The 64,205-nt window shown below is 45.6% G+C and overlaps 8 protein-coding genes, 1 long non-coding RNA gene, 1 other non-coding gene and 1 pseudogene across 12 annotated transcripts; 4 read left to right on the top strand and 7 right to left on the bottom strand.

Annotated features, from left to right (window-relative positions):
- Window positions 1-11,000: 11,000 nt before the first annotated feature.
- Window positions 11,001-20,564, bottom strand: LOC120674506 (annotated as a pseudogene).
- Window positions 20,565-22,198: 1,634 nt separating this feature from the next.
- LOC120674504 (lecithin-cholesterol acyltransferase-like 1) lies at window positions 22,199-23,587 on the bottom strand. Its single transcript, XM_039955676.1, has 2 exons — window positions 23,576-23,587; window positions 22,199-22,935 (listed from the first exon to the last, which is right to left on the bottom strand). Exons 1-2 carry the CDS (start codon window positions 23,585-23,587, stop codon window positions 22,426-22,428), a joined length of 522 nt encoding a protein of 173 aa, XP_039811610.1. The 3' UTR covers window positions 22,199-22,425.
- Window positions 23,588-25,735: 2,148 nt separating this feature from the next.
- LOC120674261 (glucose-induced degradation protein 4 homolog) lies at window positions 25,736-29,105 on the top strand. Its single transcript, XM_039955412.1, has 8 exons — window positions 25,736-25,937; window positions 26,652-26,713; window positions 27,190-27,333; window positions 27,625-27,698; window positions 27,804-27,858; window positions 27,947-28,009; window positions 28,090-28,217; window positions 28,586-29,105. Exons 1-8 carry the CDS (start codon window positions 25,886-25,888, stop codon window positions 28,662-28,664), a joined length of 657 nt encoding a protein of 218 aa, XP_039811346.1. The 5' UTR covers window positions 25,736-25,885; the 3' UTR covers window positions 28,665-29,105.
- Window positions 29,106-29,215: 110 nt separating this feature from the next.
- On the bottom strand, window positions 29,216-30,989 carry LOC120674503. The gene is made up of 4 exons (XM_039955675.1): window positions 30,929-30,989; window positions 30,495-30,812; window positions 29,693-30,316; window positions 29,216-29,610 (listed from the first exon to the last, which is right to left on the bottom strand). The coding sequence occupies exons 1-4, from the start codon at window positions 30,987-30,989 to the stop codon at window positions 29,561-29,563; spliced, it is 1,053 nt and encodes a 350-aa protein (XP_039811609.1). The 3' UTR covers window positions 29,216-29,560.
- A 553-nt stretch (window positions 30,990-31,542) lies between these two features.
- On the bottom strand, window positions 31,543-31,623 carry TRNAL-CAG. Its single transcript has one exon. It is a non-coding gene; the product is annotated as a tRNA-Leu (tRNA).
- Window positions 31,624-31,666: 43 nt separating this feature from the next.
- LOC120674502 (putative uncharacterized protein DDB_G0290521) lies at window positions 31,667-34,376 on the top strand. Its single transcript, XM_039955674.1, has 4 exons — window positions 31,667-31,731; window positions 32,180-32,522; window positions 32,937-33,002; window positions 34,179-34,376. Exons 1-4 carry the CDS (start codon window positions 31,667-31,669, stop codon window positions 34,302-34,304), a joined length of 600 nt encoding a protein of 199 aa, XP_039811608.1. The 3' UTR covers window positions 34,305-34,376.
- A 1,295-nt stretch (window positions 34,377-35,671) lies between these two features.
- On the bottom strand, window positions 35,672-41,983 carry LOC120673572 (actin-related protein 5-like). The gene is made up of 12 exons (XM_039954473.1): window positions 41,721-41,983; window positions 41,554-41,624; window positions 40,744-40,868; window positions 40,205-40,246; window positions 39,352-39,454; window positions 39,120-39,229; window positions 38,399-38,508; window positions 38,224-38,314; window positions 37,565-37,996; window positions 37,279-37,397; window positions 36,420-36,756; window positions 35,672-36,311 (listed from the first exon to the last, which is right to left on the bottom strand). Exons 1-12 carry the CDS (start codon window positions 41,819-41,821, stop codon window positions 35,814-35,816), a joined length of 2,139 nt encoding a protein of 712 aa, XP_039810407.1. The 5' UTR covers window positions 41,822-41,983; the 3' UTR covers window positions 35,672-35,813.
- A 987-nt stretch (window positions 41,984-42,970) lies between these two features.
- On the bottom strand, window positions 42,971-45,073 carry LOC120673849 (ubiquitin recognition factor in ER-associated degradation protein 1-like). Its single transcript, XM_039954886.1, has 5 exons — window positions 44,723-45,073; window positions 44,329-44,437; window positions 44,070-44,224; window positions 43,805-43,935; window positions 42,971-43,701 (listed from the first exon to the last, which is right to left on the bottom strand). Exons 1-5 carry the CDS (start codon window positions 45,041-45,043, stop codon window positions 43,128-43,130), a joined length of 1,290 nt encoding a protein of 429 aa, XP_039810820.1. The 5' UTR covers window positions 45,044-45,073; the 3' UTR covers window positions 42,971-43,127.
- LOC120673850 lies at window positions 45,024-47,450 on the top strand. 2 transcript variants are annotated; one of them, XM_039954887.1, is made up of 5 exons: window positions 45,024-45,214; window positions 45,311-45,438; window positions 45,931-46,012; window positions 46,103-46,188; window positions 46,920-47,450. In XM_039954887.1, exons 1-5 carry the CDS (start codon window positions 45,170-45,172, stop codon window positions 47,161-47,163), a joined length of 585 nt encoding a protein of 194 aa, XP_039810821.1. In that variant the 5' UTR covers window positions 45,024-45,169; the 3' UTR covers window positions 47,164-47,450. The 2 variants fall into 2 exon arrangements, 1 of the variants encoding a protein (XP_039810821.1); XR_005674887.1 differs by lacking the exons at window positions 45,024-45,214; window positions 45,311-45,438 and adding an exon at window positions 45,786-45,845 and having other exon boundaries at window positions 45,931-46,188.
- Window positions 47,451-47,827: 377 nt separating this feature from the next.
- LOC120673851 lies at window positions 47,828-49,334 on the top strand. The gene is made up of 2 exons (XM_039954889.1): window positions 47,828-48,119; window positions 48,921-49,334. The coding sequence occupies exons 1-2, from the start codon at window positions 47,983-47,985 to the stop codon at window positions 49,057-49,059; spliced, it is 276 nt and encodes a 91-aa protein (XP_039810823.1). The 5' UTR covers window positions 47,828-47,982; the 3' UTR covers window positions 49,060-49,334.
- A 1,963-nt stretch (window positions 49,335-51,297) lies between these two features.
- LOC120676623 lies at window positions 51,298-52,993 on the bottom strand. Of its 2 annotated transcripts, XR_005675924.1 has the most exons (4): window positions 52,767-52,993; window positions 52,630-52,681; window positions 52,390-52,472; window positions 51,298-51,756 (listed from the first exon to the last, which is right to left on the bottom strand). It is a non-coding gene; the product is annotated as an uncharacterized LOC120676623 (long non-coding RNA). The 2 variants fall into 2 exon arrangements; XR_005675923.1 differs by having other exon boundaries at window positions 52,630-52,939.
- Between the last annotated feature and the right edge of the window lie 11,212 nt (window positions 52,994-64,205).

Genomic DNA, 64,205 nt, shown 5'->3' with positions numbered 1-64,205 from the left:
GTCATGACTTTTCAGCCCATTGATTCGCATCGTTGTTAAATTGACTCCCCTCTAGTGCTTCCTTTTTTTGGGGCCTCGTTAGGATGAAATCAGCCGGTGTCTTCCTCCATTGTCTCCCTGGTCTCGAAGTCTTCATTTCGCATCTTGGTCTATCGCACAACATTGCCAGATCCACTCAAGCCTTGACGTTGTCCTTCATCTTATCCGGGATGTCCATAATTGTTCCGAAAAGAGCCTCGCCCCAGTTCTTTTCAGTGGCATGACATCAATGTTGTGTGGAAGGAGGAGATTATTAATATAGGGAAGCCTTCACAAGCTAGAGATCTAAGTCCAGGAATGTTCATCGCCATATCCCACAAAACTACCTGCATCATTGATCTAGAGAGCATCTATCTGAGCATGAAGCACGGAACCTGTCAGCATCTGCGGTGCCGGTTCTGTAACTATGACACTTTTCGTGAAGTTCTTAATGTCTCTTCTAAATGGATGGTTAGTAGGAAGGAATTGTCGATGTTTGTCAGACGATGAATATTTGCCCCCCTTTCTCAACCAAATGAATTGCAGAGTTGCCTTGCATGTTGGGCATGGGAACTTTCCATGAGTACACCATCCGCAGAAAATGCCATATGCCGGGATGTCATGCAAGGAGTAGTGGTACCAGACATACATTCTGAAGTTTGTCTTTGTCGCTCGGTCATACGTCCACACCCCTTCCTCCCATGCCTTGATCAAATCATCGATCAGTGGCTCCATGTAAACACTCATTTTATTCCCTGGGTGCTCAGGAATAATCAACAACACAAATATGGTATGTCGTTGAAAGAGAACGCCGGGGAGGGGGGAGATTCAAGGGGATAACGAACACGGGCCAACATGAGTATGATGCGGCCATCATACCGTAAGGATTGAACCCATTCGGTTGCCAGCGCAACACATACATTACGAGCTTCTTCAGCTTTCTCACGATGAGTCTCATCAAAATGAGTCCATGACTCACCGTCGGAGGGATGCACCATCTTATCAGAGTTGTATCGAACACCTTTTTTTATGCCATGTCATCTGTTTTGCGGTTTTCTCGGTCATATACAATCTTTGGATCCTCTGAATGAACGAAAGATAACGTACAATTTTCACAGGAATCGTGAGCTGCATCTTAGGCTGACTGTCACCAGCATCTACCTCCAGGAACCTTGAGGCTTTGCATTTTGGACTGTAAGTTTCAGTCTCGTGCTCTTTCCTAAATAAGATGTACCCATTCGGACAAGAGTGTATCTGCTCATATGACATCTTCAGTGCACCAAGGATTTTCGTTGCCTGATACATTGTCTTGGGCAGAATGTGATCTTCCGGAAGCATGCTGCCAAAAACGGTCAACATACTATCAAAGACGTCTCGACTAAGCCCAAACTGGGAATTCAAGGTCATTAGGCGTCCAATGCCGTCCAGTTGAGAAATCTTTGTTTGGCTGTGAAGCGGCTTCTGTGCCGCCTCCAACATCTCGTAAAACGCCTTTGTGGTTGCCTCTGGCTCCTCCTGCGGTCCTTCACCGAAATGTGTCTCCTCATAGTCGTCTAACATGTCTCCAATCCCACCAGCTGCATCACATTCATCAATGCATTGCCTAACGACCTCGTCCCTCATACGATGGGCTTCGCCGTGAAAGATCCACCAGGTATAGTCTGGCGTAAATCCATACTTGACAAGATGTTCGCCCATAACCTTCTTTGTCTTTCGTTTCTGGTTTCCACAATTGCTGCAGGGACACCATATGAAACTCAACCCTTCAGCACATGTCCATGCCCCTTCCAAGAAGTCGTTGGTCTTCTCAATCCATTCATCGGTCATGCTAGCTCGATTTTGCCGGCCCGTGTACATCCACTCACGGTCATCCATCTTCGAAGATATCAGCGACTACTATCAAAATTTATTGCGTGTAGACGTTGGGTCTAGAGTCTAGTAAGTGAAGATAGGTCCTAATCCCACCCGACCATGCGTAGATGCAGTCAGCTTCCATGATCCACTCCTATCCGAGATAGATTTCGGCAGCACCTCCTCGCTGTTCTCCAGATACACGTCCCGAAAGGGGGATTGTGTATCCCGAGAACAACAGGGAGATCATGCAGAAACTCTGCTTTGGATCGGAGCGGGCCATAGAAACTAACCCTATCTACGCATCCTCGGGCTGTCCAAAAAAAACGAGAACAACTCAAAACAGATACGATTAAATATATGCAAAAATCTGCATATCTCCAGTCGTATCTCTTCCGAACGGGAGACGCCTAACTGGTTTATGCGATCTACGAACATGATTTACTAAATAAACTAACTAAACTCTAATTTAGTTATCAATATATTGGTTGTAAACTAAAATAAATAGACTAAATATACTAAATCAGACTTTGAAACTAAATGAATATCAAAATCAGACTTATGAATATCTAAATTCAACTAACTGAATATAAAAAAAACTATCTAAATTCTAATTGAATTGTAGATAACATCTAACTAATAATATAAATAAGTATTTAAATAAATTCAACTAGAATTAAAAACTAACTAAACAATTAAAAACTAACTAGAATTAACATCTAACTAAAAATATAAATAACCTTCTAAATAAACTAACAAATTAAACTAAATAAACTAAAAAAGTAACAAAATACACTAAATTAACAAAAAAATACCTTGTCGGCTGGGTGTGGAGGCGACGGCGCGGCGCTGGCCGGCGGCGGCACGGGCCCAACCGGGGCGGCGGCGGCGCGGGCCGTGGGCGGCGCGCACCGGCGGTGGCTTGGGCACGCGGGCCAGGGCGGGCAGGGAGCGGTCGGCGCAGGCGCAGAACGGCGGCGGCCCGGGCGCGTGGGCGGCGAGGCCGAGCACGACGGCGTGGAGGGCGCGGGCGAGGGCGGCGGTGGGCGGTGAGGGCGGTGGTGGGCGGCGGTGGCCTGTGGAGGCGGCGGCGCGGGCGCTGTGGAGAGGAGTGAACGAGAGTGGAGAGGGAGAGGAGTGGAGTCCCGTGAGGTGTTTTAGTCCAAATGGGCGTTCTTTGCCGAGTGCCCCCGATCCGGCACTCGGCAAAGGCGTGTAAGAAAACAAAAAAAAACTTTACTGAGTGCTATACGGGCCAACACTCGGCAAAGTAATTTAAAAAAATAAAACAAACCTTTTTGCCGAGTGCTACCTAGTGCAGCACTCGGCAAACAATTTTTCTCATAGAGAATAAACTGGCTACAAAAAAATGATATTAATATACGAATTCAAGGAAAATCCATTATTTTATGCATTATTATTTGAATTTCAGATTAGAATAATTGACATTTCATTTTTCATGATTTTATGCAAAAAAGCTATTATTTCATGTATTTCATAGTTAATTTTAATTTATATCAACAAAATCATTTTGATCAGGTGTTTCACAAAATTTTAATGAATATCAATTAAATAACTTGTCAAAATAACTCAATAATTAATGGTTCATAATTTCATGAAGAAAAATCTATTATTTCATGCATCTAAAGTTCAAGTTCAAACTAAATACAATTATTTCCAATGAGTGGCAAAAAAAATATAACGAACTCAAAAATTGACCCAAATTTTACGGGGTACATATTTTGTTGTTATTTGTTTATACAGAAAAATTCACATTTAAAATCATATGCGACTTTCATTTCGAGTACAAATCTTTCCGACTAATCCGTATCTCTCTTAAACTTCTTCGGAGATCCTCTGGTTTGTAAGCAGCGTACGTTATCACTTGTCCGAAATGCTTTGAATTTTTTCCACACTATCCCCGCATGAAACCATGACATCTCAACAAGTCCCATGATTTTCAGACTTTGTTTGCTATTTTATGTTTTTTCTGAATGTTCGTGCGCAGGCTTGCGATCAAGTTTCATGATAAACACGCTTCAACTACTCAATTCTTTCGCGGATACGTCATCAGTTTTGATCCAGATACATGAATATCACTTTTCCTTTCAAAGATTTCGAAATTTCGAACCACTTCTAATTTAAAAATAACTTCAAAGAATATTCTCCGCAAATAGAAAAAAATAACAGAATATAGTAAAACAATCAATAAAAGTATCATATGCTACCAGGGATTAAATTTTCAAATTTGAGTTGAGAATAAAAAAGTTTGAATGCAAAAAAAAAGAAACTCTTTGCCGAGTGCCAGGTGGCCGGCACTCGGCGAAATTGGCTTTGCCGAGTGCCGGCTGCAGGCACTCGGCAAAGTTAAGTCTTTGCCGAGTGCCAGTCTTGTAGCACTCGGCAAAGCTAACGTCCGTCAGCCGGCCGTTAGGAAGGCGCACAGCGGGCGTGCGTGCTGGGCACGTGCACCCCCTTTGCCGAGTGCTTATGGTTGCAACCCTAGTGATTGCAATTTCGCAGGTCACTGCTTGCCTGCTCCAGAGTCAACGGTCAACGTTCTTGCATTTTCACGCTCAGAGCCATTTGGACCTATGCTTTCCTCTGTTATAAATTACCCTCTGGAGTTCTGAGTAATCGATCAGTCGACGGCTCGACGCGATCACTGCATTTACTGCTGCCTTGTGTTGCCCTACCGCTCCCCTAACTGCCTTTAATTTCCATGGCCACCTTGCAGCTCCAGAACACCAACAGCAATGGTGCCGGTGCCGCTACCACAATCGCCATAAACACGAGCGAGCTCGTCGGCGCCGCATTCGAGCCCGGCGCCTCGGCGAGGAAGCTCGCGCGCGGACTGTTCTGGGTGGGTTTCCTCACCCTTGTCATGGACCTCGCCGCCACCTTCTACAGGCCGCCGGCGGGAGTCTTCGGGCGCCATAGGCTCGCTTACTACCTCACCCTCGGCGGCATTCTCGCTGCCGGCGCCGCCGAGGTGTCGGCCGCCTGCTGGCTGTCCCGCAGTTCCGTCCAGGCCCAAGACCGCCGGCGCCGTGCCACGCTGGCGAGGATCGCTCTTTGCTGCTCGCTCCTGCCCCTCGTCGTCGTACTCGCTCTCGGCGGGTTCTCCGTCCTCGTCAAGAGCTAGCTTATTATTAACTAGCAGGCCGGCATCCCTAGCTATATATGTGTGTTCTGCTCAAGGTTTTAAATCTCCGGCTATAACTTCTGCTATCTCCGGCTATAGCTGTTTGAGAGAAATTTAGCTAAGTTTTTTTACGTACAATTTAGCTCTTAGCTACCGCTATAGCCCGCTATAGCTAGCTATAGCTCGTTTTTGGACATCGATAGCTAAATGGCTTAGCCCGCTATTTAAAACATTGGTTCTGCTGCCTGCCACTGCGGCCGTTGTTTGTCAATCTCGAGCTAGGGCACATCGATCACTTGCTGCGTGCAGTTTGCACGGCCGTGGTGCCAAGATGTTTATTATATGTCGTCCCTTAACTTGTTTCTCTCTTATTTGTTGTCAACTACTGTCTCAGGTAGTCAGGTGAGTCTATAATCGTGTCCTTGTATAGTGGCTCATTTTTCGAGTTCTCCACTTGGGTTTAATGTTTATTGTATATATACAATTATTCATTGTTCAATCTAGGGTCTCATTTGTTTATAATACATTTGTTTTGTTCGAAAGCTAACTCTCCCCGTTCCAAATTACTTGTCACTTTGGTTTTGTCCTAACTTAAACTTATCTAATTTTGATCAAATTTATAAGAAAATACTAACATATACTCCCTCTGTTCCATAATATAGCTATTTTTAAGAGGTTTTTTTTAAGTCAAACCTTTTAAACTTTGACTATAGATGGTAAAAAAATTATAAACATTGACAACATGAAAATGATATTAGTTTATTTATAACGAAACGAACTATCATAACATGTAATATTTTCTATTTAAAGTAATTATTTTTGGAGATAGTATTGGTCAAAGATGAAAATATTTGACTTTGACCAAGTCTAAAAGTTGCTATATTTTGGGACGGTAGTTTTCATTAAATCCACCACGAAAGATACATCACAAATTGTGGAGTGAGTTCACAAACCTACACTAAGACTGAAAAATCTATCACAAAACAACACTTTCAAGTTATCAAAAAACAACACTTTCAAGATCCTCTCCACACAAAATCATATTGTCAATGACATCCTTTATCACAAGATTAAAATGTGATCAACTGCGCAGAAGTAAACTACTTATACTGCCACACCATATCACAAAACTACACTTAGGCCTTGTTTAGTTGCCTCGTGTAAAGTTTTTGAAAGGGAATCTTTCTACATTTGAAGTACTAAACATAGACTAATCACAAAATTAATTACAGAACTTGTCTGTAAATCGCGAGACGAATCTAATGAGCCTAATTAATCCATCATTAGATATTATTTACTGTAGCATTACTGTAGCAATTTTGCGCCTGATTACGTCCTAGTTCGGTTCATTAGATTCGTCTCGTGATTTACAGACAAACTGTGCAATGTGTTTTTTTATTTCGTCTAGATTTAAGTCTCTATGCAAGTGCCGGAATTTTTTTTTGAATTTTGAATTATGCAACTAAACAAGTGGTTACATGAACTGGAATAAAAGTATCCTAGTATTACACCATAGTATCACACTCCTCTTTTTTTAATTTGCCTAGTCTACTACTAGAAGCGGCTCCACGTGAGCTGTCTCCTTGGAGTCCGCTCGGCCTACTGGCTAGTACTAGTATTAGAACTGTTACTAGCTGATCTGTTATATAGACAGACAAAGAGTACTGCATGCTGCTGCAAGGGGAAGTCCATGCAAGCCTGCCTGTCTGCCTCGTTCGATCGATCGATCTTCTGAATGATTCGTTCAACAGTAGTCATGACCGCCTCGGTCGTTGGACGAGGGACGCAAAATCAACAAGCGAAGATTCACATGGATACGCGCGCATCTAGTAGGAAGAATAATATCGGCTAGCGGGGCGCTGGTCTGCTTGGGCATGAACTTAAGGAGGCAGTCCTGAGTCCTGACCTATACTAGCTTTAACTTAACCTGTAGGAAACCGGCAGTCTCCTCCGGCCAATGCAATGCAAGAGGAGATGAGTTATCTGTTTGATTTTCTAGTATCACTCTTTAGTTTATTAGGAATATCGACTAATAAAAAATCAACTCTTGTGCATGCATACCCACATACGGCGCAATTTTTTTTTTTTGCCTTTCTAAGACGTATACGTTGCTACCCTTTTGAAATTACGATGTTTCTAAGTTTGTTCTATGTAGCCACCGTGCGCAAGGGTCAGGATGTCTGACAAAGACACAAACTGTAGCTGGTGTAGTACGTAATACAAGCATGCTGGTCCAGCTGCGTATCCGGAGCAACGCGAAACAAGGGCCCCTGAGGATCCAATTAAGATCTGCATGCAGCAGCTTTATTTCGTCCGATCCACCCAAAAGATCTGCGTAAAACTAGACGTCAATATTTGAGACAAGACGATCGATGCGTAGTAGGTAGATCAGTCTGGGTTTTTCTGGGACCATTTCGCTCTCGACATCGTTCTCTCATGCAGTACATGATGTAGTTAGCTGGAAAAGATCGAAGACCACTGCTTTGTGCCAACTGCTGGCCAACATGATCGATCGACGCGACTCGTTTAAAGAAGAAGAAGATCTACGCGCGCGACAGGCAGACAAGTGTATGATTATAGTTCTTTATTTTTTTGCGAAAATAGTTCTTTATTTTTTGATGAGTTTATATCATAGTTTACTTTAACTTAATCCTAAGTCATACTTCTTTATTTTTAATGAGTTTATAAAAATATGTACTAACATCTATGATATCGAATAAAGTGAATATGCACTATCATGATATATTTCATAATCGATTGAATAGAACCATATTGATGTTGTAGATGCTGATATTTTTTCCTGCAAACTTTATCAAAGTTATAAATGTTTGACTTATATTAGCACAAAGCTAAAGTGAACTATAATTTGAAATGAATGGAGTAGTTTTTTGTATGTTGTATCTAAATATTGTTGTTTTGACTTTTTGTAAGCTCTTAGATGTTGCGCTTGAGAGATTGAGTTAATTTGAATTACACTGTTCTTCGCGCGCGCAGGGGGGAGTACACTGCACTCCTTGCTGCGGGGTATTAGTGATTGTCAAGCATGTAGCAACTCTCACACACTCTCACTGGCCGCTAATGTTCGGGTCACGCGCACGGATGCGATGTGACCCGTCGCAGAAGGCCCAACTACGGTCCACCGTGGACATCCTGCCGCCGCCGCTCGCCGCGCTGCCCGGGCTACCGGGGTTTGGGTTCTAGGGGTAGCAGCTGCCGGCAAAGGGTGGGAGGTGGGGGCAGCGGCCAGCGGCGGCCGGGGTGGTTGTTGAGGCGGCGGTTAGGGTTAGGGTTTCAGATTTCTGTGGGTGGGTGCTTCCATGGCCCGCGGCTATAGAGGGGGAGTCGGGGGCGGCGGCAGCCCCGCGGTGGTGGCGGTTCAGTTGGCGGCAGAGGCGAGGCGGCGCTCCGCGCTGCCGGCGGGGCAGGGCTGGACCCCCGGTGGGCGGTGGCCGGCGGCGGGGGCAAGAAGAAGGCTGGGGTCAAAGGCCGGTGGCGCGGTAGCGGGTGGGCTGGCGGCGGCGGCGGCCGCCGGCCGGGGTTGTTGATGAGGGGGCGGAGGTGGAGTCATCGAGAGGAAGAAGATGAGGAGAGGCGGGGGAGGCTTCTGCGATGATTTCAATCCCAGTCGCACCTGCGACTGGGAATTGCCCCCGTGTTGTCTACTGTGTACTAAGCGATCGGCAAAGTTGTGTGTTAAAAATACAAAGATTCTATATTGCTCCAGTTTGCTGTGATTAATGATTACACATTTAAACTAATGCTTCCTCGGGGGAAAAACGAAGAAGATTAAATTGATGCAGTTGACTCACGGAGTCCTGTTGCAAAGTTGTGTAATTGGCCGCACAATGATTTTCTCATGAGCTCTGGCCAGCTGACAACTCGGCCCATATATCCATCTTCAGTCTCGGGCCCAAGAACGCAGATCGGACGTATTTCCACGTCCCAACGAACGCCAGACACGCTCAAAATGTCACCGACTCGGCTCATATATATGTACGTAACTTGGCCCATATGCCGTTATATTGGTCATGGGTGTAGCTAGGCACCTTTAACAAAAGGCAATGTAGCGTCACAATTAAGTACATTGGGATTGACTACAAGTTGAACAGAAGAAGGAATTACTATATAGAAGGTCCAATGTTCAAATTAACTGGAAAGTTAGCTTTCTTACTAGGGAATAAAGAGATCGGAAAACTCTCGATGGAGAGTAACCCTATGTGATGGAACCGTCAAATTAAAACTCTAAATTAAGTGTAATTGCTGTCATTTGAACACATCAGACACATTAGTTTAATGGTTTAATTTGACAGTCCTTTCGCAACTCACAACCCGATCGAAACAACACTGGTAGTCCCACGCGAAGATGGACGCAGATGGTACAAGCACAATAAATACTTAAAAATACTGGAGACACACACGATATGAAACACTAAGCTTTACAACCGAGTTCATATATCTATATATATATATATATATATATATACCGACCCAACCAAATCCCGCAAGAGTAAAAGCTTGGAAGGAAACCGTAAATCAGCCTTCGTATTGACTCCCACTACTACGCATTCAATATTATTCAATGCCCGCACATCCGGCCAACCAATCAAAATCTTGCATCCATAAATATCTTGAATGAATCCGTAAAATTGGCATGATATTTACACCCCGCAGTATCAGCACTTCTGTAATAAAAAATTAAAAATCCCCTCAATTGACTCTCACCCTCATTGTTGGATCCCGGCGATGGCGGCATCGACTCTCTCCTCCCCCCACACCTTTGATGTTGGCTAGAGCTCCCTGGTGCAGATGCCGTCGAAGCTCCCCGGCCACCAGAGCTCTCTTGGTGCAGATCTACCAGGGACTTCGTCATTCTTTTTCGGCAAAGAAGAATATGATTGCAGCACAGCCGCACATGTGATGGCTCCTCATATGTCGTTGGCCTGGTTCCTGTAGTTCGAGGCGGGGAGGGGAAAGATCAGTACATGGGGTCCGACGGGGCTTTTGCGTGCCGTGTTGGTTAGGTCCACCTTACAAGGTTAAATCGAATCGATTCGCCGTGTCTCGTGGTTATGAGAGCCTTGATCTCTTTGTCACATTGTAGAAAGGAAATAGAATAAAATGAGATGAGATGTAATGAGGGCTGATGTTATTTAATTAATGGTTTGCTCACCCTGATTGTTGTAGTTTTGCAAATCATAGATGGTTAGTAAATCTATTGATATAAATGGGAGCTAAAATTTGGAAAATAAGGACTCACTTCTAGCGTTTTCTGCAAAAATAACTACCAGCCAAAAGCTTTGCATGTCTAAGTATGTGGGCTAAGTTATACCCACTGGTCGGATAAGTCTTGCTGGGTATTAGTTGCTCAGGGTTTGTTGCCACATATTTTTATTTCAGGGCACCCGAACGTTGATTTCTGCCCCTGTTGCGTCAAATTTATCCGCCGTGATGCAGAGGGGTGGGAAGTGGTGGATTGAGACCATTAGATCAGGGAGTCGGCGGGTTGCACGTTTGCAGGAGGGGAGTGCAGCCCCTCAGTTTTTGTTGGACCGGTCTGTGGACCAGTCTGACCGGTATTCATGCAGGGGGTTCATGCAGGCCGGTCTGACCGGTTGTATGGACTGGTCTTACCGGTTGTGCATAGGTAGAAGTGTAGAAGTAGGGAAATGTCGACCCTTTTTCCTTTTATTCAATCTCGAATCTCTATGGTTGTAAAACTTGTAAATTATGTATGTATTTGAACCCGCTTTGTAAAACTATTGTTTTTAAACTCGTGTTGTAAAAGTTATGTTTTATCGTCTTATGTCGTTTTGTCGCATAATTTCAAGTATATGTCGTGATTGTACCATCTGCGCCCGCTTTCGCGTGGGACTTCCGATGTTGTTTCGATCGGGTCGTGGGTTGAGAAAGGACCGTCAAATTAAACCATTAAGCTAATGCGCCCGATGTGTTTAAATGACGGCCATTATGCTTAATTTAGAGTTTTAATTTAGCGGTTTCGTCACACCATGGGCGCCTGAAAATAGTCCATCTTGGGGACTTCCCGCCTCCTGAACGGCTCCACGGCGGCGCCGCAACCGGTGGCGGCGAGGATGTCCTCCATATGGCCGGAATAGTTCCGGTCCCTGGTGATCACGAGCGGCTTGCGCCCGAACACCACCGGCGACGGGAAGTTGATGATGGCGGACTCGAAGGTCCGCCACATGGGACGCAGGGTGAGGGTCAGCGGGACAACTCCCGGGACGAAGAGGAGGTTCGTCCCGGACGCGAAGAACTGCGCCGTCTTGACGAATCCTCCCGCCGGGAGCGACGCGACGAGAACGAGGTGCTTGATGTGCCGGTCCCGCCACGACATTGGGGTGCTCCGCATGAACTGCAGCGCCACCGTGCCGCCCAAGCTGTGGCCGAAGAGGATGACCTTCTTGCCCTGGTTCCTATTGCTCGCGTCCTCGATGAGCCGCGTCAGCTGCCAGAAGTAGCGGGTGAAGACCTCGGACAACTGGCCGGGCACTGGCGGGGCATAGCGGAGGTCCTAGGGCGCCTCGAAGAGGGTGTCACCGTCGCGGTACCCGATATTCTCCAACTCCTGCCTGAGGATCTCGAAGCACCAGTTGAGGGACCGAAACTGGCGACCAGAGGGGGGTGAATGGGAGCCGATCAAAATTTCTTCGAAATTTGAAACGTCGGCCTATGTCCCAAAATCACCGCAAACCCTCGAACCTAGGTCAGCGAGAATAGCTATGGACAAGCTATCTCGAAGCAGAAGTCCTAGGTCGCAGCGCGGAAGCAAAGGCGAGAGAAACTTCTCAAATCGCAGCACAGCACGCACAGATCGGTCTGACCGGTGCACTAGACCGGTCTGACCGGTCGGGCAATTGAAATCCTGACTGACCGGTCTGACCGGTCTCGCCCACCGGTCTGACCGGTCTCGTCCAGAAAACCCGCAAACAAACCTTCAAACCACGAATCTCGAGCAAACAAAGTCCAAATCCAACCAAACATGGAGAAAAGCTTCGTTACTACCCCGTGAACAAATCCCCAAAAGATCTCACCCAAAAGATTCACGAATCGAGAGAAATCGAGGTAAGGTCAAAGAGGATTGGGGTTTTCTCAAGAACACAAAATCGCCAATTCGTGAGAACCCATGATTCCAGGGGATTTAGCACTAGGCTATAAGCATAGGAATCGTTCCAAAGAGTTCATCAAACCACGAAATCAAGGGTTGGTCTCCTCCCAACAAGAAACACACCAAAAGAGGAGAATTGAACCCAAAACGCAAGAGAGAAGGGGAGGACGAGATGCTCAGCACACACAAGTGAATCGTAAACAAATTTCATCCATTAATTCTCAGAGGAATTCACCTATACAACAGCTAGAGCCATCCGCCCATCATCCACCCTCTAGATTGGAGAAATTAGCTATAATCTAACTCTCTTTGCGTTGGAGTCCTTGGCCCTAACCTAGAGCAGGGGCAGGGAGAAGGAAAAACGAAGAGAAAACAAAAGACTCAAGAGGCTCAACCAGCCACGGGCTGGTGGGGGGTATTTATACCCGGCTGCTGCGGCCAGACCGGTCAGACCGGTCTAGGGGACCGGTCAGACCGGTCGGGTCAGCAGCACCCCGCTGTACAGCCTCGATCGACGGCGGAGCTTCTTTCTTCGACTCGAAGTCTTTACTGCGATGCCGCCACGTCGACGAAGATCCGGTCCGCGGTTTTGGAGGGTCCACGAAACCCGGGTAGGTGGCCGGTTTTGAGAAAATCGCCAAAACCTCACGCGCGGGAAGATTCCCGCCTCCACGCCGTGGCCCTAGACGCCGTTCCCGCCTCGACCTTCTGACGGCCCTAGACGCCGCCCGACGCCCGTCACCTCCTCGTCCGCAACGAGGCCCTAGACGTCGTCGACGCCCGTCGCCTCCGTCAGTCCCGAGACCGACGCCCGTGCCTCCACGACTTGGCGTCTTCAACCGCCGTCCGCCTCCTTGGTTTTGTGGCGCAAACCAAGAAACCCGCCTTCCATCGCCGCTTGCGCCCTCGATCCATGAGTGGACGCCACAGCTGCCGCCCGGTCCTAGCTCCGGTCCCGGCTGCCCTTCACCGCCGTCCACCGCACGGTCCATCGGCCACAGCACCTCCACGGCAGCTCCCCGTCGACACTCGACGCCCGTGTACCTGCAATCCAAAGACCAAGTGTACGATCACACCGCACGGTTGACAATTCACTCATCACAGGCAGGATAGAGTACTCACATTCCTCAATCTCCCCCTTGATGAGTGCATTGTCAACACACCACATGAAAACAGAGAAGTGATAAAAAGAGAAGCAATAAACTGAAGAACTCAAGCAAGTGACACAAAGCTCAGAAAAGCAGAAACAGTCACTTACTCAAGCAGAGATCGATCCCCTAAGATAAGGGCAACGGCTCGACGCAATCAATCAAAAGCCAAAACATGACTCCTCAAAGACAGAGGTAACGCTCGACGCAGTCATGCAAAAAGCAGAGGGAAAACGAGGAAACTAGGAGTCAAAACCAAAGCAGAAACTCCCCAAGCAAAGTTTTTCCCTCTCACAAGTGCAACTCTCCCAAAATGATGCACTCTTAAAGCCCTGTGCACAACAAATTTTTCAAAAATCAAACAAGTCTCCCCCTTGTTCGATCACTTCTCTCAAAATTCTCCCCCTTGTTGGCACATGCACACATCAAGCCTAAAAAGACCTAAAGCTCCCCCTGAAGCTGAAACTCCCCCTGAACAGATGCTATGCAATGAATGCAATGCAGGAGGTGTAAGTGAAAGCATTCAGGGATACAATGATATGAGCAACATCTAGTCACAAGCACGTGTGCATCCATAAACAAGACCTGCATCTAGCTCAACAGGGTATATCAAATCAGTCTAGAGCTAGGCAAGTTCAGTTTAGGAGAAATAAAAGCATCACTCATGATCTAGCACTAACAAGTAGGGAATGGAAAGCAGTGCTAATCAAACTCATACAGGTGAACCAAACTTAGCCAAAACAAGTTGCAAACATTCATTTTTCAATCAAATTTATCTCAAGCAAATCTTAATGCCAGGGGTTGAAAGTTTGTCATGCTTCACTTAGCAACAAGGCCAAGCCTATGCCAAAAGACAATCAGAAGCTTAAAGCACTCGTTTCAGTCATGCACAGCCTTACCCGGGTTCTCATAAGTGCAAAGTGAGCCGTCCCGAAAGCTCAATCAGTGCGACAAGCAATCCCACCTGGATCTTTTCAATCCATTTCACGAACAGTTCAGGCAATTTTATCAAATTTATATCATTTCAAGTATGAATTGCTGAACGAAAAGCTATACTAGCATGAATAAGATAGCAACGCACATCAACACGCCCTAACATGCTAGTAGCCAAAACAGGGTGATCATGTTTTCATATTTTCAAATCAAAATAGCTTAACTCAGATGATGTCAAATACACAGTGGAGCAAGCTATACATGATCAGATTTATCAACTCACACTAGCAGGCACTAGAAGATCATAGCAATGTATACAAGAATGCTAGTGCAAGTGAGACAATGCAAAATGCAAACATGTACAATGCATATACACAATGCAACTACTAAACCTAGAAAACAAAAGGAAGAGCAAACAAAACCTACAAAGCTAACCAAAGAAAAGTCAGCGATCAAAAGGGGTAACAAACCCCAAGCTCCCCTCGCAAGCGAGCAAAGGTGTCCTACTCTAGCGGTTTGGTGAGGATATCTGCGGTTTGCCTCTCTGAAGGGACATGGATCAGGTCTATGTGTCCTCTCTCATGGTTGTCTCACAGGAAATGGAATCGGATGTCTATGTGCTTGGTTCTGGAGTGTAGGACAGGGTTCTTTGCAATGCTAATGGCTGACATGTTGTCTACAAAGATGGGAACCCTACCGAAACTCAAGCCATAATCCTGCAAGGTTTGTTTCATCCAAAGTATTTGGGAGTAGCAGCTAGCAGCGGCAACATACTCAGCTTCTGTGGAAGAAAGCGCTACGCTAGCCTGCTTGCGAGAGGACCAAGACACTAAAGATGTACCGAGAAAATGACAAGTGCCGGATGTCGACTTGCGATCCAACCGACACCCACCGAAATCGGCATCAGAAAAGCCCACCAAAACTAGAGAGGAGTCCGCAGAGTACCAAAGACCAAATTCAGGGGTGAATTTCAGATACCTGAAGATGCGTTTCACCACCTGCCTGTGGGAGGTGCGCGACGAAGCCTGATACCGCGCGCAGAGGTAGATGCCGAACTGGATGTCCGGTCGCGTCGCCGTCAGGTACAGGAGAGAGCCGATCATGCTCCTATACTCCTTCTGATCTACCGCCTCGCCGTCCAAGTCCTCATCAAGCGCCGTAGATGTGCTGATCGGAGTCGGCTGAGGAGACAAGTCACTCATGTCGAACTTCCACAGTAAGTCTCTAGTGTACTTGGCTTGATGGACAAAAGTGCCCTGAGGAGTTTGCTTGATCTGCAGCCCGAGGAAGAACTGCAACTCACCCATCATGCTCATCTCGAACTCTCTGGACATCTGCTCAGAAAACTTGGAGACAAGAGCGTGAGAAGAGCCTCCAAAGATTATATCATCCACGTATATCTGGACTAAAAGAAAATCAGTGCCAGATCGCATGAGGAACAAAGTTTTATCAACACATCCCATTTTAAAGCCCTGAGCCAGCAAAAAGGTTTTCAATCTATCATACCAAGCTCTAGGTGCCTGTTTCAAACCGTAAAGAGGTTTCTGAAGTTTATAAACACGGTTTGGAAACTTGGGATTTTCGAAACCAGGGGGTTGCTTCACATAAACCTCTTCTTCGATAAAACCATTCAACAAGGCAGATTTAACATCCATTTGGAAAACCTTAAAACCCTTGTAAGCAGCAAATGCAAGAAAGATTCGAATAGCTTCCAAACGAGCAACAGGGGCAAAAGTTTCCTCAAAATCAATACCCTCTTTTTGGCAAAACCCCTAGGCAACAAGACGAGCCTTGTTTCGAACAACCAAACCATCCTCACCCTGCTTGTTTTTGAAAACCCACTTCGTTCCGATGGGATTACAAGCAGGTGGAGGCTCGACTAAGACCCAAACTTGGTTTCTTTCAAAATTTTCAAGTTCCTCATGCATGGCATTGACCCAATTAAAATCAGAAAGAGCGTGTCCAATATCTTTGGGCTCAAAAGAGGCAACAAACGCTGAATGAGCAAAGCCAGCGATACTTGTTACCTTGGACCTGGTGACTCGCTCGTTGAGATCACCTAGCATCTGTTGAGGTGGATGGCGACGCTGAATGTGTCACGGTGCTTCCCGTGTCGAAGTCGCCTCCTCCTCAACCAAAGCTGGTGCCTCCTCAGGTGCAGCTGGTGAAGCCTGAGTCACCTCCTCGATCAGCCCCTGGGAAGTAGACGTAGTCGGATCGGGGCCATCATCATCGTCCGAGCTCGTGGCAGAGACGGCTGGGTCCACAGCACGCGTGGTAGCCTCAGCCTCGCCATCTGCAGCTTCTTCCTCCTCATCTTCAAAGATGGAGGTGCCGAGCTCATCATCTCCTGCAACTTCAAAGACAGAAAAATTGCACGGTGCAGTCTCGTCGAAAGTGACTTCACAAGTCTCTCTGACGATGTTAGTATCAATAATCAGCACACGGTACGCTCTAGAGTGAGAAGCATAGCTGAGAAAAACACCGTCAGACGAGCGAGACTCAAACTTATCAAGATTTCCATCTTTCAGCACAAAGCACCGGCAACCGAAAACTCTGAGATGGTCAACACGGGGCTGGCGTCCAAACCGCAACTCATAAGAAGTCATGTGCATGAAAGCACGCAAGAAAATGTGGTTGGACACGTAACAAGCGGTATTAACCGCCTCAGCCCAGTATTTGCGAGGAGTCCTATGCTCATCGAGCATCGTCCTCGCCATCTCAACCAGCGTCCGTTTCTTCCGCTCTACAACTCCATTCTGCTGTGGAGTGTAGGGAGAAGAATACTGGTGTTCAAGCCCTTGATCACTGCAAAAGGCGTCAAAACGAGCATTTTTGAATTCTGTGCCATTATCACTGCGAATCGCTCGCATGGCTGGGGTAGCTCGTTTTTCAACCTCAAGATCAAGTCTCGAACAAACTCGAAAGCCTCATCCTTGGTTCTCATGAAAAAGACCCAAGAATAGCGAGAAAAGTCGTCCACGATCACAAGAACGTACCACTTCCCACCAACAGACATCACCCTAGAAGGACCAACTGTGTCCATGTGTAACAACTCTCCAGGGTGAGCGGTCATCACCTGATTAACAGGCGGATGAGAAGCGGCAATCATCTTCCCGTGGCGACACGGATGGCAAACAGGGTCCTTTTCAAACTTCAATTTGGGCAATCCTCGGATCAGGCCAAGTGAGCTCAGTCTCGACAACAAATCGAAGCTCAAATGTCCAAGTCTCCTATGCCACTTCCACAAATCAGAAGAAGGACCAGCCAACAAGCAATGAGAAGGGCCAAAAGGAGTTCCAGAGAAGTCAACCAAGAAAACCCGATCGCGAGGTGTAATCCGGCAAACCAAATCTCCCCTGGAATCCAAAACACGCGAACAGCCCTCCTTGAAGCGAACCTCAAACCCCTCATCAAGAAGTTGCGAAACAGAGAGCAAATTGAACCCAAGGTTCGAAACCAAAGCAACCTCTCTCAGGGTAAAGCGATCAGAAACTCGAACAGCGCCAAGTCCACGTACCCTTCCTCTTCCATTATTCCCGAACACAATGTATTCCTTAGAGCGCATCGGGGTGAGGCTGGAGAACTATTTGTCATTTCCGGTCATGTGGCGCAAACAACCGGAGTCCATGATCCACCTATTCTCCAAGCCTTCGACCTGCACATCAGTAGTGAGACAAAGAGTGAGCAAATATCTCAACACTGGGGTAGCAAAGTGAGAAGCAAACCAGTGTCGAGCCATTTGCTCTACAGAAGGGTTAGCAAAACCAGACAAAGCGTATCCCCCATCCCGTCTACCGCGTGACTGACGAACACCACCGCGAGGAAAGCGTGGAGCTTCAAAACCTCCTCCAAAGCCTCGGTCCCGTGGTCCATAGCCGTACTGAAAATGACCAGGAGCACGACCGGCAAAGCGACCACCCGCTGGAGCACGGTAACCACCACCGTCTCCCTGACCTCCACCTACACGGCGCGCCCTAGCATCTAGCCTACCACCACGCCGAGAAGGACCATGCACCCGAGCAGAGTACATGTCCGCGTTCCGTCTCTCCTGCTCTCGCCTCACAGCCCGCTTCCTCCTAAAGCAAAACTCATCCAGGTGACCTTCCCTGTCACAGAACTCGCAGTGGTACCTCACCTCACGCTTGGGAGGTGGAGGCCTAGCCTGCGGACGGGGAGGAGCAGCCCCCTTCTTCTGGGCAACCTGGGCTGTGGCAGCAGGGAGCGTGTCGAGGGGATTCCTCAGCTCATTGGGCATTGGAACCCAAACCTGCTTCTGCGGAGGTGCTTTCGGTGGTTCTTTAAGCACACCATCCGCGGGGTCAACAAGCGAAGGCTGCGTGCTTGTGCTAGCAGTGTTTCCAGCAGCCTTGCCAATCTTACCATACAACCTGTCAAAGTCCGATTTCGTGTATGTGTAATCGACCCCAAACCCATCACCACGCTTGAACTGCTTAATCATCATGCCCAACTGCGGCTCACTGCTAGAAACCCAACTCAGAATCGCCCTAAGATAGGTATTCTCATTCTCCAGGTTGGCTTTCTCTACCGCAAGATTATCCAAATCAGAGATCAAACCAGGGCAAACAGAGCAGTCAATAGGTGGGCTAGACTATACGACCTTAGTCTTTCCGAAAGACTTGATCAAAGCGTTCTTCTCCTCTAGCTCCGACCTAAGCGTGGGACAAAGCTTACAAGCGCCAAGCAAAGCAGGCCTAGATCTAAGCTCCTCTAGTTCACAAACAATAGTAGCAAACTTGGACTGCAAAGAAGCTAGATCAGACTTGAAGATAGGACACTCATCGCATTCAAGCACATCACTAACAATGGGAGTGTCCTTGACAAGTTCAAGCTCATGCTTGGCCTTGGCTAGCTCGTGAGACACGTCAGAAAGCGAAGTCTTAGCAACATCTAAGTTCGCGACGTTCTCATCATGCTTGGCACGGAGAGCAACAAGATCATTCATGTGAGATATGCAGCCAGCGCACTCATCCTCACTAGATTTCTCCCTAGCACAAGCCAGCTCAGCCCTAAGCTTTCTACGCTCTCTAGCTGCTTCCTTAAGCAGTCTCTTCTGGTTGTCGAGAGCGGCGTACAACTCCCTAACCTCTGTATCAAGCAGATCAATCGTGGAGTTTACCTCTGAATCGCTCTCAGATCCAGGAGAAGAGCCGGAGTGCGTCGGTGTAGCATGTCCACCCGAAGACGTACGAGCACCATCGGCTTCGCCCGCCATGGTGCAGAAGCTCTTGCGCCGACCGGCCGCCAAGCAAAGACCGATGAAGCCGGTTGCTTCCTTGCCCCGCTTCTTCTTCTTCTTGTCGTCGTCATCAGAGGTCGGTGAAGAAGAGCGGTCGGTGTCGGAGCTCTTGTCGAGGTCGCTGAGCTGCGCCAGGAAGGCCTTCTCCCGCTTCTTGGCCTTGTACTGGAAGCGCTTCTTGAGCGACTCCTTGTCGAAGCATCCTCCCCGGTCACGACTGCGGTGCTTGTGGCGTCGACGCTCCTTGTGGCGGTAGTAGTCGAAGTGGTTGTTCTGGCCACCGCCGGACTTCTTGGGGCAATCGGCGATGAAGTGGTTCAGGTCGCCGCAGTTGTAGCACCCGGGGTTCTTCTTCCTCTGCCTGTTGTGGTAGACGCGCTAGAAATTGCTGATGAGAAGGCACAAGTCGTCGTCGCCCAGCGTCTCCAGCTGCTCATCTGTAACAGAAGGCAAAGAGGCAAGAGAAAAGCCAAGAACAGAGTTAGCGTTAGAGCTCGAACCACCTGGGCCAGTCACAAGAGCGATGCTCTTGGAAGGAGGGGCACCATTGAGCTTGGCTCGTGTCTGGTTATCCACCTCTGTGGCCTTGAGCTTGCTGAAAAGCTCGTTGACCGTCAGAGTCTCATAGCCAGCAGACTCAATGATGGTGTTCACCTTGAGATCCCACACAGAGCGATCAAGTGCATAGAGCAACTTGAGAGCCTTCTGGTGCTCTGTGTACTCAAGGGCATCAGCAGATCTGTTCGCATTGACTTTGTTCACAATTGACTGAAAACGACTGAACATCAAGTCAATGCTCTCACCCGGCTCCTGTGTGAAGTTCTCGTATTCACGCCGGTGAGTCTCGAACAGTCTGGCCTTCACCTGAGGTGTGCCCTCGTGGTAGTTCTCAAGACACATCCAAATCTTGTGGGCTTCCTGAAAACCTTGGACGCGTGAGAACTCCGCACGAGAAACGCCAGCGAACAAGGCATTTACGGCCTTGGCGTTAGCCTCGTGCTGGGTCACCTGAAGGGGTGTGGTCCGAACAGCCATTACCTCGTAAAGCTGGTTCGTAGTAATTTCCCAGACGTCGGCTCCCATGCTCTGCAAGAAGGCTCTCATGCGAACCTTCCAGTACGCATAGTCCTCGCCGGAAAACACCGGGATGTTACCAAGACTCGCCATGGTCGCCAAGTGGTTTTCGAACCGGTTAAGGTACTGAAAACCTCAACCGAGCTCTGATACTAATTGAGGGACCGAAACTGGCGACCAGAGGGGGGTGAATGGGAGCCGATCAAAATTTCTTCGAAATTTGAAACGTCAGCCTATGTCCCAAAATCACCGCAAACCCTCGAACCTAGGTCAGCGAGAATAGCTATGGACAAGCTATCTCGAAGCAGAAGTCCTAGGTCGCAGCACGGAAGCAAAGGTGAGAGAAACTTCTCAAATCGCAGTGCAGCACGCACAGACCGATCTGACCGGTGCACTGGACCGGTCTGACCGGTCGGGCAATTCAAATCCTGACTGACCGGTCTGACCGGTCTCGCCCACCGGTCTGACCGGTCTCGTCCAGAAAACCCGCAAACAAACCTTCAAACCACGAATCTCGAGCAAACAAAGTCCAAATCCAACCAAACTTGGAGAAAAGCTTCGTTACTACCCCGTGAACAAATCCCCAAAAGATCTCACCCAAAAGATTCACGAATCGAGAAAAATCGAGGTAAGATCAAAGAGGATTGGGGTTTTCTCAAGAACACAAAATCGCCAATTCGTGAGAACCCATGATTCCAGGGGATTTAGCACTAGGCTATAAGCATAGGAATCGTTCCAAAGAGTTCATCAAACCACGAAATCAAGGGTTGGTCTCCTCCCAACAAGAAACACACCAAAAGAGGAGAATTGAACCCAAAACACAAGAGAGAAGGGGAGGACGAGATGCTCAGCACACACAAGTGAATCGTAAATAAATTTCATCCATTAATTCTCAGAGGAATTCACCTATACAACAGCTAGAGCCATCCGCCCATCATCCACCCTCTAGATTAGAGAAATTAGCTATAATCTAACTCTCTTTGCGTTGGAGTCCTTGGCCCTAACCTAGAGCAGGGGCAGGGAGAAGGAAAAACGAAGAGAAAACAAAAGACTCAAGAGACTCAACCAGCCACGGGCTGGTGGGGGGTATTTATAACCGGCTGCTGCGGCCAGACCGGTCAGACCGGTCGGGTCAGCAGCACCCCGCTGTACAGCCTCGATCGACGACGGAGCTTCTTTCTTCGACTTGAAGTCTTTGCTGCGATGCCGCCACGTCGATGAAGATCCGGTCCGCGGTTTTGGAGGGTCCGCGAAACCCGGGTAGGTGGCCGGTTTTGAGAAAACCGCCAAAACCTCACGCGCGGGAAGATTCCCACCTCCACGCCGTGGCCCTAGACGCCGTTCCCGCCTCGACCTTCTGACGACCCTAGACGCCACCCGACGCCCGTCACCTCCTCGCCCGCAGCGAGGCCCTAGACGCCGTCGATGCCCGTCGCCTCCGTCAGTCCCGAGACCGACGCCCGTGCCTCCACGACTTGGCGTCTTCAACCGCCGTCCGCCTCCTTGGTTTTGTGACGCAAACCAAGAAACCCGCCTTCCGTCGCCGCTTGCGCCCTCGATCCAGGTGTGGATGCCACAGCTGTCGCCCGGTCCGAGCTCCGGTCCCAGCTGCCCTTCACTGCCGTCCACCGCACGGTCCATCGGCCACAGCACCTCCACGGCAGCTCCCCGTCGACACTCGACGCCCATGTACCTGCAATCCAAAAACCAAATGCACGATCACACCGCACGGTTGACAATTCACTCTTCACAGGTAAGATAGAGTACTCACATTCCTCACCAGTCCCTTCACAAGATCGAGCAAATTAAGGAGGAGTCAGCATGCTCTGGGTTCACGATATGGACGCTTGATCTCGAGCTTCAGGTAGAGCTAGCTACCGTACGTGTGCTTCCTCTGGAAGCCCCGCGAGGAGCCGAAGTTGCGGACGCGCGTCTCAACGCCGGGCAGGTTCCGGTAGTCGCCGGCGGCAGGGTCGTAGACGAGGCTCATCTGCTCCATGAAGCACGGGACGTAGTGGTGCGCGGGGAGCTCAGAGCAGTTGGCCCAGAGCCCGAACCAGCCCTTGCCCTTCATGGCGCCGCAGTGCGGCAGGGTCGGGCGGTAGGCGTCCGTGAGGCGCACCTCCAGCTCGCTGCACGTCAACCCGGGCACCAGCACCAGCGGGTGGAGGACGACGCCGCCGCCGGGATCAGGAGCAGCAGCACTACCACTATCCTCCTCCGGCACGCGGTTGATCGCCGGCGAGAGGTCATTTGTCGGAGGCCAGGGGGCAGCAGGAGCAGGAGGAGGAGTGGCAGGAGCCGGAGGATCCCCATGTGCGGCGATCGACTGGCATCTGTGTGTCGGCAGCCGTGCGCCTCGATCCAATCGATCGGCTACCTATATGAGACGAAGGCTTGTTTAGTTTTTTATATGTAAACATAAAAAAAACCGTAAACACATTAAAGTGAAACGATATCTTACTAATTTGAAGTACTAAATGAAGTCTATTTACAAAATTTTTTACATGGATGGGCTGTAAATCGCGAGACGATTCTAATGAGCCTACTTAATCCATGATTTGCAACAGTGATACTACAGTAACCATCCTCTAATTATTGATTAAACATAGATTAATTAGCATCATTAGATTCGTCTCGCGATTTACAATCCATCTATGCAAAAAGTTTTGCAAATAGACTTCATTTAATACTTCAAATATTATATTTACATCTTTACATATTTTTGCAAAATGAACAAAACACACCCGAACACAACATGCGTGAAGAACGTTGGCCTTGTTAGGTGGACATGATTGTGTCCTTGCAGAGCTCTGTGCTTGTCTGCTGGATGCTGCAGCGGCGCAGTCCTTTTCGTCTCCTTGAGATCTTCTCTACCTCATGAATAAAGCACTCGCCCTCGATGCGGCATCTTCTATCTATAATAAATTAATAATCCATCTGCTAGCTAGTTCGTCGCGCACGCGGTAGCTGGGGCGCAACGTCGAGGTCATATGCACTGTGCCTCAAGGACGACGCACGGGGTCATCCATCCAGGCACGCAGTGGAAACAAATGCAGGATGAGTAGTAGGTAGTAGTAGTAGGGGAAGAAAAGGCAGGCTACCTTTTCTGTTACAATTTATCAAGCGTATTTCATATGCATGAGTTAGTAGGACAATCTTATCTTGACAGAAATATATCATGTGCAAACCAACCTCTCCGTGCAAATCATGCAAATTTCAATTTGGACCACCAGATCAACATCCAATTTTCTTGATTACTTTATTTTGCATCTACAAAACCATAACTATTTTCAATTTGAATATAACTACATCAATTTTCTATTAGAAAAGTGTATAAGTAAGAAAACTGTCAGTCATAAATTTATCCAAACAGAATGAAATACCCTTTGTAATTCAAAATGACGAGAGTATTCACTACTATTGGAAATTTCGGTCATTTTGGATCAACACAATCGATAAGGTTTGACTAATGGTTCTTATAATTTATACAAAATATTTTTCATAACGGATCTAATAACGCTAATCTACATTTTTAGTGTCTATGTAAAATTTATTATATTTGTCATAGCTAAAAATAAATAGATTTGGTTATGGAAAAACCTAGATGGACTTCAAAAGGTCATTTTACATTGAAAAAATATCTTCATGTTTAAAATAACTCCTTTTCTACGAAACACGATACAGATGCTCACACACACGAACACACCCTCGTCCTTGTGAGCACCTCTAAGAAATTGAGGTGTCAAATCTTTAAAATTGATGAACTCTCCACATGCGCCTTGCTATTGACGTGCATGTCACGGAATAGCACCGATTAAATCCTATAATAAATTCAAAAAATTGCAAGCACCCATGTCAAGTCGAGGGTTGGGAAGGTTCCATCACAAGGAACCTTACCAGCCGAGCTACGCTCAGTTCGCACTCAACACAACTCTTTTAAGAGCAGAGCCCATATTTCAACCTCAAAACGTCAAGAAAACTGTTATGAAAACGGCAGTGCCAAGACCATGCCCCCACAAACACCATGTAGATGAAAATCAAGGTGACAAGGGGGAATTGTTTTTTATCCGCATTGAGTACTTGGAGAGTTTGTGTAGTGTTTGGCTTTAGAGTTGAACATTGAAAATTGGATTTCTATGAAGGTTACACTACTCGTACTTTACCCTCTATCCTGGAGTGTAACAAGAGTATCTTTCTTTTGTCGATTATGGGAAGTTGTGCAGGTAAGCCAAATCTTTCAGATTTTCTTTGGAGGGAGAGATTTTTTTGCCTACGATTCTGCTGCACGTATCCCTTTCATGGGTGTGTTTATTTCAACATGTTTGCCGTTGCTTTCTTCGTTATCTCCACGTCCTATCCGGACGTCCTCTCATTTAATTTCCATCTCTTTCCTCACCTGTTTTTGTTGTTACCTTGCTTTTTCTACCTCCTTCAGGATGTTTATACGTATAAACAATAAACTCCACGGGCATCAACCTCGTTATTAGTTGTTACACTCGATTGTTTTAGTTTGCCACGTGAACACGACGGCCGGGAGGGTAGCTACGCCAACGTTAGAGAAAATCTGGCGCCGGCAACCGGATGTGCGACTTTCTAAGAAGCTAACAGATATGATGATAGATCATGGAGGATTTTTAAGCTAGCTGAATTGATTAGATGACTCTAGTAGCACTCTTTTAGATTCTAAGATTTGACTCTCCGTAGAAGCAAATTTGAATCCGAGTTTAAAAAATTTCCCTCACGGGTATGGACCAGAATCTGGACTAATAGGATTTCGACTGCGATTGATTTCTCTTAATAAAGTACGGTGTTGTCCCGGTTGAGTTTTTTTTTTTTTTGAGAGGATGGTTGAGTTTTTTTAGGAAGGACTTTTAAGATCATGGGCCGCCAGTTTCTGTAGAGACATCCGTGAGGGTCAGAAAGGCTTCCTCGGCCTCGCTGTGCCGGCCCACAGGCCCACGTACACTGGATTATCCATTTATTTCTGTCATTTCATAGGTGAATGAAAGAAAACTTAGAAAATATCTCTCTATTATTTCTCAATTTCCATGCTGGAAAAGATGAAAATTTTAGCTTGATGATAATTTCACAAAAATTTGAGCTTGACTTTACACACTTCTCAAGAACAAATCTCATCCAGGTATAAATTTGAAACTGAAAAAAAGTGGGTTTATACTTTACAAGGACATTTTTGCAATTTTCCCTCTTTAACAAAATTGTCCCCATCCAACAGACAGAGAAAGAGGCAGCGAACCGCAACCGTCTTTCTCGCGAGGCAGCCTCCTCCTTCCTCGTCGCCGGCGACCTCGCCCGCCGCCGCTACCGATATGCCGGTGAGGGTGGTGGACACCGCAACTCCATCGTCGCAGCCCTCCCCAGGTCACCCCACGGCCCTATCCCCCTCCCATCTCTTCCGACATATATGCTATGCGCGCATCCGGTCTGCTCTGTGAACCAGGTTTAGATAGATCTTATCGGAGCCTAATCTCTTAGTAACCTGGGATTGATCCACGTCATGCGATTTCGTCGGATTCTAATTCGAGGCTGTTTGTCTGATGATCTGATCTAGATTGACCTAAGTTAGTGGGGTTTGCGTGGCCTCAGTTTGGTACTGATTTAGTCCGTCTGATCATTTTCCACCGCGTAAATTATTGCTTTGGAGAATTTACACTGTGCCGAAATTTAAGTGTCAGGTGGGGATAGTGGTTTGCCGGTTATGATGTTTTTGATCCTTGGAAGTGTTTGGAATCTGGTCCCAATTTCATCGGCAAAGCTCCCACCCCCCCCCCCCCCCCCCCCCCCCCCCCCCGCGATAATATTTGCCTAGGTTTGTCCATTCATGTGCCATTTGGGCGTCCCGAAATTATGGATTGCTGTTCATATGAGATCATGTGCCCAGAACATGACACTGCTAATCCTGTATTTATCACTGGTGGTCAGAAAACAAATTGATACAATGTTTCTGGAAGAACTATTTAATCTAAAAATATGTTGGCAGCATCTCCTTTGCAATTTAAAACATTGACTGCCTCTGTGATGGTTTTCTGTGTTCCATAGCTCAACTTGCTATACTGATTAAAATACTCGTTGCAGGCCAAGAGACAAATTCTGTACACCCGTCTCCTCCTAGCTGTTCACTCCTAAGTGCCGGAAGAGTAAGTGTTTTTGTTCTTATTAGAATAGTTAGCCTAAGAACAGAATCCTTGTAAAGGTTGTGATCCAATAAGAAGCAAGTCACTGATATTTGTTGCTGCTTTGGTATCAATTGCGATCTCCCACCATGTCCTCTTGGAAAGCAAATAGGAATTCTCCTTTTTGGCTCATTGCTTCTACGAATGGTTCTGGGCAACTGCTGCTTATGTTTTCTTGGGAATGAAAGGCAGACTGTTGTTGGATGTGCTCTGTCAGATAGCTGCAGTGCTGCTTATCCTCCAGTTTCTGTTTGACGTTCTGGGATGGAGGACCGTAGGTTATAGTTATTCTTTTTTCAGTCAATTGTGCAAACAGCGTTTGTATTGTTGCTTGTATTGTTGCGTACAGTACCACCCAAGTACAGCTTATGAGCATTTTTTGAACTTTATCATTAAGAAGAGTTGTCCTGTGACCAAACCCACCTGTATCTTTCTTTCAGTGTTTTGCTGGAACTCAGAATGTTTCGAGTCTGCAGAAGGATGAAGCATGGAAAGTTAATGTGCGCATCCATGGTTGTGATCTTGAACAGGGTTATTTATGTGGAACAATGGAAGCGCTTAATGTTCCATTAGCAGATACTCCTGTGAGTAACTTGTTTGCTCTTCCACTTCGACTCTGAAATCTAATGTTATGCATTCAATACAAAGATTAATTAGGTTTGCTGAATCAACAATCATGCACCTTGTGCACCATAGAGTTTACAAACTAGGGAATTACAATACATGTGTTGCCGGAGTGTAAGAGTGAATTTTAAGAAATGTTATACAGAAATATGATGTTTAAGATTACTACGAGAAACTTCTAGCATGTCCTTGTTTTTCTTTCAGTATGCGATTCATGAATTTAACTTCATGTATTGGCTGTCTGTCCACAGGTACTGACATTCTGGGAGGGGGAGATAGTAGATGCTAAAAATTACACATTTTTCACTGGCAAATGGGAAGCATCGTGAGTGTTTGTTTTATGTTAATACCATCCCTGTATATGTCCTGTCCTGGTGTCTCACAGCATTTTGTATTCTTACTTGCAAAAACATCTTCTACTATTTTGTAGACCAGAGGACGATATAAGACACTGGTCCAAATTCCCATCATTTACACCTCTTCTGGTAATTGGTTACCTAACTTGGTACTGTCCATTATCATGAATTTTATGATGATTTGTTTCTCATTAGTCATTATATGCCTTTCCTGCAGAGTCAGGTTGAGACAGATGGTGGCAAGTCGTTAGACCTTAGCAACTATCCTCATATATTTATGGTATGGCATTGCCTATTTGCCTGAAATTATTTATTTATTTATAATCATTTTATTTACCATTTCTTGGGTACTGCATGTAGAGATGGAAGGAGCAATATTTTGTCAATGTTGGAGTTGACTGTGGGTTAACCATCGCTGGTTTTTACTACGTCTGCTTTTCTTGTAGCGATGGATCCATTAGTGGCTTTTATTATGATCCGAGTAGCAGGTACTCCCTCCTTCCCTGTTTATAAGGCATACACGTATATCAAGATTCAAACCTTCTCATCTTTGACCAATAATTTGACTATTAAATTTTTGTTTTTATAATACAAATTTCATATGATTGGATTCATAATCAAATATAGTTTACAATGATTATAAGTTTATAATCAAAAGTGATATAATATATGATAAATAAATGATTAAAGTGTTGTTTAGAAGACCGTGTCATGTTCCACCATGCCTTATCAACGGGGAAGGAGGGAGTAATAAATATTTTGCAATTTATTTTGTTGTAAATCAGAATGACATGGGAGCAGATTCATTAAGGGATACGATGGGCTGGTGTAAACTCTTCTGTCTTGTCATGTGCAGTCCATTTCAGAAGCTTGAACTGAAGTGTACCAATGAGAAAAATTCTGGATTCACCTTTTCGTCCTATGAGCTACAGTGACTGGCTTGATGCATCTGATGGCCGACTTCCTGTTAGGAATCAGATTCATTTAGGAATACGATGGGCTGGTTGTAAACTCTTCTGTCTTATCATGTGCAGTCCATTTCAAAAGCTGGAACTGAAGTGTACCAATAAGAAAAAGAAAAATCTGGATTCACCTTTTCATCCTATGAGCTTCAGGAACAGGGACAGGGACAGAGACAGGGTTAATGCATCCAATGGCCGACTTTCAGACAAGGCTAATGCATCCTCTGTGTGTGTGTGTGTGTGTGTGTGTGTGTGTGTGTGTGTGTGTGTGTGTGTGTGTGTGTGTGTGTGTTCCTAGTGTTGTTGTATTAAAAGAAATGAGACGGTATGTGTATGTAACAGTTATTTCCAGCAAGACTAAGCAACCTTTTGCTTTGTGATCTTAATGAAAGCAGGCATCTTTTCTTGTCTAAATCTACCTTTTTGTATTATGTTTGTGTTAACTATGATACGATGTGTCATAGTTCATTTGGATAGCGAATGTGAGGGATAAGTGCATATTCAGTGAAATGTTAATGTACCTCTTCCCATAACTGCTGCTCTGCAGTTGAGGATTTCTATTTCAACGTCTATGCTATACACTGTCATTCCTAATTACATACATTGTGAATACAATTTGCCATACAATCATGATGCCAAGCTTTACTGAAGAGGAACTTCATCAAGATTGCTGATTGTATTCTCTGACTCAAGCTTCTGGGTACAAAGCTGCGGAGACCACCTTTTGGTTTCACTTGCAGCTGTTGTATGTTTTGACTGACATAATTCTATGAACAAAGTAAGCTCGCGGCATGCTCTTTGACTTTGCGTTCAGCTTCCTGGCATTGTTAGGTACACAAACTCTTCTGACTTTCATAATGTCTTTGATCTCATGCTTCAAGCTGCTGTTCATTCTCTAAGGAATAAAATTCTTCTGCATCTGCATTGCATTAATACAGTCATTGGTAATTCAGTACTAATGTTTTGCTGATGGATCAAATTGCTCTAGCACAAAATCTTACCTTCGAACGCACAAGGACGTGTCGGTAGTGAAACGGGAGGTGTTTCTTCTCTTCCTTCATGCAGAAACCAAGAAGAGAGGTCCTTTGCCCTTTGCACCAAAGGCTGCTCAACACACTCGCTCCATGCGTCAAACAGATTGAGGATAGCATCAGTAATTACTTCTGAGAGTATTTTATCGTCTTGCCCAGGTTCCAGCTTCAACATCAGGTATCTATTGACTGCTACTAGCTTCTCTAGCATGTGCCTTCTATCAATGTTATACGCCACCATTGTGTCTTGGATTTTAGCAATCATCTTGAGCGCCACCTGATAGACTGCAGCGAGTGCATTCCGGACTACTTCGGTCGCTGCTTCAGGCAGCTCCTTGTCGTTCCAGCCACCCTTTTCACTCCCCAGCTCGCGTTCTATGGTCGCCGCGAACGTCACAGTCTTGGGCTTGGCTGTGTTGATGCGGAGCTGCTTCGATTCCATCAGCATCTCGTTGGCTTCCTTCATCTCTGACTCGAACCTGCTGCTGACCTTGAAGTACGGCTGTTCTTTGTGTGCGGTAGGGCTCGGGACTGGTGAATTCTGTCTCGGTGCTGCTTCCATGAACACCTCAGACGCCCTCTCCGAATCACCCGCTGCAATACACAAGGTAAAACATTTATCATGCAAGCTCCATCTTAGTGAAGTCATACTATATATGGTTGATGTTTCGACTGAAATCATCGACTAAAAAGATACACAAGTATTAGATACTACTTCATTTTCAGTTAACAACAACTGAATCAGTGCCATGTGAGCTTGTGACTGACGTACTGTAAAAATGTGGATGCAGCGCCTTCCTGGGGGTTCCACGGTACCCAGCGTCTCGCCGTTCCTCCTTGGCCCTGATGCTGATGCTGTCCTCTGCGCTGGGTCCAGCCCTGGGCGTCCACATCATCTCCTCCTGTGCGGGTTTCTTCTTGCGATGCAGCATGTGCATCCATTTCTTAGCCTTGCTCTTCACCTTGCCCAGCACCGCCTTCTTGTGGCTCCCGCCCGGGGTCCGAGGCGACTCCGTCGGGCTCACCGGCGGCGCCCGCGGCGAAGGCCAGTATCGTTGTTGCTCCTCCCACTCATCATATGGATGTTGGCCTGCAAGCGAATGGTCGCCACCTCAAGTCAAAATTTCATGTGAAAATGCACGGGAGGACGAGGACGAATTGAAGCTGGGGTCGAGAAGAACCGACCGCCATGGGAGGATCTCCTACCATTTTGGACGAGGTGCTCTGCTCGTTTGGTGCTGATCTTGGTGGTGATCCCGCGCTTCATCTCTCCGATCTCCTCGCGGTTGTGCAGGAACAACACCTAATACAAGTCCAAATCCCAAAAAAAAACTTGGGAGGAGCTAAGCTGTGCAAGGCAAGAAACGGATTTGCTCGGCCTATCCTAAAGTTGGCAAACAAGACGGAAGTGTTCAGAGTTATAGCTGCGGCGAGGGTGAATTTTTGGGGGAGGTGTTGCGTTGTGCCCCGCTATTCTTGGGGAGGGTTTGGTGGTCGGAGGGAGGCGAGGTTTTGGCGCCGCATCCTCAGGGCCCTCTAATGTAGGGATGATGAGATGTATAAAACGAGATCCATATCCTCGACGTGATAGATGCGCAATGCTTTTCTTGTTTTTTTTCTTCTCTTGATGCCAGGCATGCACTAGGCGTCTAATCATCACTGCTGCAAACAACGTCCCTGCTCACCCTCAATTTCCCCCGAAATAGGCATGGGCGATTTTGGATTCTCTTGAATGAATGAAACGAAAGAAGCGTGTTGCAAAAGAAAAAAAAACAAAAATACGCTTGACCCCAAATAAAAATATGTTAAAAAACAGTTGATGTCAAGAATGGGATTCGAACCCATGCCCTTTCGGACCAGTACCTGAAACTGGCGCCTTAGACCAACTCGGCCATCTTGACGTTTGAGCAATGTGTTTAATATCTAACAATAAAAAGACGAGAAATGTGTGCTTCGGAGACCAACACACGCTTCAGTATTCTCAAAGCCGAGTTGTCAATAAATAAGAGGTCGGTCGATGAGCACACTCTTACTACTTGGTTAGAATTGACGATCTCAATGTGTCTTCCTTTATACTACCTTCCCAGGATTAATCAGATCACTTTTCACTTTTGTGGAATATAGTCGAAGGTTTCTTTGCTATGTACTCCAGCATTAGATTGATGTTGACTTGTTGAGCATATAAATAGCCATCAGCTTGATTAAAACCTACTCGCCCTTGCTCTCCTCCCCGCACTCCACGGGAAAAGGTGGACGCGTGGCGTCTCCAGTGAACTCCGAATATTTTGCAAAAACACCCTTCATTTTCATAAAAATCACAACCCAATCCATGTACAGCAATCATGTGCATATATTTTACATATAAACCCTCGTAACAAAATTTATTTTGACACAAAGAAGAGAAAAATCGATGGTGCTGTCATTTTTGCAGAAACCACCTTGAGGCGATTTTCCAAGCACCCCCCTCCCACCACCCAACCGGTCACCCCCCGCCCCCTTCCCCCAACCCGAACCCAAACCCTCGTCCTCGACGCCGCCCTCTCTCTCCCTCCCCGCCGCCACCTCCCCTCCCTCGCTCCATCCCTCCTCTCAGCGTCCCCGCCGCCTCCCCTCCCCTTGCCCTCTCTGCCTGCCTTCGACGCGACGCGTAAGCTCGGCGCTGAGGTCCACGACGGTGGGGGTCAGCGAGAGGGAGAGCGGGAGCGGGGCGCGGAGATGGAAGACGTGCGGGAAGAGGCGGAGGAAGTTCGGCAGCGCGAGCGGCTCGGGGGAGGCCGGCAGCGCGTCGACCAGCGGCGAGGTGCGCCGCAGTCCCGTCCCGTCTCTGGTTTTCCCACCCTCCCAACCGGTTCCCGACCACCGCGCTCACCTCCACGCTGGCCACCACCACTCTCTCCTCGACAGCATCCCTCCGCCTCCGCCTACTCCGTCCCGGGCAGGTAGCGACCCCGACACGCCGCGCCGACCATGGTAAGCACTCACCTTGATTCCATCAATCGCCTTGCCCCCTCCGGAGCAACGGGGTCTGCCTGAACCGTGAGATCTAGCCGATTTTGGTCTCAAATCGACTCTTCCTGCAGCCACCTCTGTATCTCTCGGCTTCAAACTGCTAGCAAACTCTTTTTGGCTTGCCCTTTTATGCTGACCGCGCTTCATTTCGGCGTGTGCTAAATCATCAACATCTGGCAGCATTAATGCGAATCTATTCTCGCAGGTCAATACGCTGCGGTTGTACCTCACTTGCATCCGGAACACTCTGGAGGCGGCGATGTGCCTCCAGGTACTTTCAGCTCGACTCCCTCCCACTCTGGAGGCGGTGATGTACCTGCCGTTCCTTGTAACATTGCTCCTGTTGCTGCTCTCAATTCATCAGAAGCATAACTTAGGTGGTCTGCGTTTTTCCTTTGCCGCTAGAATTTTCCTTGCAAGAAGTTGAGAGGCAACAACAAACCAGAGGTGGATCTCAAGTAATAAGTCGTGCTGCAAACAGGAATTTTCAGTTATTTTGTTTTGTGAATTGTGATGTACCACATTTGTCTGACCGATGCTCCAAAGAGTTGTTAGTGCATTGGTATTCAGTGTGTGAAATTATTGTCAGTGTCATGTTGCGTTAGCAACCTTGCTCCTGTACAGTGTACACATAGTAAAATATGCCCGTTTCTTTTTATCTTTGGCACATTTCTGGGCTCTGATGCACTTTACTCTACGAATCTTGTCATGCTAGAAGTATGAATAAATTTCCCTGATTAACTTCAAGTGGAGATTGCAAACGTTAAAAGAAACCATCCCCACTGTCTGTATTATTTCTCTCGAACCAAGAACTGTGCTTATAGAACTGTAATCTCATTCAATGTCGACATTTGAAAGTAGTAGTGCCATTCTTGTTGCTCGTGAATATTTCAGTTTACATTCGTTTTCACATTTTTACTAGCGGCTCAAGTGTGTAGATCTTTTTGCACTTACTAATCCATCTTCAATTTTAATTCCGTATTCACACGACAAGCCCTGAACTTCTACTGAACCTGGTGTGCTAGACATCTCTGACAGCATCTAAAATTCAGTTTACAAGTCTTCATTATTGCCTTTTTATTTTTGGAAACCATAACCATCTGTTTCTTTTTTTAACAAACATAACCATGTATGTCATTATGCATGAACCAACTTTTGGTGGCAGTGATTTCTTTTTTATTTGTAACAAGTGCACTCTTTTATGATACTGTGCTAGGAATCACGAACTGCTCTATTTCATTTTTATCATGCTTATGTAAATTTAAGATTGATTACTCAATGCTGGATCTTCTTCCTACATGCCATAATTTTTCCTATCAGCTACTGTGAGACCTCGAACTGGTAGCCGGCCGCGTCGCCATCAGCGGCGAGGGCGGCGGCTGGCTGCGCATCGCCTGCACGACCTTGTCATGCCTAAATTTCATGGTGTATGGCGCTCCTCATGCAGGGCTATGGAATGACTGAAACTTGTGGAATCATATCTTTAGAGTACCCAGAAAAAGAACAAGCTCGTCAATTTGGGTCAACTGGATCACTTGTCTCAGGAGTTGAAGCAAAGATTGTAGATATATAAACATTGAAATGTCTGCCAGCAAAGCAACTAGGAAAAATTTGTGTTCGGAGGACCGAACATAATGCGAGGTAATATTTTGATCATTGACTGTATAAAAAAAAACTCGACCTGTGGGGAGAAAGACCTCCCCTACGGTATTGTATTAAGAAGATCTTCTCACACAGGCCGAGAAAACCTCCGAACCTCTGCCCCCACCCGTACACGGGGTCCGTCGCCTTGTGAGTAGGCCGGACCATACGCGTGCTTTGGATATGGGATAGGCGAGGGGATTTTTTTTCTGCAGCACCACGGGCTCGAACCCGGGCGGGTGCGCTCCCCACCGGGAGGTCGCACCAACCGAGCTACGCTCGGTCTGCATCATTGACTGTATATATTGTGTTCTCATTCTTTCTCCATATCGTCAGCTATTAAACATTACCAAGCCCAGTCAAAAATATTATACTGGGCTGTAGCTGTAGTAATTGGTAGTATTGTTTTTAGTTGCACACTGACAATAGATCCAAAAGTTCTCCATAATATTCTGTCCTGGAGGAATATTGTGGCCAAAACATTTTCCTACTTATTGAATGTATTATTTTTAGGGTATTTCAACATTGTGCAAGCTACTGATCTGTGTAGATTCTGTAGTATGCTTATGGAAGTATGTTGTGTTGTAGAGATAGATTTAGTTTCATTTTCAGTTTATGTTCATGGCCATGTTCAGAGCTTTATTAATTTTACCAGATTTTGTCGTCTCTCTCTGGAGGTGCTTCTGGATGAAGATGAACAAGGGATCTTAAGATAAACTCAATTAACTCCTTTTGATAACAGCTTGTATTAGTGTTTAAGATGATCCAAAGCATTCTTCCAAGGCTGCAGAAGTGCTAACAAAGTTTTGAATCAATTCGCATGAATGAAAACTTCATAAATATCTTAGTTAGGACAAAAAGGACATAGAATTTATTTCCATTTGGTATTCATTTGTGCTTGAATGAGGTGAAATCTTAGCAAGGGATTGTACCTTCTTTTTTAGGTTTGGTGTACTTTACTGCTGTTTAGAGATGTCTGTCCGTCAAATGATCATAACAATAAGAGTCTATTTTACCTTCTGACAGTAAAAGGTAGAGAATTTATTGTCTTAAATATCATTTGATTCTATTGTTGGATTTGATCGTTGAAATAGCAGGGCGCGCATCGCACGGTGAATATTCTAGTAGACTGCAACGCAAACGCCTGTCTCTCCTACGGCATTCAGCTAACATGCCATTGACCAAGTTATGCCTCCAGGAGACTAGAGGAAGGCATCACATATTCTTAAGTTTCTGGTATTCCTTTGCCATGTCAAAAACAAACACATAAACACACTCCAACCCCAATAGCAACGCTAATGCAGCATAACTGAAGAAATATTAATTGCATTTTTCACAAAAAAAAATTGTTGCTACATCAATCCGTATCGGCAGTCAAATAAATAGCCTGGCTGAGGTGGTTTACCCGCTAAAGATATGTCATTTGCTATAAGAGGAGTTATTACAGTGAGTAGACAATGTTGTACCGATGGAACAGGTTCTCGCCATGCTCCCTGTAATCTGCTAGGCTGAAAGTTTGTTTCCCAAACTTGCTGGACGCCCCAAAGGCAGCAGCACCCCTCCACGCGTCGAGAATGGGGTCAGCTGCTCTGACAAGCTTCAGCGGTGAGAGGTACGGCCGATACTGCCGGATCCCGGACTCCAGCCGTGGGATCATCCCGGGGAACAGGGAGCTCCCGCCAGTGACAAGAATGGACTGGCAGAGGCGCTGCTTGACAGACTCGTCCTCCATTAGTCTCCTGAGCGAGATGCTGACCATCTCATCGATGCCGGCCTGATCGATGCCTATCATACCAGGCTGGAAAAGCACTTCAGGGCAGCGGAACCGCTCAATCCCAATGGCAATTCTATAATCCTCTGCAGTGAGAGGACGGATTTTGGGAGGCTCTGGAGTAAGTTGAACTGCTTCAGATTTGGATACAAATGTAGGGTCGATCTCCTGCGCAAGGAAACATCAAATGACTTCTGACCTGTTGGTTTCCGGAAGAAAAGTACGATAATATAAATTGGTCACCACCACAAGGAAAGCTTGAAACAACAATTTTACCTGGAGCTTTGACGCAATCCGAACAAGTTCTGATTCATCATCATCATTTCCGTCATCATCATTGTCTTTGCTCATCTTATTGTACACTAACCAATCTTCATCTCTCATTCCAAAAGTATCCTCACCTTTACCCCGATCAAATGCAGCAGAGGCAAGCAGCCGCATCCTTTCTTTCTGAGCTGCATTTAGCCGTTCTCCACGGCCTACACCACCAGATGAACCATGGTTCCCATTTGTCTGGCCGCCATTAACTTTCTGTCGCTTTCTCTGCTCAAATTTCTCAGAAAGTTCTGAATACCGGGCACGAAGCTCTTCAAGATATAACTCCGGGTTCTCCCTATATAGTTGAATGAACCACATTACAAGAGCAGTAAAGAATGTCTGGCGAATATTTAGACCAATTTGAAATAAATTATCCACATTACAATTATGTAGATCCTATCTTGTATTCTTGATATCTATGACAGGAGGTAGACGATTCATACTGAATTCTAGGCTGTAATATTTAAGATGACATACAGTGCACAGCCACATTTTGTCTTTATCTTCAATGCAGCAAACAAGCAACAGGACTTGGTCCTTTGCTCTTAAAAACACAGGACCGTACCTTACGCGAGATTGAAAACATGCTTGGCAATGCAATTTTTAAAGGGTTAGTATGGCAAAACACAGAATCTAATTTTGTCCTATATTTGGACACTGGAGTGCAAGAGGTAATATCTGAAGAACAATGAAACTTCTGAGGGTGGTTTTGGACAACGAGAGTGCCAATTTCATATAGGAGGATCTTATCATTGGATGCAAATAAGGGCAGTAGGGCACAGGGAAGATAAAGTTTAGACTGGTAATCACAACTTACGCACGCTTCTGCTCTTCTTGCTTCTCACGCAATGCCTCCTCTTCAGCACGTTTCTGCTTGGCACGCAATTTACCCTCTGTTGTAGTTTTGAGTAATATCTGTTTCTTCTTTTCTTTTATCTGGTAAAAATACACATATGTGGAATGCAACAAAGGTCAGTGGTTGGGGGTATTAACTTATGAGAATACATATATGCAGTGTGCACACAACATTGATGTCTGATGCTCCCAGAAGCACATGAACAAAATTCTGTTAATAATAACTTAAGTACTTAACAAACACACACCTGCTCTGGTGTCAATTCCTCATCCGGGACAGACACAAGTGGATATTTATCAGCCGCTGAGGCATCTGCTTTCTCCTCGTTGCCATTGGACTCTCCTTTTGCTTTCCTTAGGGACTGTGTTGCTTTCAAAATAGCAGATTTGATTTCCTGCTGGGAAAGATATCCAGATCTACCTAGAATAGCTGTTGATTCTGATTCCTCAGCTTCATCAAGCTGCTCCGTTATTTCTTCCAAATAAGAAAGTTGCTTCTCTAGTTCCACAATCTTCTGAGATCTCTTTGCAGCAGCCATCTCTCGCAAACGTTGACCAGCCTTTTCCCTCAAAGCTGCTTTCCTTGCAAGTTCTTCCTCCGATGGTGGTTCTTCTTTTGGTGGGGGAACCCATGGTAGCTGCCAATACCTCGTTTTCTCTTCAGCTTCTTCCTTGTTGTTCTGCAAAGTGAAGTAATCAATCCATGGTGTTACAAGAGTGTAACTAGAAAACATATAACTAATATACTCTGGGAGAAAAAAAAATCACAATAACTAGAAGTACAAGCACAATGAATCCTATAGAAAAGCCTTATTTATTCTACACAAATGCATCTGAAATAGGAATTCAATAATTCCAAGCTTTATCAGAGAACAGAAAAATAATAAAATATATACAGGTTCCTTACCTTAAATATTTGCAACTCCGACAAATAATCAAGAGCTACATAACAATGCTCCTTCTTCAGCTCTTCAGCCTTTTCCCATGTAAAATTTGCCCTATTCAATGTAAAATAGTACTGTTACATGGTAGGAAAAAACGAGGACCATGTAGTAGTTCAGAAATATACTGCTATCACCTACATGTGATAGGGATATTTTAGAGTGAGAAGCTGCCTCAGAAAATCAGTAACGTGAAATCCACCAACATTGGTTCTGCAGCATGCCCCCAATACAGGCTGCCCTTTCAAAAACTGAAAAGCAAATCCAAGAAAGTTTTTAGTTCAAATAGCAGCAATTTAATGAAGTATGGAAAGTGCAATTTTCAGGTGATATTATTTCACAGAGATACTTCAAAGAATATAGCAGGTTTCTCCAGGGACCATGATCAAGGAGCTGATTAATAAACCCAAGGATGGATCTAATATAGCAGATTTGATATATAGAATCCCAGTAGAGTACTGAAATATTTTTTTTTCCCAAAGCTCCCTGGATTTACACATTAGATTAAGGCAAACTTGATCAAATTCATTTGGCTAGGAGTATCAATGGACAATCCCATAAAAATGTAAGGAAAATGAGAGCAGGATATCAACAAAAATGCATCCGACTTTAGCTCCATGAGCAAATAGGTCTTACCAGAGGTAGTTTCTCATCTTTCACAACACATTTATTAATATATACAGTTTTAGTGGTTAACTATATTCAACCTGAGTTACAAATATTGTAATGCATCTAGTGCTATCTCCTACACATATGTACTGTACAGTTTTTTTTTGGATATAAGGAAAAATCAGGCAAACATGCCAAAAGAATTAATATATGGTGACCATTGGTGAAAGGTGTATCTTGGACAAGAATTTACTGGAACAACATGGCATGTTCCATGTTCACATGAAATAGCCAGCCCATCTTCGCCGCAGTTCCCAAGTTTCTGATTGTACTTGTAACTAAATGCATTGTCGATGCCAAATGCTACAATTCAGATAGTAAGAAACAGCATGAGCATTGCCAGCAATGCCTTATGAGAAGGTAATTAGTAACTACAACTAGATGCAGTTCATAACAACACATATCAAGATCACAGAAACTATTACCAATGGATGGCACACCATATGTCTCGAAAAGTAGTTCTGCCATTCGGGCTCGAGAAAAGGATGGATTGCATTCACATTCTGTCATAAGAATTGGATGGCCCACCTGTTGAGCATCATTGTTAACTTCCAATCACGCTCAACCAAATAATAGTTGGGTTGAAGAAGGAAAACGGCACAAAGTTCTGAGATTCGGAGGATATATACAGACAGATAGTATATGGTAGGAACTGCAAACATTCTAACCATTCGAACTTAATAAGTGTATGCATGTCCAATAATAAGTAACGTAACTCAAGCAATGTGCAGCGGTTACACTATGAGAACATGAAAGTGCTGATTCAGGAAGCCAACTCTTCATGGACTATATCTGTTACCATGCAATGATAAGGTGAACAAACTTATTAAAAGATTTAATAGCCCATGCTCATTTTGTAGTCAAAATAGAGTAGTCAATACCACTCGTTTCTGGTATTTGTCTTCCATGTAATGAGAAGCTGAGGCTCAAGATTCTCTTGAAAACATTAAGACACTAGACTTGAAAATTTCTACTGATTAACTCTGTATCAACTACAACATGAGGACCTTCCACGCTAAAATCTGTATCTAGTGAAAAAACTCTATCATCAAATCACACACTGCTCATAGTTTATTCCATCATACATAAACTGATAAACAAGCCATGATACTCTGGTTCAACAAGAGCTAGCTGATTTGGCAGTTTTCTTATGTGTCAAATCTCAAATGCAACGTAAAGAAAAATGAAAAATAAAAGAGAAGAGCGTAATAAGTCAATATCAACACAAAAGAAATAGAAAATATTTTGAAGAGAAGCCAGGACACAATGCAAATTTACCTCTGAACTGGCACCTAATCGATCAAAGCCATAGTCGAGAATCTGGAGCACAAAAATAAACTTGTATCAGAATACAGCCTAGAGTGTAAACATCATGATCCAGAAAATTAAAGATGCTGCATACTGTCCTTTTTGTCTTTGAGCCATAAGATTGCAAATGGTATCTAGTGCTGTTACAGAGGGCGAGCATATGAAATATGACAGTGATAACCACTACGCTAATTGGCTAAATAACAAAGAGAATGCTCTATCAATAAGTTTAAAGGGATCATTTATCTTAGTTGTTTACTGTGAACTTTGAACCACTGCAAAGAAATTATAATTGAACGCATGTATTTCTAATACTTAAAATGCTTTTACCCCAACAGAAATTTCCTGGAGTACTTTTATCAAAAATGTGACGTTTTCTTAGTGTGTTGTAGAGAAGGATAACATAACAGACTGATCTCCAGTTTATCCATCTCAAAATTAAATGTGAATATCTATATATCTTCTGAATTTTTTTTTTAAAAAAGGATGATATTAGAGAAGTAACGAACATATTCCATGTACTCGAACTGATAGACAACATCGTCGTCGAATGGAGAGCGAACTGCCGATCTTGTGCAGTCAAAGTACTTCATTAGAGTCGGATCAGTGTCCCCAACAATCGAGACAGTTTCACCTGTACCGTCGAAAGTAAATTACAGTGAGTCAACTTTTGTGAGTCCTCTTGCAAGTCTGTGACTGACAAAGTAATGAGACCTTAATAAGCAACAAAAAAATTATGTTCCTTTCAAATATTCATCGAAAACAATATGAAGCCTACAAAGTGCTTGACAAACAAAACACTAACTAAAATATCCAGTCTTTGTAAATGTTTTCAGAACTACTTGCAGTACGTGTACAGAAAATGGACCATTAGTAACATGAGATCATAAAGAACAATAGTATCAAATCTACACAGCCAATTAAATTTTGATGTTGTATCCAGTTCCCGTGCACTACAACATAATTAGTTCCTGTAGACAAATGGGAAGGGGTCGAACAGCACCTAAGCAGCAAACTAGTTGGAATCAGCTTGAGTGGTGTCGGAATCAAGCTCTGTAACCGTCCCAAACGATCACTTGCTGCCGAACAAGTTACGGAAACAAACAAAACAGCGAAAGCTTATGTATCCCCACAACAATAACGACGGTTCGAAACAACTAGGAAGAAAGTGAAATTCAATCACCAGCGTGAAACGGCACACTCAATTTCCGAAGCCGAACAGTAGGGAGCAAAGACCAGAACACAAAATCGACACCTTCACACAGCAGCCAGCCACCAGGCCGACGAATTAGCATGCTAAGAGGCGTAATGCGGCGTACCCGTGCTGCGGTGGCGCGGCCTCTGCACGACGTTGCGGAACGCGACGCGCGGCTCCGTCTCGCCCGCCCACCTGCACGGGGGGCGACCACAGAGTTACAGGGATTCCTCGGAGGCTTGCTAGGGTTAGGGTTTGGGGAGTCCCCGCGGCGCGCCGGGGACCTCGTACCCGATTCGGAAGGTGGAGGCACCGTTGTCGATGACGATGGGGGTGGACGACGGGAAGAGGGCGAAGTCGGACTCCCGCCGCGGGCGGGTCACCGACGACATCTCGGCGGCGGCGGCGGCGGGGCTCGCCGGAGGCGGGGGAGGAGACGGGTTCGGGGCTTTTGGGAGTCTTGTCCTTTTGCTGCGTCGTCCTCTTCGGCTCTTCGCTCCCGACTAGCAAGCTCCAGACCTCCAGCGTTCCCGAAATATTAGCGGACAACCCCCTACCTTTTCACATAATTCATATGCTGAACATTATGGGATTAGGATGTACAGAACAGACAAGCTTTCGGCTCCGAGAGATTTCTTCGAGATCTATATGTTCTAAATAAAAATTCAACCTTTTACAAGATTTTGAACTATTAAACAGCGTAGTACTTTCTTCTGGCTGTACTACGCCATTTCTGACTGTGGATGCATATTACTTGTGTGTTAGCTTTGGTATTTGAAAATAATACAAGTAGATTTGCCTTTAAATGTAGTTTGATAAAAGTATAACTTAAGGTGTGTCTTGTAAATGTTTTACAAAAATAAAACTAGTTAAAGTCTATGTTGGACATTGTTCCAGTGACCAAAGTGTCACTCGATTGTGACTTAGTATGATGCACGTATGAATGCTGCAATTTTACAAATTGCTATACATTGTACTTTATTTTCTTGTTGATGCCTTATGCCAACACAATTTAAATTTTCACATATATTCATATGCAATATGGGTTAGGATTGAACCAAGAGGGTATTAGTATATCAGATATTATACCATCTCCAAAAAATTGTTTATACCTTATACCCTAAAATACACTCTGTTTCTCCATTACCAATAACTATTTTTATGTTTTTTAATGGTTGCTACAACAGATCTTCAAAATCCAATCACTAAGGATATGATAGAGGGATAAATCCTCTTCATTTAGGTGAGAGGGAGATGCGCTAGAGTACTTCCATTCACCAAAATATTATTTTTTTAATATTGGAGAGAGTGATAAGTAATCTATTGGAGATATTTTATCGAAATGCCAAAGGTAATGGCAACTGTATGCACTAGCACTCCACATCCCCTTGCCATGAAAGAATACTTCATGAAAACACAATTTGAAAATTTGATTTTGAACGTAATTTGCGTGGCGCACAGGAAAACACAGCATGATAAAAAACTTAATAGTATTTACGAGCAAACAAAACCTCAAAAATTTGCCATCGTTTTTTATGTAGCTAAAGACAAGATAAAGTACAAGTTCAATTCCAATGCACTTGAACTCGCCCAGAGTCTACAAAAGCATATCTGAAATTCTCGAAAAATCAAATCAAAGTCACACTTCTGTTCTAGATGGCCGCGAGAATTACAAAACAAGAAGGATCTTTTATTTCATCAGTCCTTCAAGGAATACTGAGTCCCGACAAAGAGCTTCTCCTGTTCCTTGCCTCCAGCCGCCTCCGCCTTGCTCACGCCTCTCCCATTGCCGCTGCCAGCCGCGGAGGGGGCGCCGAGTCGAACCTTGCTCTTCGGTGCGCCCAGAGCACCGGCGCTCGCCGCCGCCGGAGACGGCGTAGGCGGCGGCAGCTCCACTGGCTTGCCGTCTATCCGCGCCGCGACGCCGGTGAACTGGGCTGGCTGCCGCGGCAGGTCAGCCTGCCTGCCCACGGGCACCGGCGCGGGCGGCGCCTGCTCCACCGGCTTGCCGTCCATCCGCGCCGCGACGCCAGTGAACCGGGGCAGCTTGCCGTTGGCCTGGCTGGCGCCGGGTGCCGGGGCCGGCGCGGGTGCCGGCTCCACGTAGTCGAGCGGTGGCGCGAAGTCCACGGCGCAGTCAGTGTCGATGGTGCGGACCGCCTCGGCCGGCCGCGCCTCCAACACGTCCAGGTAGTACCGCCGCTCGCCCTCCGTCACCACGATCGTCTCGCCGGCGGTCAAGCAGATGAACTTGCGGAAGTTGTTCTCCAGCCTGCACGGGCAAATTCAGAGGTCAAATGTTATCTGAATGTTCACGGTTCACCCACAAAGTCTGAAGAAAAAAAAAATCAAAGTTTCCGTCGCCAGGCACTCACAGTTCCTTGTGGTGGGAGACGTCGAGGAAGTCCGTGGTGTGCGGCTGCAGCTTGACGAAGGTGGCCGTGGGCAGCAGCGTGTTCCTCACCAACACGAGCTCGTTCTCCTGGACACCCAGGTGCTCCATCAACTGAACAAGAGAAAGAAAAAAAAGAAAGAAAGCAGAGAGATGCAAGCAACGTCAGTTTGGTTTCATGGCGACTGAAAATCATTATCCAAGAACTGCTGCAAGCCTGCAAATCTGCAGCAGAGATAGATGCTCACCCTGGTCGGCATGTGGATGAACCCTTCCTCGGCGACGAACTCGTGCACGCCGCAGTGCGTGACGCGCTCCGTGCTGGGGTTCTTGATCTGGAACAGCATCGGGTACTCGACGTTGAGGCGGCTAAGGCGATCAAGGGCAGATGGCGGCATGATAACTGCACGATTACGACGCAGCTTCATCAGAATGTTAAAATGTTAGAATCAGAACACGTCTCGGCGTTCCGCAGGAAAAGAAACAGATAGCGAAGCTAAGGCTTACCCCAGTTCCCGTCCTCGTCGATATTCTCCTTGTTCAGGAGAGACATCGACAGGCAGCGGTAGTACTGCACGAACGCCCGGTGCTGCAGGTTGAGGTACTCCTGGAAATACTGCGCGTGAAGATCACGGTTAGTTGAAGATCAAGTTCATGCTCCCCAAATTGACAAACTAGTGGCAGTAACTTCATCTTGGATACACTACAGCAACGAGCCTAACGAATCAGTTTGTTTTGCTGCATCATATCGTAATCCCTCCCCAAAAACAAGCAGAGAACAAGATCGACCAAGAACACATCACAGTTTACGGATCGATCGAACTCTGAAGAACTGAAGAAAACGACTGACGGAACCAGAAGGAATTTGAGAGATGGGTTCTGAATCAGAGCCAGTACATACCATCAGGAAATCTGCAGGGACTCGTTCCGCCGGCCAAATCCTCTTCTTCTCGCTACGAACTTCGCACGGCACGGGCATCGAAGAGCAAAACCCAGTATTTATGGGAGTGCTCACGACGCAGGCGCAGAGCCGGAGTCGGCGGCGGATTCCGCTCCACAACCGACTCGAACACGGTAGCCCACAGGCCACAAGACACCAATCCGGGCCCACATGTCGGTGAACCAGAACTGAGAAAGCACACGCGAGCTTTGTCCCACTGGCATCTGGGTCCCACACGTCATTCTGTGCCGCCGGGATAACGGGTTCGGCACGCAGCCGCATGCCCCCCTGGTTGCTCTCGTGCTCCACCACGCCGACGGCTCCGCAACGCCGCGAGCCCGCTAAACCCTAACCCTAGATTAGGGGGGCTGAGAGAGGGAGTGGGGAGGAATCCAACCGGCGGAGGCGATGGCGGCTAAGCGGGAGATATCGAGTACCCTGAGGAATCTAAAGGTGAGGAGCCCCCTCTCTGGTGCGCGCTCCGTTATTCCGTCGCGATGGTTTTGCGTCTCACTGGGTTGGCTGTGTTTGTGTGGCGTGGGGGTGCAGTTTATGCAGCGCGGCGCGGCTGCGCAGAAGGTCGAGGAGAAGGCCAAGGTGGAGGTGCAGGAGGAGGTGGCGGCGGCGGCGGCGCCGAGTGGAGGATTCGGCTCGTCGGCTCAGGTCGCTAGGAAGTGGTATGGGGATTGGAAGCTTCGTTTCTTAATCATTCTTGTTGTCGTAGTCTTCTAATTGAACAGCTTGGTATGGGAGATTTGGGATTCTCAGAATTTGTATGGAGAGTTCGCTTCAGGCTAGCATGAAATTTTTGTGCACAGTGAACATGCATTTTCATTTTGAGCATGCATTAAATTTGATCCGATTAAATTGAACTGCACATGGGAATTTGATAAATATTGCACCCGTTTTTGGTTACATATTATTAACTTTAGTGAAATGAATAGAAAGTTCCTTATGCAGGTATGTAGTCACAGACTCACAGTGGCATTCGGAGTGCATTGGCAGAGTGTTACATACTGTGTGGCTGTTGTACAACATTCACTTTATTCATTCACATTGGAAAGATAGAAGCATTTTATTTTAGGTTATGTGGAAACTCTTGACCAATTACAGTTACAGGTACCTTTATCTGTAGATGCTGACCAACTCGGTACTGTTTCTCTATGCAGCATAGTTATCTTGGAGGGGAATCCACATCCAGGTGCTGTGAAGGGTCGAATGTCATTCCAAAATTTCAATCCATCCATTGATGTGAGTCTTGAAGGTTTTTTGTTATACATTTCATTGTGGCTATTTTGCCCATGTAGATTTGTGTTTCCTTACAAAAGCCTAGATATTTAGAAACTAAATGAAGAGGCCAGAGGTGACCACGAATCAGAATCAGCTTCACCTAGTAACCATCATCAAGATAGTGCAAACTCCAGCAGGTTAGCTATTTCTCTGCTATTATGTTACCTTGGCAATTTCATATGTCGCGAAATATGTTTAGCTTTAATTAATGAATGATACTCTGTAACTGTCTAAATAAGAAATAGCAGAAGCTTTTAAATTAATCACTAAGCAGTGAGCACCAGGCGTGTCAGAGTCATGGTAAGACACAAGTTCAATTTGTTGAAACACATGGGTTACTGGGAATATTCACAATGAACACCGATGTCTGGATTCCTGTGAAATTCTTTTATTGAGCTTTGCACATGTTATTTGGACTACCTGGATGCGAGCTTTGTATCTGTTAACATACTTATGTTGGATTGTACTAATGAATGGGATGATGAGAATTGCAAGGGTAATTTAACTTTTGAATATTTTGCATGTGTGCTACAAAAGGTTCAGGATTTGCATACATGCTTACATGTAACTCATTCTAACATATGCCCATACTTTTTTGAATGGCCATTGTTTTTTGCTGTGGAAAAATATTGCAATCAAAATTAGCTTCAATGTTATCAGTAAATTTTTCGCCAGGACACCATAGAGTGGGCTGTGAGCACTGTATTAACCATAAGAGCAGTAGAGCACTTGCTTCTGTATTTCTGTAAGTATATACTATTAGCCACACTATATCTGTGAAATTTTACAAATATATGCATGCATCATTTTTGTTTGGTATTTGGACGAAGTGAATTCGCATATGATATATTTTGTAATGGAAATGCAGAGGGGATGAAGTTCCAGGATCAAGATTTAGAGGTTTTGACATTGACAGTTCAGAAAGCATATCTCTGAATGAACTGAAGAGGAAACAGCCTGAGCTTGATATGGAAACACCCTCTCATAACCCACAAAAGACCAATGTTGATGGTAGATCATCTTCACAAAGCAACGGCCGCGGATTGGATAAGTCAAACAAGCGCGAAAAAAAGTTTGACTTCAATCATCTCAGACAAAAGAAACAAAAATGAGGTTCTAGTTACCATAAACATGGCTAGCTCTTGTACCCCATTTGTAGTTGTACTGGGTTGGCCATTTTCCCTGTTCTGTGGATTATATCTAGAGAGCTGGTAGCCATACCTTGGCGCTCCTGTTCTTAACTTGTGAGGTCTGAGATGCTTATCATTATCTTTTCTGGTGATGTATTTTTTTTACTCCACTACTCTGTTGTAGTGTTGTAAGATGAGTTTTGCAACAATAGCAGCAGCAGCAGCAGCAGCAGCAGCAAGGAATACAATTTTGCCAATGCTTTATGTCAGTGTGTATTATTGATATAAGTTGGTAATGTTCAAAATGGTAGTGCAGCTTGATTTGATTGTCCGCTTTTGCTCTGTGCTGGGTCCTGCGTATATTAGAATTTGGAAGTGAAAGAACACCTTGACATACCTTCCATTTCCCTTTTTGCTGTTCCCCGCGTTGAAAAATGTTCGTATTTGATGTATCTATCTTACGTACCGTATATCAGTCCCAAGGTGATAGTTTGTATGTTCATATTTAGTAGAAAGACTACTCAAAATATTTGCCTTTCCAAAACGTGGGGAGGAAGCCTTAAACTGATTTTTTTATCATGCTGGCCCCATCTGTCAATGAGCGATGTCGTCCAGAAATCTCTTTGTTTTCTTTCTCCGCTTTCAAGTTGCAGTTTTGCCTTCAACGAAAGAAAAAAAAAAGTTGCAGTCCTGCAGTTTAGCCTCTCGCCTCTAGGCACATCGGCGTTCGGCGCTCAAAGCTAAACCCTAGCTCCAACCTCGACTAGCCGGCGGCGGCGGTAGAGCGAGCGATCCCCGGAGATGCCTGCGGCGGCTGCTGTTGCGTCGGCTGTGGAGAGGCTACAGGCGGCGGCGCAGGACGCGGCCAACTCCTCGGCGCGCTCGGCTGGCGCCTTCTCCGAGCAGGCGCAGCAGGTCCTCGTGCCCAGGGCTGCCGGGTAAGCCATCTCCACTGACACCCGTCTCCTCTCTGATTCGATTCTTCCTCCAACGTTCCATTGACGCTCGCTCTGTTGTTTGTTCTAAGTTGATGCGGCCGTGCGGGATTTGTAGTGTATGTATTTCAATTCTCCAATTTGTGATAATAGTTGTACTTTTCTTCTGATAACTAGACTCGGTGGGATCAGTTTACTCTCAGTGATGTGAATCAAAAGACCAATTCGGTCTCTCAAGGATGTGAATAAAAAGGCTAATTCGGTCTCGATGATTGTGAATAAAAAAGGCCAATTTGGCAACAGGTATCTCGAAATTACTATTTAGTTTCGATTTCAGTGGAGATAATTAAGCAAGTGGTAGCCTGGTGTAGCAAAGTTTATGAGGTTTGAATGTTGAGACTATCTGGTTGGTGTTCAAGCTGGTCCACAATTTTAGTTTGATGCGCTCTGAAGTTTTCCCCCAACTGCAAATGTATAACAACTGATGCAGAGAACATTCCTTGTCCCCTCCTACATCTTCCACAGTAGTCATGAAAGCTGAAGAACTTGACAAAAATACTTACGGTGACATAATTTCCATATGTTATATATAGATGTGACCGAACTCAGGACTTCAGAATTAACATCTTAAAACATCTTAACTGTTTCAGTGAAATATGTATGACACAACAAATTATAACCGTTCTTTGCTCGTTTTGCTGTAAAATGTGGTTACCCTGGAGAAGCCAATAAATATAATACATTTTCGTTCATGTTAGCTGCTGCCGTACTGCTAATGTTATACTAATTCATGCTGCATTGCAGGCGGGTCGTTTCTCTGTCGACATGTACAAAGGTCAGCGCCATAAGCTTTGCAGTTGGTGTCTTGGTGGGGTTCACGCTCAAGAAAAGGGTGCGCCGATGGGCTGCTAGACTGCTGAAGAGAATCAAGGATGATGACTAGTGCCATGTTTCTGCATTTAGTTTAGTGCCAAGTCGACTCTTTGAACAGTTCCATTGGTTTTCTATGAACGGAAGATCATGAATCATCTGCGTTCCAGCATTTGGTAGTGTGTAGATGCTGATACAGCATTGCTAATACTAGCGATGTGGGTGTACCATGCTGCATAACTCTTCTATGCGGTTTCCTTTGTCGTGAAACCGTGTCCCCTGTTATTGTGCTGTGCATTGTGCCCCCTTCCATTTTTTTTTATTGCACGAGGCATCATTTGAAAGAGATGTGGAAAGATGCTGGGTTCTTTGCTGGCCGCGTGTTTGACAGGAGATAATGATCTCCATGGTTACTGTTCATCGGCTCCTCACCGCGCCTCGTGGCCACGTCTTAGTTTTTGGTCATGAACATGTAATTGCAGGGTCCACCGACGGTATGGTCACCACAGGGGCGGATCCAGCACCGGGTCTAGGGGGACAATTCTCTTGAGCCCCTCCTCTATTTTTGGAAGAAACTAGGCGTATAGTCCGCGCATTTGCGCGGCTAGTATTGAAAATTTAAAAATTCGCATATCTTTGTATACTTAAAAATATATTATTTTTTATCATACATTATCCTATTCATTATCGTAAATTATATCTTATTATTGGTTAAAACAACTCAAATATGATCTACCTATAATAACAATTTGATTTGCTGAGCTTTAATAATTTTATGCATATAATTATTCTTTTTTTGTTTTATTTTAATTGATTGTTGTTAGCTTTAGTTTTTATTAATAATATATATTTGTAACTGATACATAGCTAAATGGTACTCCCTCCGTTCCAAATTATAAGTCATTCCAAGTATCTTGGAGAGTCAAAACATCTCAAAGTTTGACGAAAATTATAGAGAGACACAAAAATTTATGACATCAAATAGGTATACTATGAAAATATAACTAACAAAGAATCTAATGATACTTAGTTGATATCGTAAATGTTATTATCTTGTTGTATAAGTTTGGTCAAAATTCAAAAATGTTGACTCTCCTAGATTTTTGGGATGACTTATAATTTGGAACGGAGGGAGTATTTTATATTTAATTTTTTATAATGGCATTGGTGGGTGATTTTTAATTAGACACAGGGGTATTTTAGGCTATTTTTATCATAATGGTAGTGGTGGATAATTTTTATTTTTCTATTTTGCTCCGATTAACGTGGGAATTTTTAGGCCTTGAGAGCGAACGTGGAGGCTCCGTTTGTTGGTCAAATAATAAGATAATAGATAATGAGGAAGAAGAGGAGGAAAAAGAAAGAAAGAAGCGGAAGAAGAAATCAGCCCCTCCTTTAATTATTTTTAGATCTGCCACTGCCACCAAGACACCAAAACGCTACTTGCGGCCGCGGTCATGACTCATGAGTGCCGATCTAAACGAGGTAACGACCTGGCTAAGGGCAAATACAATGCACTAGGCAAACCGCGCGCTACGCCGCGCCGGACTGGATGCCGTCACAGTGGGCTCATTGCCGTGTATGGGCTGAAGCTGCCGCTAGTTTGGGCTGGATTGTTGCTGCTGGCTGTCACGGCGCTGTTGGGCTGGGCCGAGACTACACGACGGCTTTGTTGTTGTTTCTGCACAGCCTTGAAGGCCGGCTGGCTGGCACGGATGGGACAGAGGCGGTTCGATGAAGGTCGGTTTGCTACGGTGGTTTCGTTGGAGGCAAGGCAAGCCATGTGTTGGCAGCAAAGCGTGATTTTGGTGTTGTCGTCGACGATTTCAATTTCAGTGACGCAGAGGGCCTACGAAAGGAGAACAAAAGTCTTCGCAGTACCAATTTGCTGCTTAAGTCTGGCTGGGTTCAGTCAGTTGATCATCTGGAGACGCTCTGAAAGACACTGGAACAGATTACCGTGGCCGCCGTCAATGGTTCTTCAGGGACGTCTATTGGGGTGCTTGCTCATGGAGCTGCTGTCTGGGCTGAAGAGAGCGGCTGGACTGGTACTGCTGCAGTGGAAGAGCTGTGCGGCGAGCGGATGGATGAGAGCTGAAATGGCTGTAGTTGTCTTGTTGGCAAAGCCGGAGATGTTTTGTATGGCTCAAAATGGGTAGCAGAGTTTATCTGTTTGTGTGTGTTCCTGCTGTTGTATTACTATGTGTTTGGTTTCAGTGGAATGAAACTTTGCTATATGAAATTTGTTTTTGTTTTACCTGTTGCTTTCAGCTGAATGGAAATAAAGATATAGAAAAGCTTGTAAGAAATCGAAAGTGTAAAACATAGCATAAATTGCTGCCTTCATAAACGATTTCCAGTCAGAAGAATCATAGGCAACACAGAGTTTTACGATTGGGCTACAGGTTCATCCACAAATTCCTAGCCGCATCCAACAGCTACAGCTGTGATGATGGGGCAATATGTGCTAGTACAGACCAGAAAGGTCATGAACTGCAGTTGTAACAGCAATTTCGGCCAACCAAAACACACAAAGGCGAAACCAGCATGGAGAGTTCAGCAGGTTCTTGTGCAGCGCCATCTTCAGTGGAGCAGGCTGGTGAGGGACTTGGCTGCTGCATGCTGATGATGATTCCGAAGCTGGTTTCAAAGAGTTTGCGTGCACAGTTGATACAAAGTCGTCCTCCGAACCATATTTTGGATTAATACTATAAGTGGTGCATCACGCTGGAACACCCAAAAGAATGCTGTCATAGGTTCCAAAAGTCAACTGCCAAAAAAAAGTGTTGTACCATAGTCAGCCGTGCCAAATGCTAAAGCACGCAAAAGAGTTAAGCATCACTGAGGCAGGCAGGTGGTCTATAAACGGATGACTCCTACTGAGCCAAGCTATTAAGTACCAGGAGCATCCATCTAAACAGTCACAGAGCAGGCTAGCCTTTTAATTAAGGGGCACATTATTTTTGGAAAAGCAACAATAGGTTCAGCAGAAGCATCAGAAGAGTTAACCATCACTGAGGCAGGCAGGCGGCCTATAAACGGACGATTCTAGCTCAGCCAAGCTATTGTCAACAGAGCAAGAATAATGCAGCAAGCAAAATGCAGCTAACAGCAGCACAATGCACTGAAGATATACAATATGCACGGGGACAGCTGGGTATTAGGATTATAAACTGAGGATTCTAGCTCTGCCAAACTCTTCCTAGTAAAGCAAGCACAATGCAGCAAGCACAGAGCACCCAAGATCTACAATATGAACGGTGGGAAACTAAACAACAGCCGGAGCAGGATCAAACACATAGAGACTACAACAACAATGGCAGCAAACGCACCAAAGAGGCATAAACTACATAATGCAAAAGTAAACCTTGGTTGAACTATACATGATGGTACCGATACTCACCTGCAGTGGAAGCAGTGGAAGCAGTGCAGACAAAAGCACGAACACCGAACACGGCTTGGAGACCCCAGGAACGCAGCTAACGTCTGACGAAATAGCATATGCGAGAGTGCAGGCACGCAGTCGGCACGACGCCGCCACCGGCGAGCAGAGGAATGCGCGTAAAAGGGACATGAATCAGCAAGGTGAACATGAGCAGGAGGCTGGAACAGAAACGCACAAAGAAATGGATCTGGACCTTACCCGGAGCGGAAACAGTGGAGGAGGAGAGCACAGACACGCAATCATTACGACCCTGCACCGGCGAAGACAGGAACGGGCAAAAGGGGGACATGAATCAGCAAGGGAATCATCGGCGGCAAATCGGAGAAGAAACGCACAGGCAAATCTGGATCTTATCCGGAGAGAGCAGAGGCAATGCAGACGGAGAACTGCAGGCTGGCGGAAGCACACCGGGAGCACGGCGTCGGCGGCCGGTCCCGCCGCCCGTCGCACGGCCGGGGAACTTCTCCGCCGAAGCTCTCCCCCGCTGCCGGCGCGATTTCGCCCCCTCCCCCCCCCCCCAAACCCTAAACCGCCCCCACAGCAGCGAAAGGAAAACGAAATGGTGTCGGGGTGGGAAAGGGAAAGGGCGTCGCCCCGCGAAGACGGTGCGATGGGACCACGTCGGGACCCACGGGCAGCTGCGGCGGTGCGGCAGCCTCGCCAAGGAGGCGGTGCGTTAGAGCCGTGGCCCACGCGCAGCCACAGAACAGCGGATAAACGGTGGAGCTGGCAATACAGGCCCCGCGTCGGCTGTCCTCCCCCCAGTACGTGTCGAGCGGAGGGCGTCCGGTTGCTGTGAGGGCTCCCCTTCCACGGCGCATAGGAGTAAAGGTATAGCTGACCCCGTAGACATGCTGCAGTTCTTTTTTGCGACCTGCCTCCCCCGCGGTTTGCAATTACTGAAGAGAGAGTGGCGCTGTCATCTCGTTTGCAGGGTTCACCAAACCGATGGGAACCGGTCCGGTTTGACCGGTTACCGGTCAAACCGGTCCGGTACCAAACCGGTTTGAATTCAAAATTCAAATTTAAATTTAAAAAATGAAAAATTCTTAAAAAATTCCTAAAAATACTTCAAGGTGCGATGAATCTAATGGTGTCAAATTTTCTCAAAAATTCGTTCATTTAGTATAGTTTGCGGGGATTTGAAGTTAAACAAAAAAAGCGTGCATACAAAAGTATACAAATACAATGTAAAAGTAGTACAAAAAGGATTGGAGGGTTCATTTAGTATACTTTGCGGGCATTTAAATTTAAACCAAAAAAAATTTGAATTTCGTCGATTACCAGTCAAACCGGACGGTAAACCAGTCAAACCGACCGGTATACCGGTACGAACCGTTTGAACTGCGAAATTTGAATTCAAATTTGACTTCCACCGGTACCGACCGGTTTCCGGCCAAACCGGACCGGTATACCGGTACCGGAGCGCACCGATTTGGCCGGACCGGTCAGGAAAGTAAAACCCTGCTCGTTTGTTGCCGCCACACGTGCTCCAAGGCGAAGCAATGAGGAGCGTGAGCACTGTGGAGGGATTGGCGTATCTAGCAAGGTGGCCGGGTGGGTCTTGGCTCATCCTAAACTTTGCATCTCCAAGATATACATATAAAAGTTAGATATACATATAAAAATTATTCAACTAATAAATAACATATATGCAAATTTGAGATTTAATTGTTGGTTTTCTAATATTTGAAATTGTAAGATATTTTTGATGAGTTTTGTACCAGTATAGTATGATATATTTGCCGCCATAAAAATTTTATGTTAAGTTGGACCGCACTAACCCAAAATTCTAGATTCGCCACTGGACGGAGACGAGTATCTATTGCACGCGTGGGGGAATTCATTTGGTGCCAAATGTTCGCGCCATCTTTCCTGAACAGATCTCCTCATCCCTTGATAAAATCCCTCCACACGTTGCTCCTCTCCTACCTGACGGCCACCATGCCGCGGCAGGCAGAGGCGGCGACAGCAGTGCGAGAATTGCTCAAGGCGGATGTAGCTTGGTGTGCAAGGTTGCTGCGGCGCAGTCACACGGAAGGCCCAGAGGTGTAGCTGCGGGGGCGGCCAACAAACAGAGGAGTTTGAGCGGAGCGCTGGAGCAGAGGAGTTCAGCTAGCAGAGGATTTAGGGCGGTGTGAGGGAGGTACTCCATTGACCTCCTTCACCGATGGAAGTTGCTTCTTCAACGGTGTCGGCAGCTGCTTCGACAACATTGGATAGAGCCCCATCATGCAACAATGGATGCCTCAATCTTTCGACATGGTTAGTAACCTATTTGCCAATTTTGCCCAATTCTGATTATTTAGTTATTTGTCCTGTTAGCCTATAGTGTTGATCTTGCAACTGATTGCCTACTCTTTTTTATTCATAACTGAAATGCATAAATGACTGCAACCTATTTTGTTTCTTGATTGATTCAGTTGTGGACTGTTGTATCAGGACTGTTGTGGTGTGTTAAAATTAAGATCTCCTCTTATAGTGCATCCTGATATTCGTTTGACAGTCATGGATATGCATCATTGGACCATTTACCATGAGTGCAGCACTGATTGTACTTCCTGATTACAGGGGAACAAATGCAACACCTCCTGGAGACTTCACAAATTCATTCAGTCTAAGATGTCTCAAAATATTATTTTTGGTGGAGAACCTTCTCAGTTTGCACTATTTAAGCTACTGCGGACTACGCAAGATACATCATCAAAAGAAGAATTGTCAACTCCTACATCAGCAATGGACAGTAATGCATATGTGTGTTAAAAGATGAATTAAACATCTTGTGGATATCTAAACAAACAACTAATTCTACAAACTGTATGTTTGTGGCAAATAGACAACAACTGTCTGTACTTGCACAGAGAAAAACATTGGAAATGTATAGCATGGGGGCAGGGCTCATTGGTCGATCGCTGATAGCTCAATTTTCTTTCACTAGTCAAAACCAAAACCCAATGCTTCCCTACTATTCCATCCGTTCCAAATTATAGGTCGTTTGACTTTTTCAACCTCAAATTTGACCACTCGTCTTATTCAAAAATTTATGCAAAATATCACTTCTTTTGTTGTGGCTTACTTTATTAATACAAGTTCTCAAAGAATGGTTTAAATTTGACTATGTTTGCATAAATTTTTTGAATAAGACGAGTGGTCAAACTTGGTGTCAAAAAAGTCAAACGATCTATAATTTAGAACGGAGGGAGTATTTCACTGTACGAGCGACTTTTCTGAATTCTGATGACGCACGCACGAAACTTATGGCGGAAGGTAAGTAAGAAATTTCTACCACGAGATACACCGGATTTCTTTCGGGTGAGGTGCAGTACTGGCAAGTGGGATTCACAGCCTTTAGCGGTTCAGCCCCAGTGCCCCACACGTCCAAACGCGCCTGGGGCTGCTGTCCGCACGCTGCGCTAGGGACCTAGGGTTCTTGCCTTCTTCTTGGCCTGTTGCAAGAGAGACAAAGTCTCTGTTTAGTTCCCACCCATAAACCCCGTAAACACAAAAAAAACATCACATCGAATGTTTCGACACATGCATAGAAAACTAAATGAAGTTTATTTACAAAACTTTTTGCATGGATGTGCTGTAAATTGCGAAACGAATCTAATGAGCCTACTTAATCCATGATTTGCAACAGTGATACTACAGTAATCATCCGCTAATTATTAATTAATCATGAATTAATTAGCATCATTAGATTCGTCTCGCGATTTACAACCCATCTGTGTAAAAATTTTTGTAAATAAATTTCATTTAGTACTTCAAATTAGTAAGATTCCAACGAAAAAAAATTTGCGCCGGAAGTAAACACGGCCAAAAGGCATCGGCCCTGACCACCTGACGTCTCGCCACGCATCCTCGCATGGAAAAGTCTTTTTTTTCATCTTTTTTGTATTATTAATCAAGTGGGACACCTGTCAGTCAGTCATACTATAGGGTAAAGGAAGCTTCCTAAAATTGATTGATGGGGGAACGGCGGGCGGATTATGCCCTTGTTAACAAGATGTCTTCAAAATTTCAAAACTTTATAAGATTTCTTGTCACATCAAATTTTTGAATGCATGCATGAAGTATTAAATGTAGCTAAATAAAATAATTAATTATACAGTTTGTCTATAATTTGCGAGACGAATTTTTAGAGCCTAATTATTAATCCATAGCGGGACAATAATTACCAAATACAAATGAAAGTGCTACACTATTTTACCGCCAAAATTTTATGCATACAAACAAGGGCCAAATAGAGGATGTAGCTCGTACGGTCGAGATCGGAGATCGCAATCCTACCACAGACTGGGGCTGTTCTCTTCTTTCTTTCTTTCTTTTTTCAAACACGCAATTGCAATGACGGGGCTGGCCTTGTTTGGTTTAGGTGCTGTTTAGATCTTTAGCCGTAAACCCCGTAAACGCAAAAAAAACCGCATATCGAATGTTTCGACATATGCATGGAGTACTAAATGAAGTCTATTTATAATTTTTTTTGCATAGATGGGCTGTAAATCGCGAGACGAATCTAATGAGCCTACTTAATCCATGATTTTGCAATAGTGATGCTACAATAACTATCTGCTAATTATTGATTAATCATGGATTAATTAGCATCATTAGATTCGTCTTGCGATTTACAACCCATTTGTGCAAAAAGTTTTGTAAATAGACTTCATTTCGTACTTCAAATTAGCAAGATTCCAACGCAAAAATTTTTTGCGCTCGAACTAAACACGGCCTTAATAGCCACTGTAGGAAACTTTGACCATTAATTAGGGTATTAAATAAAAGAAGTTTACAAAACTAACTTCACAAACTCTGCGCTACTTGACGAATCTAATAAGGCATTCGACCGCATGATTAGAGGATGGTTACTATTAATATAGACAATTATGAATTAATTACCGTCATTAAATTCATCGCGAAAAATTACACCCATTCACAAAGGGATTTTGCAAACAGATTTCATTTAGTATCGCATACATACCAGATTCCCTCGTAGCGCAAGTTGCGCTAGAGGGAACCAAGCAGGGCCACTGGCTCCTATAGGAGTATGTTGGTGGCTACTGCATACAAAGATGCTTATGCTTAACTGCTATACTATTACACCTTGAAATTTTTAAATTTCAAGATGTGATTAAAAAGAAAAATTAAAGAAACAACTTTCTCATAATTTTAAAATCTTCCCAATATTTATTCTCTTTACAGGAAATTTAGTATAAGAAAATAAAATAATTAGATATTTTTCTAAAACTAAAGGAGGTTGTTTTGTTTGTGTTGCATTCATGCAGGTTGCATCTTTTTATTTGATTGACCTTCAATTTGAATTTAAATTCTGAAATCTTACTATTATTAATTGGAGGCTCCTTTTGAAGCCTCTAGACGAAGCCACCTAGGATCCTAGGTGGACAGTCTAAAAAAATAGATAAATCTTATAAATTCTCACAAAAATCAGAAACATCCGGCCATCAATTCGACAAATCTAATCATAATAATCATTGAATCTATTATTTTTTCTAATAAATTACCCACCTTTGCCATTATAAAAATAGACTAAAATAACCCCCTAAACATGTATCTAAATTACCCACCTCTGTCATTATAAAAAATAATCTAAAATAACCCCATAAATTTTTATATATACTATCCAATGATAACATAATAAAAAGTTAAAATAAACCAAAAATCAAAATCAAAATTATATTATTATAATGAAATATTAAAGCACATCAAAATAAAATTCTAAATTACTATTTCTATCATTACTAATATATTATTTATGTTATTATTTATATAAAAATACTAACCATAATGTGTGTCACCGTATATTCATGTATAAGAGAAGAGATAAGAACACCAATTTTTATGTTGTTCAAATAGCTCAAACAAATTGTTTAATTAAATACACGAGTGCCTTGCGCGTAATTTATTTTGTTGTTTCCGTTTGGCAATATAAGTTTATATAGAGGTTTGCAGTAGATATATAGACAAATGGATATACATAGATAGAATTAGGATAATTATTTTCAAAGCAAAAAAGGCAAAAAAAAATGGTAGCTGAAATCCGACGTCTCAATCTCGCCGTCGAAGACGGTCGGCAGCGGTCCTCGAGCATCTCCTCACCCTGCAATGCGCGGCTATCACGCCCGACCTGCGGCACCGCGGCGTATCGGAGCTAGGCCAGGTCGCCCGCCGGTGACGACATGAACTTGCCGCACCCGTCGAGGGCGTGCCCGGCGGCCAGCCCAAACTCGCCGCGTGGCTCTCCGGCCTAGCTTCACTGCCGTCGTTACAGTACAGCACACACCCATTCGGAGGCCACCAAAATTACCGGTCGAGAGTTCTAAATTCAGATATTTTGCAGTGACCTAATGGAGAGCTGACGCTTGAACTATTCGTATCTCAAGGCCTCAAAGATATGGCACGGCCAATCACATGCATCATCAATTTAGAATCAAATAGTGGAAATCTTTTTAGCGACGTGGCCGGTCTGCTCTTGACGGACAGATTATTGAGTTGGCTCCGTTTTTCTGATGGCGGGAGATATGGATAGAATGAAGGAGGATGAACGGATGCCCTTCACGTGGGCACGGATGGAGAAGCTGCAGCCGAGGGTATAAAGATTGGGAGCGGCAGCACCGGCCACAGCCGAGGGTATAAAGGTTGGGAGCGGCAGCACCGGTCACATATAGGTACCCTCTTCCTTTCGAGAAAAAAAATACATGTATGGTGTGTTGGTGATATGCCCAAGAGCCCATCATCACAATACGATTTAAAGGCCCAAAAGGATATTGATTCAAGAGAGATTAGGATTACTAATGGGCCTATGAGATAGAAGCCCATTAGTACGCCCTATATATACGAGGGAGGGGCTAGGGGGGCGAGACAACCTGTGAGCCCCGCCACCTCCCTAGCCGCCCCCCCTCTCGGCCGCCGCCCTTGCCGTGCGTGCGGTGCTAGTACACCGACGCCCGGCGTTTCATCCCCGTACATGTGGACTCCGTGGAGGCGCTGCTGCGACTGCTGCGCTGATCGGCTGCTGGGATCAAGGACGAGGAGCTCGGTTTGTGGGACGTGATCGACTACTTCCTCTACATCGACGCGCGACTTCTTCCGCTGCGTCGCGCATCTAGTGGTAACGATCTATGATCTTCTACTCGCAAATATCTTGGGTATATGCGGGAGTGATGCTAGTGTAGCCTACCCGTTTACCTACATGGTGTATTCTCGCCCCCAACCCACCCTGCTTGCAAGCGCCAACCCCCCCCCCCACCCCCCGCGTCTCCTCTCCCTCCCTGTAGTTCAACCAGCCCTTTTCCCTTAAGTTCCAGGACAAGAAGCGGCGCCTTCACGGCATGACGGCAGCAGCCTCGGGCTTGGAGATGACGTCTTCAAGCTATCTGCACTTGTGATACTCTAAATTCATCCTCTAAAACAAATATTTCATATTCCATCCTAGTCATCAAGATTCTTTTCTCCATCTCCGACTCCAGTTTTCCCACACTCATCCTACTCTATATATCATTCTCTGTCCTGCTCCGGTAGGCGGGCCGCCCCGGCCCCTTCCCGCATGGCGCGGCCTGCACGGCGCGGCCGGCGAGCCCGCGGCGGACGGCTTGGCGGAGGCAAGGCGGCCCGCGCGGCGGCGGCGGGTCCGACCGGTGGGAGGCCTGCTTGACGCGCTTTCGATCTCGTGGTTCAGCCGTGCAGGCGACCCATCTCCTTTCCCTGAGGGCTCATTGTTGGAAGCAAGCACTTGGCCATCTGCACCGAGTAGGCTAGCCACGACGGTAGGAGAAGCAGAAGCCTCGAGATTTTAGTCGGAGCCGCCGGCATGTCGATCGACGTCGAAGGCGCCACTGTCGAGGGTGTAGATGATGAAGCCGAAACCTAAACCGAGCATGGGACTTGAATCGTGCCTGCGCCATCGTGAGCTTGTGCATCTCGGGCAGCGTCCTGGTACAACAGTAAGTCATCCAATGAACCATCATCTGTAAATACTCAGGTAGCTCAAGGAGGGACACGAGGCTGTCCACAGTCACGCCCTCATGCCACTTCGAGAGTACATAAAAGGAAGTTACTCCCAAAACCAAGTAAAGAAGAGAAATTATGAGGAAAATACTTACGTCCGTGCAGAGCGGAAGATGGGCCAAGCTAGGCAACCCGTTCATCTGCGTCGGCTGAGTATTCTTATCCTGAAAAAAAACACACAAGAAAGCAATTGTGAAGGATGCATGACAGTGACGTGCTCCTTTGTTTAGATCGTATTAATTAATCCGGAAGTAAAATACCTTATGCACGGCCACCTGCGCTTGTGTAGATGTACCTCCCTCGGAAGTTGCTGAAGAGTTCGACTTGATAGATATGCCTGGTAGAGGTCGAGGCATGAGTACAACCAACCCGTCCTTCTGAGCTTTGGCAGGGTGTGGCAGTTTGGACGAACCTTCCGGCGACAAGCCGGTAGATGCATTGTCGCGAGCGCCTCCACCGCTGCTCGCGTTCTTCCCCTTCTTCTTCGCAGGAGCTTCCGTGGGAGATGATGTTTCAGAGGACTCGTAGTTGACAATGTCCTCACCTTCTATTGTCATGACGCCAGGTAGATTGCCGTTGTGCCGGCCACCAGGAGCGCTTCCGCCGTCGCGCGCCCTCCTCTGGCTTACATGAAAGACTTGGGCAGGCTCATCCTCGTCACTGCTCGCGGCGAGGCGCATGCGTGTCCTCCTCGCCGGAACCTCTCGGGCGCGTTGCCGATGGAGAGGTTTAACATCAACTCTAGCGGGCTCATCGGCGCGCGTCGCAGCATCACGATGGCGCCGGATTGAAGAGCCTTGGTCTTCACGGTCACCATGGAACCTCCCTGAACGAGGTCTCCTAGCACGCCAGTCCATCTCACGGTCATCATGGCCACGAGCCATCAGTTTGATGCAAACTTTGCAAGAGCAAGTAGAGAAGAAATCAGTTGATCAACAAAAGAAGGAGATGAAACAAGATGCATTAGCGATGCGTTAGCTTGCTGCTAGGAAAGAGTTCTAGTTGACTTGCCTGTTGACGGGAGGTCGGCGGAAGCTTGATCTGATTTCCTTGGCGACGGAGATTCAACAGAATCAATCAATGCCGTGAGGCTGTTTTTATAGAGGTAACCGACGAGTCCTTGCTCTACAACCAGGGATTCATTCCAATCTCCGGCTGCGGCGCGTCGGTTAGGATACGTGATCTTTTCACCAATTTCGAGATCGGATTAGCTACGCATCCAACCTCAAATTGGTGAGGGGCATTTGTTTGATGAGATTTTGTACAAATAATCTAAAATACTACTATGCATTAGTGGCCAATATGAGAAGCAAGCAATAAGATGGACGTGTGTACAGTTCCATGCGTGCACATGCATGTACGTGCGGCGGCCGAAGTACTTGGTGCACGTGCACGTATGCGGCACCAACGTACGTGTTGATGTATTGCCACGTATGGCCGGACCCGCATGGCAGCCGGCGTAGTCTAGAAGATTTTATAAGCATCAAGATCCTCTAAACTCACTCGTCGTGACAACAATTTGGCTTGTTGATCTGTAACAAAATAGGAGAAGGGAAGTTAAAGAAAAGGCTAGCAAGTGCAAAGTCCCCATGCACGTGTCCGACACCAACATACATGTTGATACATAGTCACGTATCCAGGCCCACATGGCAGCCGGCCAGGCCTAGAACGTTCTAGAAGCTGCAAGAGAGATTTGGAGGCCCTCAGCGGAGTCAATCGCGTCGCGGCTGGATAAGGATAAGCTCAGATATATCGGACCCGCTATCTTCCTGATAAGAAGGAGAGAGCCGAGTTTTTCTCAACAAGAAAACCAGAGCCCGGCGGCGTCGACGGGTGGAGCCAGCAACAGAGCGCTACCCTAGCCCCTGCCTATATAAAAGCCTGTGCCGTGCTGTGCTGGGGGACTTCCTTTTCCGATCAGTACGCGCAAGGAGAGCCGGCCAGGCGCTTGAATCTTCATCCGAGCCTGCACCACGCCGGCGACGATCTCGACATCGCCTCCGTCCGCTCCCTCGTCAGGCCCGCTCATCTACACCACGCCGGCGGCGACCTCGTCACCATCTTGGTCTTCTTCGTCGCGGAGCCGGAGTCGGCAACCGCGTCGGCATTGAACAGAGGCCGAGAGAAGCAAGTTGAAGGAGCAGAGGGGAAGGCCATGGCGCCGTTGTTCATCTTCGGGTGTGTGAAAGGTTAATCTGCCGCCCTTGCTCGATCTTTATTTTACAGACCGCATGCATGCATTCACCGGCGCTCGCCGACCCATCGTCCATGCCAAACTGGTGATGAAGTGTCGGCCGGCGACGACACCACGCCGCATCGTAAGCCCGGCTGCCAACCAACGACGACGGCGCCGCGAGGACACTGAGACGGCCGGCGACGACATCACGCCGCATCGTCAAGCCCGGCTGCCGACCAACAACGACGTACGGCACAGCGAGGACACTGACACTACTACAAAAATGTTGATTTGTCCCGGTTGGGAAACCGCTGTTGTCCCGGTTTCCCAACCGGAAACGCCAGTCCGGGACAAAAGGGGGTGCCCATATCTATACACGTATCTATACACGTGAATTCCTTTACATATGAAAATATCTAGGATCAATATTATATAAATATATATATATATACACATATATATTATTGGAGTGCTTATATATATAATACATACATACTCCATCATATTTGCATAGGTATATTCGTTCTTAATTACATAGTAGAATTCGCCTTTTGGAAATTTAATACATATATACATACTCATAAATAGAAATTTAATACATAGACACACATATATATTTACATAGGTATATTCGTTCTTAATTATATATATACGCGTATATTATCATATTTGCTGTGATTGTCAATATTAGATATTCCATCATAGTAGAATTCGCCTTTTGGATCGAGGACTTGCTCAACAATAAATCCGGAGAATTGTTCTTGAATCGCCATAATCTTTTCCTCCGGTATGAGTTTATCGCGCATCTCCCCGACCTATGGAAAAAGGGGATAATTAATTTCGACTAATTAAAATACGAGTTCAAATATTAACAAGTTTTTTACTTACTTCCTCCTCCCAATCTGTCCAGCCCTTTGGAGGACCTACCAGACCATGGATGTTCTCGCATACATAGTATGCGCACAATACAGTGCCTGGTTTCTGCCTCATACACTTTAAGAGAGAAGAAATTATCAGGTATTTACATGAATATATAATAAAACTAATGAATCGTGCAACGAATCATCCAAGTGCGTATCGGAAAATCTGTCTTGATCTTCAATTCCTTGTCAAATTTGACTGGATGATTTTTAGCGAATTCTTTCCAAACCCTGTGCATGATTAGAACAATTATAATAAAGCAACAAAGTGATTCAAATTATCGGTCATCGACGGAGTAGTGGTAGAATTACTTTTTCATCATGTTAAGAAGATTTTCGTATTGTTCTGGAGGTATCCTCAATGAGTCCATAACCACGAGTAGGCTCTTCTCGGGAATTATGACAATTAGGACAAAGTGTTCACTGCAAGATTATACGGAGGCTGTTCTTGGTAGTTAAGGTTTAAACAATTCGATTACAGAATAGAAAGAGTTAGACGGAAGGAATCACTCACGCAAAGTTGTAAGGAAACAATATCATTTGCTTGTTGTGATGAACGCTTATGTACTTGAACAAGTTTTGGAATATCTCATCGGAATTGTCACGTAGAAGCCTCCAATTACAAGTAATTGGGTCGATGAAGCCGAGGTGAGAGT

This window comes from Panicum virgatum, chromosome 5N (assembly GCF_016808335.1).
Source record: "Panicum virgatum strain AP13 chromosome 5N, P.virgatum_v5, whole genome shotgun sequence".
In the NCBI taxonomy this organism is placed as follows: domain Eukaryota; kingdom Viridiplantae; phylum Streptophyta; class Magnoliopsida; order Poales; family Poaceae; genus Panicum; species Panicum virgatum.
Note: the sequence above shows the minus strand (reverse complement) of the source record. Positions and strands in the feature narration are given on the sequence as shown.

What these genes read in the sequence shown, in the direction of transcription:
- LOC120673851 (XM_039954889.1), top strand. Translation starts at nt 47,983, where the DNA reads ATGCCTGCGGCGGCTGCTGTTGCGTCGGCTGTGGAGAGGCTACAGGCG. An exon ending in CTCGTGCCCAGGGCTGCCGG is followed by an intron (nt 48,120 to 48,920) that starts GTAAGCCATCTC and finishes GCTGCATTGCAG; the next exon opens with GCGGGTCGTTTCTCTGTCGA.
- LOC120673850 (XM_039954887.1), top strand. Translation starts at nt 45,170, where the DNA reads ATGGCGGCTAAGCGGGAGATATCGAGTACCCTGAGGAATCTAAAG. An exon ending in GCTCAGGTCGCTAGGAAGTG is followed by an intron (nt 45,439 to 45,930) that starts GTATGGGGATTG and finishes TTCTCTATGCAG; the next exon opens with CATAGTTATCTTGGAGGGGA. An exon ending in GATAGTGCAAACTCCAGCAG is followed by an intron (nt 46,189 to 46,919) that starts GTTAGCTATTTC and finishes ATGGAAATGCAG; the next exon opens with AGGGGATGAAGTTCCAGGAT.
- LOC120673849 (XM_039954886.1), bottom strand. Translation starts at nt 45,043, where the DNA reads ATGCGGCTGCGTGCCGAACCCGTTATCCCGGCGGCACAGAATGACGTG. An exon ending in TCCCTGCAGATTTCCTGATG is followed by an intron (nt 44,438 to 44,722) that starts GTATGTACTGGC and finishes CTTCACGCGCAG; the next exon opens with TATTTCCAGGAGTACCTCAA. An exon ending in GTCTCCCACCACAAGGAACT is followed by an intron (nt 43,702 to 43,804) that starts GTGAGTGCCTGG and finishes TTGCCCGTGCAG; the next exon opens with GCTGGAGAACAACTTCCGCA.
- LOC120673572 (XM_039954473.1), bottom strand. Translation starts at nt 41,821, where the DNA reads ATGTCGTCGGTGACCCGCCCGCGGCGGGAGTCCGACTTCGCCCTCTTC. An exon ending in GATTAGGTGCCAGTTCAGAG is followed by an intron (nt 39,455 to 40,204) that starts GTAAATTTGCAT and finishes GATGCTCAACAG; the next exon opens with GTGGGCCATCCAATTCTTAT. An exon ending in GGATTGCGTCAAAGCTCCAG is followed by an intron (nt 36,312 to 36,419) that starts GTAAAATTGTTG and finishes TTCCTTGCGCAG; the next exon opens with GAGATCGACCCTACATTTGT.
- LOC120674261 (XM_039955412.1), top strand. Translation starts at nt 25,886, where the DNA reads ATGCCGGTGAGGGTGGTGGACACCGCAACTCCATCGTCGCAGCCCTCC. An exon ending in CATCATTTACACCTCTTCTG is followed by an intron (nt 27,859 to 27,946) that starts GTAATTGGTTAC and finishes CCTTTCCTGCAG; the next exon opens with AGTCAGGTTGAGACAGATGG. An exon ending in ACTATCCTCATATATTTATG is followed by an intron (nt 28,010 to 28,089) that starts GTATGGCATTGC and finishes TACTGCATGTAG; the next exon opens with AGATGGAAGGAGCAATATTT.
- LOC120674503 (XM_039955675.1), bottom strand. Translation starts at nt 30,989, where the DNA reads ATGAAGCGCGGGATCACCACCAAGATCAGCACCAAACGAGCAGAGCAC. An exon ending in AGAGCACCTCGTCCAAAATG is followed by an intron (nt 30,813 to 30,928) that starts GTAGGAGATCCT and finishes ATTCGCTTGCAG; the next exon opens with GCCAACATCCATATGATGAG. An exon ending in GCTGCATCCACATTTTTACA is followed by an intron (nt 30,317 to 30,494) that starts GTACGTCAGTCA and finishes TGTGTATTGCAG; the next exon opens with CGGGTGATTCGGAGAGGGCG.
- LOC120674502 (XM_039955674.1), top strand. Translation starts at nt 31,667, where the DNA reads ATGTGTGCTTCGGAGACCAACACACGCTTCAGTATTCTCAAAGCCGAG. An exon ending in GAGTTGTCAATAAATAAGAG is followed by an intron (nt 31,732 to 32,179) that starts GTCGGTCGATGA and finishes CGATTTTCCAAG; the next exon opens with CACCCCCCTCCCACCACCCA. An exon ending in AGGCGGCGATGTGCCTCCAG is followed by an intron (nt 33,003 to 34,178) that starts GTACTTTCAGCT and finishes CTCCTCATGCAG; the next exon opens with GGCTATGGAATGACTGAAAC.